Source organism: Trachurus trachurus, assembly GCF_905171665.1.
Source record: "Trachurus trachurus genome assembly, chromosome: 11".
Lineage (NCBI taxonomy): Eukaryota > Metazoa > Chordata > Actinopteri > Carangiformes > Carangidae > Trachurus > Trachurus trachurus.
Window position 1 is genome coordinate 20,441,056 of NC_139904.1, and position 60,948 is coordinate 20,502,003.

A 60,948-nucleotide genomic window follows, 5' to 3' on the forward strand; every position below is an offset into this window, starting at 1 on the left:
ATTAGGGTCTACTTTTGAAGACAGTTCCTGCGTTATTTGACAACCATGTGTGATGAACCTTGTTTTAAATATTATAAATACCCCCCCCCCCCCCGAAACAGAAAAAAAAAAACACTGAGCTTATCTATGTTTAGCCTACTATATTTTTTTGATTAATCAGATGAATTATCTGGTAATGCCATGTTATGGTTAACTCTAGTAGCTATCTAGTGTGTAATAACAGTTTTCACATTGCCCACTAGATGTCAGAGTACTGCTAACAACTACAGGTTAGGGGTAATGTGAAAACCAAAACCATGGTGCTCCTAAGATGCCGTCAGAATTTAATTAAACCTGAATATCTCCAGTTTAACATTTTCATATTCAATTAAACCACATTAATCACTGTGTAAACCAAGTAAACAGTAGACTATAGTTGTAATGTCTCTTCACAGCACCTATGGTCGTCTGTTTAATTTCTATTCTTTGTGTTATGAGTTTTTTTTGGTTTTTCCTTGACTCTAATGATTTTTACAGATGTCAGGTAGACATATAAGTATGTTGAGTCTGCATCCCCATGGATTATGTAATGCAGTGGATTGAGAGAGATTGGATGCACGAACGCAGGAATGTTCCCTCCCTGAATCTGACAAATATCCCCTCTCTGACCCAGACCAATCACATACCGAACATATCTGGCTCACTGTTGTACTTGCACAACGTGGACAGTGCTGAGGGAACATTTCTGGGGAACTGGCGTTGGCATGAGGCAGATTAAGTAATTATGACTTCATCTTAGTCGCATAATTGAGAAAAAGAGTGCAACAGAGAGAGAGAGACTGGGCTGACATTTGGGGGCACAATGACTTTTCCATGTATCTACTCACCACTACCAAGACTTGGAAAGTTTTGCTTTCGTAATGAGTTTTTCCATTACTCCTCTGTCTGTGGTAGGCCAATGTCTGCAATTAATTCAGAGATGAAACACAACACCATTGTGGAAAGAGCGGACACAAAGGGAATGTCATAAAAGTGCAACCTTGCATCAGACTTAAAACACACTCATGTCGGATAAACAATGCATTTTCAATATGATTTAAGAGCTTTACCTGTGGTTCTCTTCCAGAAATTTCAGACAGCAAACGATAGCTGCTATTAGGGCAACAAAAAATGCTTAAATTGCCTGAATCCATGCAGCAGGATTTGTCATAGACCTTAAATCTTATGCATATGCAGTAGGTCTCGTACATTAGCCTTACTGTCAGAAGATGCCAAGCTGTGAAAGCTCAGTAGTATGTTTGACAGCTTCTCAAATCCCATTGTTGCATCAGAGGGAAAATGACCTGCCGTGTTGACGAGCACATGGCTAATATGCAAGCAGCACATGTGTGTTTGTATGTGTTTATGAGTCTGTTCATAGCCTATATATATATCTGTCAGTCTGTGTACATTTTCAACCTTTTAACTACTGCATATTTTTGAAATGAAACACACTTCATCTCCCACTCAAGACTGAACTTTGAGGTTCACTAGCTGGCTGTCAGACAGGCATCTCGAGTGTCTCCAGCTGCACAGACGTCCGTATGTGTGTGTGTGTGTGTGTGTGTGTGTGTGTGCACGCGATACACACGTAATGTAGCTCCACGTCAGCTACTGCTACAGCAAGCACTATTCTTCTCTGGACTGTTGTTTGGCTGTTTAACTCCAGCAGTCTCTCCCTGCACATGGAAGATGTCCAGCTATCTGTAGATGGTCGTCTGTGCCAGAGGAGAGCCTCATAAGGGAAGACAGAAGTTCGGACCATGGGTGGAAAGATGCCTGAACAGCTTATAGAATACTTTTGCCTTTTTCTTATTCTTAGGACAGGATTCCCCCAAGTAAAGTTATCGGCAAGGATATTTAGGATTTCACTTATTTTAGGCGCACTTTTATCTGACTTTTTTCTAAGCATAAGAGACCGATAAGATATTTCAGCAGTATGATGCAGATGGAGAGAATTTGTTGCAAGAGAGGGGATTTCTACTCTTCTCCCTAAGTGGTTCATGCAGACAGGCTATCAGTAACACTTTCGAAGGGGAACTGCATGCAGTACAGACTTGCCTTCAGTATCACATAGTTAAATAAATGTCTAGGAAAGTAGAGAGTGGTATGCTGCACTTTAAAAAAAAAGCCTGACTTTTTCCTGGAAAGCAACAAGGCACACACCTGCATTTACCATTAAACAGATAGAGTTATATGCTGCCAAGATGCACATTGAGAACCTTGATTCATTGGGATATACACGTGTCAATAAAAGCACTGTGTTTCAGGGTAACGTCTGTATTATTTTAAGGGCTGTCAAATATGATTTGTGCCAGAGAATTTTAGTGAGAGCACATTTAATGCCCTGATGAAAGGACAAATCAGCAATGGATGTCACAACCACAGCCTCGTAATTGGTTAGTCCCTTGAAAAGTAGATGGAAAAACATGAAGCTGTCAGTGTCACTCTCCTGTCAGTGAAAATTTGCAACGGCACAGAAACCCAAGAGCTCCTCCTGACTGGTCTGATCTGGTCGTTGGAGGTCCAGTGAGCTATATAAATGTCATGTCTGCAGAGGAGTGATATCCCTCTGATAAGCTGGTCCCACGTCACGTTATTATTAGCCTTCTCTGTGGTAATCAACAATCAATCATGTCAGAGCTTTTCTGTTATTCCTGGCCTCTCTCCAAAGGGAGCAAAGGCCTCTCTGACAGAAAAAAATGTGCGTGTGTGTTTAACTCAATAGTCAGTCATTTTAGTGAGTACACTTTTCATCAGATAGTGAAGCTGCCTCCCTTCGCAACAATAACAATAAACTATAATAAAAATCAAATTCCAACTCGATTTATTGGCACCATATGGCAACAAAACTACTGTCATTAAGCTAAGTCCCATTATTTTTCCATGACCCTTTTGCTCCTTTGTTCCACTTTTGTGTTAATAAATTCACGACACGCATATGTGGAGACCAGTGGAGATGCAGATGTGTCTTAAAAGAATAATTTTTTTTTCTCTTCAAGAGATCAAGTTGTTTTGTAATCTTTGTTTTAAACTGAGCTACCAGGCTGATGGCTCTCAGTTTACTTTTAACATGATATCAACCTTGTCAATATGTCCTATATGGCCTATTCTTCTCCACACATAAAAATACTGATAAGTCATTAATATTTTAAGTAGTACTTTAAGTACATGTTTACTTCCACACTGAGAAATTCTGAATTGTGCCTTGTGCTCCATCTATGATCGCCAGGTGTAGCCTACATTGCAGGTTATTGAGATGGCTCATGGAGAAAACATCAGACAAAGTCACAGACTCATGATCGAGTTTGTTGTGCACCAAAGTTGGCAACTTGGAAAGGTTTAATAGCCTAGTTATCTGTTAATGTTGTTATAGCTTCTGAACCACCAGGAGCTAACAGTGCTAGTGGCTTTTGTTCTAAAGAAAGTGAGAGAGCTGTGAGCATCAAGATGGCTAGAGTTAGGACTTCCAGTGGCACAAGCTACGGGATGGCAGGACAATGCAGGCAAACTTGAGGTTAGGGTTAAGGAGGGACATGGAGGGGGATATCGAGAAAAAAAAAGTCGGCCATGGCGACTTGGTTGGAGGAACACGGCAATTCCGAGGACAATGTGGCACAGCGCTTCTCTTGGACCCTTTCGAAAGGTGAAAAGGTCACGAGAGAAGTTGTGTCCAAAGAAATAAGTGAACTAAAGAAGATGGTTAGAGTTAGAGGAAACAGCAAGACCCAGGTGCAATTTAAGAATCTGTATAGCAGATCAGAACAGTTAGCATAGCTAACATATTTTATTTGTTATAATGTTGTTAGCTTGCAACGGGATGTGTGGGTGTTGGTGGTGATGGTTAATGCCGATTCTGGGTCTCTATACTGACAAGCTTTTTAGTGTGTTCTACTGAGTCTACATCCCCCAAGTTGACAGGATTGGTTGTGTGAAGCCCTGGCTGTCAGAATCTGTTTTTATGAGCCTGTCAGTGGTTCACTGCAGTTACAAGGTGGAAATACAAAGCAGTGGTGTTGACTGCTTCACTCATGATATGTTTTGTATTATATTTAAAAACACCATATGGAAATGTTAACAAGGATAAAGAAAAAACCTCAGAGGACAGTGTCATAAAAATACAGTAGTTTGAGCAAGAGAATGATTGACAGAGTATGGTGAGATTCAGTAACTTAGACATCTGCTTCAGATAAAAGAACAAAAAAAAAAGAAATCAGTGTTTTAGATCAGATGTGAGTGTGTGTTTACAGTACATGTGTCAGAGAACGGGATCAAATGTCCCTGGCTGCAGTTGAGGTTGCAGCTACGTCTCTCCTCCCAGAGCCAAAATACGAAATTAACATTTTTGCACTTTCATGCAAAAATGAGCATGCTACTCTTGGTTCCTTTAAACCTCAGCGTTTGAGCGACACTACGTTTTCCCCCAGTGCAGACATCATTTCGCGTCGACCTCTGAGGTGTGAAAACTAAAGGAAGTGGTTAGAAGTGGTTTGTTTCAACTCTAGAGAGGCAGCGTAGGTCACCCTACTTTAATCTTCCTTGTGAACCGTTTGAATGTCCAGTGTGAGAGATCACAAACTGGTTGAAAAATGAGTAGTCTTGTAATTGAATCACATGTCAGACAGATCTGGTGCAATCAAAAACATATTAGTTTCTGTCTAAGTGACACATCCATCTTATTCTGACTCTTTGACCTGGAGCCCATCCATCTTTATTTACCTTCTTTCCTCTTTCATTTAGCTGACTGCAAAGTACCTCACACTCATTCCTGACGCTAACTTGTTCATGGCTGTCATCCTGCTTGTCGTTCTCCAGAGACAAATGAAGCAGCCAAGGGCAATGGAAAGAACATGCACACTGCCAGGTAAGACAAAAAAAAAAAAAACACACACAAAAAAAGCTCATGCACATATAAGGAATAATTTACAGGTATTAAGAGGCTTCAGACTCGGATCCTTACCACATGCTTTCTTTTGCCAAAGCAGTAAAACTTAACTAGACTTTTTTAATGAGACTGAGAAAGGGACATATGCATATATATTAAGACACCAACTGGGCTCATTTAGGTTACCAACAACTGAATTTCTAATTAGATACCACAGAGCTTGTGTTGATTATTTGCGCAGAGCCACGTGGCAAACAGCTGCTTGAAATTCTCCTCATGGAAAATAAATTTTTCTCCTAGAGGAACTCTCCACTTCATGTGTTCAGTTGTAGAGCAGCGGCAGACAGGATGCTCTGGGCTCGAACTCAGCTGGCGGTTGAATGGCAGCAGAGCCAGGTTGTTGCTTTTTATCCAAATCTCCATTATTCAACTGCTTCCAGTAAAACTCATTTATGCCTCTGCCTGCCTGACGCTTTCCAGTTCCAAATGTTGTTCCCTTTCTTCTTCTTTTTTTTTTGGTCTGAGTCTTTCAGGTTTTTCCCATATAGCTAAACGTTTCTGCATTTCATTAATGTGTGAAAAATGTGTTGTTATGGTGTTAATTATAAAATACCAAGCGCTCATAACTTTGCCTATTAACAGGATCACTCCAATCCAGCTAATAAAGCAGCTGTTACAAGCAAAGTAAAAGTTTCCTTATGCAAAAATTACTTAGGGCATTGCAGGAACTTGTCTCCTCCAAAGTAAGGTTTTGGTAAAATCACACAAAGTTTTACATTGTACTCATGCTACAGGTTTGTAGAGATTGTCACTGTCACAATGTATCTTTTCCCTTGCACTTTTATTTATCAGAAAACAAAACAAAAAAAGAACTTTATGTGCACAACGAACGTCACTTCCTCATTCAGTAGTATTTATGAGAAAAGGTTTAAGGAATGGGAGCAGTCCGTTCCCTGGTGAAGTTATGGACCTTTGGAGCCTTTTCTTTTTACTTTTTTCTTTTTTGCTGTGTTCGGTTTTTGTTTGTTTTCCCCTGGCTTTCTGGGCAGCCTTGGAGAAGGTTGTGTGTGTTGGCTGAGGCCCTTGGTTCAACATTAAAGGACATGTTCTCATGTGCTGTTTCTGAGGCGAACACTCGGTCTTGTTGACAGCATTCTTTTGGAGGAGGTTATTGCACTGTTTTCAGGTTTGGCGGAAATTGTCAACAGCCGCCTCAACTTTGCACATTTTGAGTGTTTTTCACTGGGTGATTTAACCATCGCTGTAATTCTGTCTCTGGTAATTATTATTTTTCTTCTTTTTTTCTGTTCTAATTATCTTTTCGGCTGCAGCTGTGAAATGTGTATCCATTATCAGACTAGTGAGACACAGAGAACTAGGTTTGTTTCTATTCTACGCATAGAGGAAGTGGTCAGAGTCAGAGTTAGACCTTATGTGCCAAATAAAGCTCAAAGCATCAACATCTCAGTTAGTGGGATTTCTTTAACAGGAAATGAAAAACAAAACTATATATAAGCTTTCTGAAAACAGAACAAGACATGAAAAACTCTTCTAAACTTCAGCTTTTAAATATTAGAGAAAAGAAAAACAAAGATTTTCAAAGAGATTTTCAAAGAGATTTTCTCTCTTAGATATTGGACTTCAAGAATTAACCCCTGCTCCCTGTGATGAAGCAAGTACCGTAGTGGGCAAGGCAGCAGTTTTAATTAAAGCACAGTGCGTTTTGGATGGAGTAAAGCAAACATTTATCTGGATTCTTCTTTTTTTTGCATGTAGTGCTGAAGTGATGAAGTCAGAGGTTTGGACAGCTGGGCCTCGGGGTAGAGGAAAGGATGTGGCAAGATTAGAAGAACCTGATTAACAGAAAACAGGCTGTAGGAAGAAGATTCTCCACCTCTCAATTTCCTTCATTTATTCCCCTGGTTCTCTCTGAGCCTCGATCCCCGTTTCTAGAAACAGAAACATGGTCGGGCCTGAACTGTTCTTCCTCTTTGTGTTTTTGTTCAGCGGAGATAAAAACATGAGTGTTTTCCTTGGTGCTTCCATCTATGATAACATCAACTACATTCAGTTGGAGAACAAGGGACTGATTCCCCTTTGCCTCATCATAAAGTCATCATGCATCAGGAGGTTTTCTTGAAAGACAACACACGCTGTGAGGGTGTTGGTTTAGTGAAGTTTGAGCTGAAACTCCTCCATTCTTTGCCCCACTGAGAGCCTTTGTTTCCACCATCAAAACACACACAGGGATATGTGATGATTGGCAAGGTGACGGGATATTGTCTTTCTTATCTGCATTGGTGTTACAGTAAATGCTCATGTGATATCGGGAAGAGTTGTCTCCTGTTGGATGTTCACCAGAGTGAATATGGATGAATAGATGGCCCAGAGGGAGAGCAAGGTTTATTTTGAATAAGTGGCCTTTGATGAATTTTTTTCCCCCTCAAACTTTGCCTTCATTCTGATTCAGACATTAACATCTTGAACGTCAACTGTTGCTTCATCTTCGCCGTAACGCACATCTGTCTGAAACTGTCAGTGAATCATGTCATCGCTGATAAACACAATTTCACCCAGAGCACGACCTTCCATTAGTTTCATCCGCACTCTTTTCCACACTGGCTCTACGTGGACAGGGGGAGTGCGTCTGATGTGAGGCGTGAGTAATGCTGACTGGACGGCAGTCTCTGCATGGTGCAGGGGGAGGCCACCAGATGTGTGTGTCTGTATCACTCATTGTTCCACCTCACCATACACACACACACACACACACACACACACACACACACACACACACACACACACACACACACACACACACACACGCACACACAAACACACCGCTTGACTTCCCAAAACTGTTACTTGCAGGTATTTTATGAGTCTGTAAAACCAGGCAACACAACCATTTGATCCCTCTTTGAAAGTGCTGAGCTCGTCTCCACTGGTCACACACAGTTAGCTCATAAATGTAATGAAAACTAATGAATGAGGCAGACTAGTTTGGGGATGTACACCTTATGAAATGCGCTATATAAATAAAGATGCCTTATTCATACTTCCTGAAACTGGTCTTAGACAGCATAAGGTTTCTGTAAATGTTCCGAGGGAAGTTATAACGATGAAGCAGCAATGAAGTTTCACATTACTGCCATGATGAAAACAGCGCAGAATCTTTAAACTAGCACCCCTAATAGAAAGCAGAGTATAAGTAGTTCCACTGGAGTAATTTTCTCAAACTGAATCATTTGAATATTTTAGAGGCCTGGGGCAGTAATATTGTGCAGTGTTTTGCCTGAAAAAGCAAAGACTAGACAAAGGTCTGAAAAAGAAGGGTCATTCTGAGAGGAAGATTTTTTACTTTTCTCATCTCCCATTCAATCAGTCAGTTATCTTGAAATCGTGTATGGCCTGAAACCTCTGCTTTAAACTTTCAAAAGACCTCTCACAGTAATGCATAACATAACAGTTCACTTTAATTTCTCCTCACTGACTGACTGTCCCTTTGCTCACATTCTTCGACATATTTATCACACTTTGTGACTCATGTGTGACAAGTGAGGAGCAGAAGGCTACAAAAAATGACACATACTGCTCTCTTTATTTAGACCAATGTTTGTGTTTTCACATACCATTCTTCTGTGTTTTTGGCAAAGTGGTTAAAATGTTTAGATCAAGTTTTTGAATATGACAAAGGAAGTGAATCGAGCACAAATATGAAAACACGCTAGGGCAGTTTTGTAAATATTTTGTGCTTGCAACTCTAAATGTTGCGCTGTTGTTTATCGTCATATAAGATAGCAACTTCCCAGTCGGGCTGTCATATGGTGACCACACTGAATTGGTGAGACCCTTGCACAGGCAGCAATAGCCGCAGCTGAAAAGAGGAAGTTTAACACAAATCAACAGTTTGACCGGATGTTTGTGAGGAAATTTGAATTTAGAAACTCTCAGAACTTCTGCCCACTGTTGTCACTGAAGCTTTTAACCCTGGATTATGTTCAAAAAACCATCAAAGGTCCCTAAATGCTTAAAATTTCTGACATGCTACAGTGCACAATGGCAAATCACGCAGACAGAGTGAACAAAACCAGATCATGAGAGACAGAGATAGCACTGTGCTCAAAGTAGCGACAGTGGCCTGTTTCCACAATCTTTTTGTTTTTATCTGGGTGAATCATGAATACATTTGTACAGTTTTTTTTTCCCCCAACATTGTTTTTCCTCTAAATACTCATTATTGATTGGTCATATCAAAAAACCAATAGAGGAGTCTGACCACATTCTGCAGTTCCTTTTACTGTATGAAGCCTTTTAAGGTGCTTTAAGTCACTGCCCCCCCCAGCCAGTGACTTTAATGGCAGGCAGCTGCTTTTTATAAAAACCCTCAGATAAACATTTCCTGCTCAGCACGAACAACAGACAAAGTTAGCCACCAGCTGGTAAACACAGTGGAGCGTATAGCATCTATTGAGCCAGATTTCCCCCAGTAGATGGTGGAGACCAAAAACGGAGCTAAAAGCAGAGTGAACATTGGACCATTATTAGGTGGACATAAAACTTTCTCTTAAAGGGGAACTATGCAAGTCGTTTTTTTTTCTCTACAGAGCTCCCCCTTCAGTTCAGGGTATATATTTATACTGTCATAAAAACTCACAGCCACACACCCCCACCCCACTCCCCGCAATGTGCTTTTGTTTTCAACAAAGCCGGCTAGAAGGCAATCTGTAGAGCGATATCTACCAGGGTGGGTAACGTTAAAAAGAGATTATAGATTGTGTTGTAGTGCCGTAAAGCACGCTATGTTTCTCGTGAGACAAGATCTGGGACACCAGGTCTGAGGCGCTGACCTTGCAAGGTTGGTTTTTAAGGCCAAGAGACATTGGAGGGCAGAGAGCCGCCATTCTCCACGTGACAAGTCATTTAGCCATCACAATTACTCAGAAGGTATTTAATTAAGCTAAAAATCTTGCATAGTTTTAGTGTTGCACCACTGTTTGCAAATGCTTTAACGTAATGTAAAAAGGTAAAAAAAAACTAAAAAAAACGAACATTCAGTTCAACCATTTAACCAAACAGTTATAGGTTAAACCACTTAACATTTATTAAAACAGTGTGAAAGCCACTAGCACTCATATAGATGCTATATTTCCAAACAGAAACCACAGCATTCAGGTCTTCTTCTGACCAGTATACGACGAGTATAACGAGTCTTGTGTTTTTCCGTCTCATGTTCAGAATACACGTCACAGTTCAGTTCCAGTTTTGCTCCATATGGTTCCTTCTGTGCGTGGCCTTGCAGTTTGTGTTACTGTTTAAGTACTTAAAAGTGCTCACATTAGAAACTGAAACGCACTTCGATACTGGGGACGTTCAGTGTAAATGTCAGACCAGCACAACCCTCTGCTGATGATAGAAACGTGGTGGATTTCAGAGAGGGGTGCACTGTATCCAAGGTATTCCAGTATTTTAAACTCCACAGCTGTTTCTAGAAGTCGTCCTCATAGTCAATGTTTGGCAGGCTGTCACTGGGGAGAGCATAAACAGATTTACTCTTCTTCTTCCTGTTCTTCGCTTTTATCTGTGCAGGGTCTTGGTTCCCAGAAAAGGACAGGTAGGCTGCGATGCTGTTTCTGACACCGTAGCTCACCATGTTGTCACCACAGCTTTCTGTGGTGACCAGCTGTCCCCTGCAATAATGGGAGATAAAGAAAGCAGAAACAAATGAGAAGAGCGTCTTAACATTACAGTTTTCTTTTTCACCTATAAAAAAAGGATGCAGTTGATGCCTTAAGACAATATAGGAAAGACAATATACATGGGCAACAGTGATGGCACATCTGGACAGATGTCATCCAATATAATAACAATTATTATTATTTAACCTTTATTATAGAAATATGACTTGTGATTGGTCTTGCCTTAGCTGTATATTATGTATTTCATGTTTTTTACTGTTGATATTTAATTATTTATTGACCTTCAACTTTATGTTTTAACGTTTTAATTGTTTTGCTGTTACAGGAGACTGTCAAACGAAATTTTGTTGTTTGTCGTTTTGGCTAATGCTGCCTTCCAGGCAGGCTTTTAAAACCGTAAATTATGCTTAGCTTCAAGTCACAACTTACAATTTTGTAGCGTTCCAGGCAACCCACTCGTGTTTTTCCGACCTGTTTTACCTGTGTAAGTGCACTATAACGGCCACTCGTAACTTCCGACCCGTGAACTCGTACCAGATCGAACTGGTATGACTTCACAGGTCGGAAAAACACGAGTTACGAGTTGCCTTGAACGCACCATAACAGTCCTCGTCCCTACGTCACCACATTCACGCGCATCCCTTGGCTGCACACACAGCCCTGCATGCCGTTCTCTCTCCTCATTGGATAAAAACTGTAGGATACGAGAAAAGTTTTCTCCTCGGCTCAGAGCAGAGCAGAGTGACTGACAGACCCGTGTTTCGATCCAAACACTCTATGTAAGTGATTGCTGTCGGAAGATATAACTATTTAAGACTTATATTAACACAAAAATATCACTATAAAATATAAACTCTAATTTACAGTGTTTAAACAGCCTTAAATAGCCAGGTGACTACAAGAATCTACCTCCCGCAGCCCCCCCTTTGACTACAAGAATCTGTTTGAATATCTACATTACATTATCTTGTCGTACCTCTCTACTTTCTTCCAGTCAAAGTTCCGTCGCATGACCACAGGTGGAGCTTCAGGACTGGTGTCTGGTTGTGGGGTCACGGCCGACAGACAGGGAGAAGTTAGCATACAACACAGGCCATCTGCAGAGTCTGCAAAGACAAATATGGGGAAGTTAAATACTGTTCTCATTATACATTCACCACTCACACACTCTACTGCTCAAGCGCACACACACAAACCAAACTTGTGAAGCAGACGAGCTGGCGTCCATATTCAGCCAGAGCTGCACATCACTGTTACAACAAGTGTTTCTTTTTTCTTTTTTTTTTCACTTCGAACGCACCAGTGGTCATTATCAAGCATGCATATTTTATCACATTTCCTGTTTTGTTCTAAAAATGATCTGTCACCATTACCTGATGAGAAACTGTTCTATATTAAGAACGTCATGTGTTATTTTCAGTGTTTCTGATGCGCATGAGCCAATTTGTGCACTCACATTTGACCTGTTGTTGGGTTTGTTCTCTTTAAGGCCAACAGCTTTCATTGCATCCACTCACCAGAGTAGTGGTTGATCATATCCTCAAGGCACTGGAAAGTGAGGCGGGGGGAGATGTAGTACCAGCTGTTGTCCAGTCTGAAGATACGATAGTGCTTTATGATCATGTGCTTCACTGAGAGCGAATACACACCTGAGGAAAACAAAAAACACATCCACTGAATGATTTAAGTCAGATTTCAGATCTGTCTGTCTCAAGCAAAAGACTCCACACAGCAATTAGCTAAGCTTAGCATTAACTGGAAATGGCAAAAAAAAAAAAAAAAACAATATCAGAATATTAACCAGCACATCTTATTTTTTTAATTAGCTAGTGTGATAATGCCTTCACTACGGAAGCGTATTGCATTCACTTGAAAAGAAAAAAATCTGGTTTTTCTGAGTAATTTATTTTTTGGTCTGTTTTTCAAGGTAATGTTTTATGTTTTTCTGAGTATTTTTCCCCCCTGCTTTTTTGAGTATTTTTTTTCTGTTTTTCTGAGTAAGTTTTTTTTTCTGTTTTTCTGACTAATCTTTTTTCCTGTTTTTCTGGCTATTCCCCCCCCTGTTTTTATATCCTCACTTTCCTTCATTGGTAGTCCTGATTTCTGTATTCCTGTGTTTAGATAAAAGCATCAACATTTTGCTTTTCATGAGCTCTGGCCTTGGCCTCCCGTTATTTGTCACTGTTGACTTAACACCCTCCAGATCGTATCTTGGCACATGCCGACTTGTCAAAAAGCATTTAATTTCCTCTCCACATTGTAATCATTCCTGTAAACCAAAGTCTATCCCAAATTGAAAGAGTTTATTGCTCACTGTGCTGAGTCAGTGTTCTCACCTCTCTCCCTGGTGCTCTCCCGTACCAGAAAGGAGCCCGCTCTGTTCCCAGGTAGACGCAGCAGCTCCTCGGCCTTCTGCCTCTCCACCCCCTCAAACAGCCAACTGATAGAACAAACACATGCTCCGAGTTATAGATCAGAAGCATTTTTAACCTGAACCATACATTTCCCCCATTCTTATGAAAGGCATACCCTTGAAAAAACAAAAAAACAAAAAACAAAACTCTGACTTCAACATCAACACTTAACTAACATCTTGTCTTACTAGTATCTCCCATTACATCCTTAGCACAGAGATCTTAGATGATGACAAAGATACGTTCTGTATTTTTTTTTCTGTTACTTTTTATTGTTATCAATTTAAAGCAAGTTTAAACAGACCAACCAGCCCAACACTACAGAATAGGGTCTATAAAATTGTACTTACCCATGGTACACTTTTGCAACATGACTGTTGGGTATGTAGTTCTCCTTCCCTGTTTGGACAGAGCGAACTCTCCACCAATAGGCCTCCCTGACCACCGTAAACAGACAAAGAGGAATCAACAACTGACCTTTTGTGACAACTTCTCTATACCGTAAACATGAGGAGGAATCAAATGGCTCTTTCTTTTAGTCAGGCTTTATTTCCTCATAAGTTAACTATTCATGATTTTCTGTCTATCAAATTTGTGTCTGGATCGTGAAACCGGACAGTTTTTAATCAAGAAAGCAAATCATGGTCGTACTCTGCGATGACTCTGAGCTTCTCCCCCATTTTGTAGATGGGCTCGCTGATTTCACGAGATGGGTAGTCCTGCAACACCACCACCATGTCCTCTTCTGCGCCTGCCAAAAACAATATTTAAGGCATTTACAAACAGCCAAATGCTGATGCACAGACATCATGATTAGGAAAGGCCCAAAAAATGCAGAGGAACAGACCTCTGCCAGAAACATCGTTGTTGATTCATTTTTTAGGTTACTGTAACATGACAGGTTTACACAGCTGTGTATATTGTGGTATGCAAATAAATAGTTACTGACAAACGAGAAATCTGTGAACCTCAGTGAAAAGTTCAGAATAGCATAAGTGGAAATATTAAACAATTTTATTGCACACAAAATGTATAAAAGCTGATACTGACGCCACTAGTGAAATATCTCACTTAAGTCTCTTGCAGTACTCTAATTACCATACAGCTTGTGTGATATAAAAATTGAATAGAGATCTTACTCTTTGGAGAGATGTCAGGGCTATCAGTCTTGTCCTTGCCCCTGACACTCACACCTCCCATCATATTCCCCATCCTCCAGGTGGACCAGACTCTGGCCTGAAGTCAGGGTAGACAGAGAAAGAGATGTGAATGCACTCCTCAAGTGTATTATTGTTAACTATACCACCAAACTTCTCTCTGCAGCTGCACCACAGTTCAACAGAGGCATTGCAAAATGGGAAGGCTGAGGCTAGATGCTATCAGACTCAATTTTCCATTGCAGCACTGGCTCTGTACTCTCTGATTAATGATATAGTAATTATATGTTGAATAATCCTGCTCCCAAAAAAAAACTAACAAATCAGCCAAATCATTATACATAATTAACACCGTGATCATTCGAAAATACGTAGATTGGTGAATGCATTTCGACAGATCCTGTCTATGTGACAGCGGACAGTTCACCAGAATGGTGAAATAACAGTTCCTCATGAGGAGAAGCTTCAAAGAGCGTCAAAGTACAAACGGTGGATGTAATAAAATGTGAGTGCCTACCTGTAGGATTAATAGTTTGCTTGCTGTGATGGCATCAAGAGTGGTGATGGCCCAAACAGGGCATGGTGGCAGCGTCAGAGTCTGGTACTAGTGAAGTACCATGTTCATAACAGTGTATAGGAATGACCCGTCACAGAGTGTGTCGACAGCTCTGCATCTGACTGCAAGCTCACTTCCTGTACTCAAATGAGGAAGCGGGCCAGCGTCGCTGAGAACGCGCACACATATCTGATTGTGGAAGAAGAGTCATACAGCCTGTGTAACTGAAAGCACAATGCACTATTATGGGCTAATGTTTTTGTAAAATTCCAATTACATTAACATTTCTGATGGCAGATTGAATACAGACATGGACAAAATTGTTGGTACCTTTCTGTTGAAGAAAGAAAAACCCCACAATTGTCACCGAAATAACTTGAAACTGGCCAAAGTAAAGGACCAGAGGACATTCCCCTAGAAGCTTTGTGGACAGATGAGACAAGACTGAAGCTTTTTCATACAAAGGTGAAGCTTTTTGGAAAGTCACATCAGCTCATTGTACACGGATGCAAAAATGAAGCATACAAAGAGAAGAATACTGTATCTACTCTGAAACATGGATCAGGCTCAGTTACGTTCTTGGGCTGCTCTGCTGCACCTGGCACAGGGTGTCTTGAATTTGTGTGGGACACAAAGAAATCTTAAGACTAAGGCATTCTGGTGTGAAATGTGCTGCCCAGTGCCAGAAAGATTGGTCTAAGTTGCAGGCCAGAGGTGCTCCGACAGGGCAATGACCCAAAGCACACAAATAAAAACACCCAAGAATGTCTAGGGACAAAACATTGGTGTATTCTGAAGTGGCCTCGTATTAACCCCTGATCTAAATCCTATTGAACATCTGTGGAAGGAGCTGAAACATGCAGCCTTCAAACCTGAGACAGCTGTGGAGCAGTCTGCTCATGAGGAGTCCACAGGCTCAGAAGTCTCATTGAGAGTTACGGAAATGGCCTGACTGCAGTGATTGCCTCAAAAGGTTGTGCAACAAAATATTATGTTAAGATTAAGTTATGGGTACCATCATTTGTATCTAGGCCAGTTTCATTGGTATGTTTAAAAAAAAAAAAATTCTGTTGACGGAAAATTCAAAAGCAGACATTGCTTTTGAATTTTGTTAGCTAATTTTCTCTACATTTTTCATTTATTTGTCATTAATTTAGTCAGTTTCAAGTTATGTCAGTGACTATTGTGGGTTTTTCTTTCTTCAATGGAAGGGTACCAACAATTTTGTCCACGTCTGTATTTCTGTTTGACAGACATGATAGCCGAAGACGTCACTTTGAGCTTTAGGAGCTTTTGACAGATTTCTTCACTATGACACTCTGACATTTTACGGCCTAGACTATAAAGGGAAAAGTTTGACTTCTCCATCAGGGCAGCAAGCGAAGACTCCAGGAAGTTCCTGGTTTCTGGAAGACTGTCTTACTAGAGAGAACCACTCTCCAATGTTTCCAGTGTTTGTACTAGGCTTAGCCAGCTAGCTCTCAGAGTAACTGTTAGGACATGAACGTAGCATCCATCTTTTCATTTTACTAATCTCAGTTGGGACTGCCTGATTAAATCATTAAATGAATCATCAATTGCAGCCCTACAATGCATGAAATAATACAAATGTTATCATATATTACCATATTGTCACTTATACTCAGTAGTAGTCAACATGAGAACAGGTACCAGTAGACTCACCAGCCAAATCAGAACTCTCCTTCACATTAAAGCAATTAAACATTTGTATTTGACAGTTAAAAAAACAGTATTTCATCGAAATCTAATCATTTAGCAAAGCTAGAACTGTCAGGAAGTGTTTTACATGGGCTAGTTATTTTTAGTCAGACAGCCTGTTTGACCCAACAAAAGTCAGTATTTACCAGCTGTCCCACCCAGAGGTTTTACTGTACGTGACAAGCTGGCGTTGTGGTTGTCTGCACTCATACATATATTGTGCCTTGAGACACTTGACTGCTTTTATGTCATTTGCTTATTTCCAGTGAACTGTACATTGAACGCTATTGATGAACTTAAGACTGGGTAGATCTATAATGTTTCATTCAGCAAAATAAAAAATAAAAAAACACAAGTGAGCAGATTTGGAAGACATGATTGAACATGAAAAAATATCACTTTGTTTGATGACTTATTTGTCGGTGGAAAGTGCAAGTGCATCTTTGTTATCTTTAGCTGATATGTTTATCTGGTATCTCCCAGAATGACACCAACACTCATGTCTCAAATTAGAACCTAAAACCATCCCGTTTCAGATCTCGAAACCTCAGCAGATAGTAAATCCTCATAGCAATGAAGTCTTTTTGTTTTTATATCTCTCTTGTCTGGCTCACAAATGAAAAATGATGGCATCCTCTGTGTTTCAGAACTAAATAAAATTCATGGGGCAGTCTCTCATGCAGAGAATCAGTGGAATTTTGATTCCATTTCCCGTGTACGCACAGATACACGTGGACCCTTTCACTTCCTGTTACACCTCTGCTTATCTCATTATTCATTGTTATTAACATATATGAATACACAATTCTTGTCTCAGCGGGGTATTTTGCATTGTTAGGCTATTACTGTATTTTTTTGTTTTAAACCTTTTTTCTTCTTCTGCTAAAATATTTTATTTTGAAAAAACAAACACTTTTTGAAAATCAGTGTTGGGGAGACTTAAACTACATGTAGTTGAACTACATAGCTTAACTACAATTTGCTGGTAGTTAAACTTTCATATTTTGGCCCTTTTTTGTAGTTTAACTACTCAATTTACAAACTACAATTTTGGCCAATAACATGAAATCTTTATTTTATTTTAAAAAAGACTGATATAATATACATTTTATTTTACCATTATTGTGTTCCAGAACTCTCTTTGAAAAAAGGCATGAATCATGTCATGACATGCCAAGTCAACGCTGCCTCTGATTGGTTGGCCATGGCGTTCCTGTTATGGTTTTAAACATTGTTGTTCAAGACACACCATGGAATATGTCTACCTCTTTGTGTTTTTTATTACATTTTTTGTTGACTGATTTACATTTCTGATTTACAAGTGAGTATATTGCCCAACATGTCTATAGATTACCCAACATGTCTATATAGATTACCCAACATGTCTATGGTAAACCTACAGTATGTTGACCAAAAATGACAGCTTCTTTTCTTAAAAAAAGAAAAAAAAGAAAACTGAGTTGAGAGGCGTATTTCTCCTGGCATGTGATTTTTTTTGTAGGCTATTATATTTTGTTTCATATACACCACATGTTGATTTATTTAACGCTGTTCAGTTAGTATAATGAGTATAAGTAGTTGCTAAGACTACTTTTTTTTTTAGCTGTAGTTTTACAGACTATTTCTCCAGGGGTAGAAATGTAGTTTGTTCAAACTACTACCAGGCTGAACTACATGTAGTTTTACAAGCTAAGTAGCTTCTACGACACTGTTGAAAACTTGGCTCTGTGACAGGTTAGTGAAGCATGCCTGCTGCTGCTGTCCTGATAGAGATATCAGAACCAAGATGCCAATGAAAACATCAGATCTAACAATCTGTTTACCATTCATCAGGTTCAAACTATACAAGGATTAAGTGAGTATACTGTATCTGAATCCTCAGATCCCTGGTTACATAACAATATTCCTCTGAGCCACTCTTTATTATTCTCAACTCAACTCATGTATTTTCCATATTAAAAGCAGAGTTATTCCACTGCAGGCCATTAGGCCTGTTTCCCCTACCATTCTTTCCTTCTCTGAATACAGAGCTGTGATGTAATAAAAACCAAAGTTGATAAAAAAAAAAAGAAAGAAATCAGCCTCATTGTTGAAGTAACGCCATCTTAAACTTCATTGTTATGTGGTGGTTAACAGCAGACGTGTAGGTGCGTCATGAAACAGTTTTAAGTTTATGTCACTGTCAAGTGTCTAAACTCTTGGCAGATCAGTTGTCGTTGAAAACATTGAACTGGCAGTTCCTTTTGTTAACTTCCTGGTGTGTGCGTGTGTGTGTGTGTGTGTGTGTGTGAGCGTGTGAGCGTGTGTGTGTGTGTGAGAGCGTGTGAGTGTGTGTGTCTGTGCGTGTGTGTCAAAGAGAGAGAGAGAAGGGGGAGTCATTTCAGAGAGATAAATATTCCTTAGAGGAAGTACACAGGAAAAAGTACACGTCACATTGTGTTTAAACTGAACTGCAGCTAAACTATATTTTATCCTGAACTGAGCAGCTTCTCCGCTGGGCAAAGAAAGAAAAGCACCGACTGTGGCTTAGTGGGTGGTGGGTGGTGGCTAGTGTCAGATGCCAGGGCTCGAACTGTTGTGGCTGCAAGAAAGGAAGGAAGTCTTCATCAGCCTTAGATGAAAATAAATACAAGGCCAAAGTGTAGTTTTTGTGGTGTAAAGACCTCACAGTTTCATTTTCAGAGTAGAATTTGCAGTATTTCCGCTGGCCAGTCTTGTGCACTTTCAAATTAACTTTTATTTTGGCCTGCAAAGCTTTTTATGTGATTGACTATTTCAAAACTGCTTTTTCAGCCCAAAAAATATCACCAACTTGAGTACTGTACTTGAGTACTGAACTCTTTAAATAAGTATCTGTATCACAAATGTACATGTATATCACAACAAAAAAACATTATTGCAGTGGGCAAATGTAAGTTCAAAATCAACATCTAAATAGTAAATCAAATATTCAAAAAGATAAAATGCACATACAAATATAGAGTAACATACTGACCTAACATAACAAGTAGTCACTTTTCAAACTCTTCAGTCTGGAACATTTTCTTCCTCGGATACACAGCGTCTTTATTTTCTGTTTTTCTATTCAGGTCCTGGCTCTTGTCACTGAACCTGGACCATGTGAGTCTTTGAGTGAGTCACTATAGCAGACATAACACAGGTGAAACTCAGCCAGTGGGGCAGTACACACTGACCTCCGACTCAAAGAACTCTTTGTTGGACGAAGATTAGAAACGTATTCCCCAATTGTCTGAAATTGGATTAGCTAGGTGTTTATTTGTAAAATGACATGAAAAACATGTACCAGGCTTGTGCAGTTAGGAAGAAGGAAGAAATTCAAGGGGTTTAAATATTATCCCTTTTTCGAGTCATGTTTCAGATCAGTGTAAACAGGAGACCTGGAACAAATATCTTTATTCACGAAATGCTCATAACACAGGTGTTTGCAGGTGTTGCACTACCTTTAAGGCTTATATTAGGCTGTCAGAGACTTTCCTCATGTGGATAATTGTTAAAGAGAGCTGCATGATTGATGTCCTAGTGCCTTTTTAATAATATAACATGGCGGGGAAGTTGTAAGCTCCAACTTTGAAGATGGCCCATGATTTGTAAGGACTCTGCTCGTGGCTGGAGTTGGCCACACTTGTCAGCGAGCGCCGCGTTGGAGTCAGCATGTGTGACTTCCACGCCCTCCGTCTACAATGACAAAATTACTGACTGTGAGGAATTTCCATCATAATTTATTTTTTCTTGAAGTCTAAATCAAGTCGCTGTGATATGGCTGGAGGCTCTCCGGTAGGGGAGTGGAAGCAAGAGGTGAGCTTTGCCATAATGAATCCTTCTACAGTTCCTCTTTTCCTAAAAACAATACACATTCCACATGCTTGGACTCCGGTAGTTAGTCCTTATGTGGTTGTTGTGTTCTCACTGTAATGAGCAGTATCTAAATACAGAAGCAAGGCTGACCCCACTGGACTGGAAGCCACAGGATTGACAGTAACGGGGCGTGTGTACGCTATATGTGCAAGTGAATCTGTATCTGCAGATTTTTCAGCCACAGTTTCATCCACAGGCTTTATAGGTTTGAAACACCAGTACTTATATAAAGAAACCCAAATCCTCGACCAGTTAGCCTGTAATCATTAATGTAACGTGGTTACTGTATGTGGGTCATTCAGGCATCTGGAGCATCTTATCCACCAAACCATCTGCACAAGCAATCAGTCCTCCCTGCCTCTCACATCCATTAATACATTCCTCCAAGCTTTCAAAAATATTCCTCCTGAATAATCCTCTGATGAAATTCGGCAGCAGTGTTATTTCTCTATGCTTATTTAGTAATTTGAAATAGCTCTAATAACATAGTATTTTGTCCCCGAGCACACCTCAGCAGAATCATTATGGTGTTTTTAATGGTAATATAATTGGATGAAATTGCATTAAGAAATCTGAGCGCGCATTTGCAAACCACTGCATCATTATCGCAGAGTTTGTGAGGAGACAGAGCACAGTGTTATCCCCTGTTTGGTCCTGTCTGGCAGCGAAACACAAGCAAACTTCCTCAGTGAATCAACAACAACAAGTTTTGGACCTGAAATCCTTCCCAGACCTGAAACACTCATTCCAGTCGGCTACTTTAAATGAGTCCTTACTTAATGGCTTCGGAAAGTTTTACTCATAAGAATTACATCACTGACATTACTGTGAACCGCGACCACCTTTAAAGATCCAGTGCTTGTGATGGCACTAAGTGAGGTGGAGGTTCTGAAGAGAAATGTGGCTGTACCCTTACACTAACCTGAAGGAAAGCTGCAGTAATCAATAACACACAAGTGGTGCCATGATGCTACTCTCCCATTTTCAATTATATACTGATCAGACCCTGTTTGATACTATCAATGGTCGGCCATTTTCTTCAGCAATAATTCAAGTCTTTATTCAATAGTTTTCATTGTTTGTGGTAAAGTTTGCCATTCCTCCACTGCAGTCTAAATTACCCCCACATACACGAGTCACTGACAGGAAATGATGCAACGTTGAACGTGTAACCCAACGTTACTGTTTCTAATTCCATCTTAGCCTCACTGTCCACTCCACCCACAGCTCTATCAGAACCGTGTTTAGTGCTGAAGCAAACCCACTTGCTGCTGCTGCTTCACATAAAAAAAAATTCAACTGCCAAAATTAAGTGTGACTTTTACAGTGAAGCAAGTCACAGTGTGGTTAGCGCTGAACCTGCTTTTCACGACTAATGTTAGCAATAGCAACTATTTAAACTGTAAAGTTTCTTCTGCTGCACTGTGAATGGATAGTTGTGAGGGTTTGCTTTGATATTAAACAGCAGACAAACACAATGGTGCAAAAAAGATGTTTAGCACTCTTCCATTAGTTTGGGGGCTCTAAAACTATCAAAATGATATAGTGGCAGAGATAGCCAAACTCTTAGCCTTGAATATGGCTGTCAGTGTGGTAGTGCATGTAAAGTCACTTCTGCCGTGGCTTCACTTTTCAGCCCCACAGCCTATGTCCAGTTTCAATACAGTTTATGAGGCCCCAGCTTGAAAAACACTACAGTTCTCACATTTCCCACAGTGCAACCCAAAAACATCTTTAGGTATGTCCTATTCACCTTACAAAGCCCGGCCCAGTTGATCCACTTTTGGCTCAAATTTGGCTGATTGTGTTACAATTGTGTTAGAATTATAACCGGCTAATCGCTAGTTTTAAGAAGGTCCACCCATGGATCTATGGGTCCGGTCACATCATATGCTACCAATAGGGGGTCAGGTGGAAGATGAAGCACATTTGTAAGTGATGGAACATGAGGTGAATATGAATGATGACTTCTCAGCTCAAAGCATGTGGGTTATTTTCTCACAGACTTTACAGAGCTCCCTCCAGAGCCACAGGAGACATTACAGCTGTTTCCACACTACGCCTCATGATGAGAAACCTGACTTTGATGTGTGAAATCTGCGGCCCGCCAATGTAAAAGTCACTTATGTTACCTGAGGTTATTCCAGGACAGATTTGACATCGTGCATCCATTAGCGGATGAGGTGCACTTTTGCACTAATTGTACCATTATACTAATAAGTGTTCTTGCTGTGCAATCCCCCAAAGGTGTGCTGTGCGTAGAGGGAAAGTGTTCCTAATGTCAGGGCGTCAGTCAAGCTCTGTAATCAGCGATTCTGTGAGGGCCACCTGTGTATTCTGGCAGCCCCGCCCTCCGCCTCCACCTCCACACGCACGCTAACACACGCACGCATCGGGGATAATGCCAGCCTTCACTTCCAGGGCAGGGTAACTATCGGTTACCTTGCCAGCCAGCCCTGCCAAGCCCATAATGAGAGTCTTCATCAGTGGACCCAGGCACTCCCCCCAACGATCCAGATGGGAGTTTACTGTTTATCGCTGCGTCATCATCTATTACCTAGTCATTACAGGCCAGTGAGCTATTTTCATGATGCATGTTTTCACTATGCACCTGTGAAAGTCCACGCACCCCCTCCCCCAACAAATATACAGGCACACTGCTGTTTTTAAGACATGCAAAGCTCAGAAAAGCCCCAGAGCCCCATCTGATAAAGACTTAAATGCTCTACTCAGCTGTGGTGTAAGCATGTGTTTGAACTGGAAACATGTAATGACTGATGTGTAACTGTGTGGAATGCATGGGTTGAGTAATTCACCGTCCTGAGCAGATAGTGTCATGCAGATTTTGACAGATTTTCTCTCGAGCTTTTTATAAAAATTGCCACCTCTTTATTTGGTTGAGTTAAATTGGGTAATCTTACTTCCAGTTATACGTTTCTATTTCAGTTCAGTTAAAAGTAAGACTACGCATGAACTCAAATGCACTGTGTCGGTGATGGTGGGCTCTGAAATGTACCTTTTCTGGAAAACTAAAGCCAAGCAGCTGTTACGTAACAAAGGACACTAAACACACTTTTCCACTGGCTGGATTTCAAAACCATTCAGCTTCATCATTCACTTTATTACTTTTCTGAGAAACAATCCACAACAGAACTGTGAAAATTAATCACCAGCCATTCTAAAATTTATGGTCCATTTACTCTTTAACTGTGGCAGTCTAAGCTTTTCAGCCTGCTAGAATACCGTAGCCTATACATCCTGTCATGAATTCACACCGTCTGTCTATCTGGCTGAGAAAGGCTCAAACAACGTCATGCATGCTATATTTGAAGTGGTGCAAATTGAAATACAGATGGTGATAATATATGTGCATTTATCCAGGTTGAAAGAGCCTGTTTATGTTAAATAAATGTCTTTTTTTAGTAGACCACTGAAGTGTTTGCAGGCGTGACTTAACACTTGTAGCACAGTTCCTTCTTTTAAAGTGAGACAGTGCAACAATGGAAAGAAGAAATAACACATTCCTCATGCACAAATGGAAACATAAATGTATAAGAAGTGAAATACATGCTTACTCAAGTTAACACACAGCATTTTGTTGCTACAGCCTCACTTGGTCTGGTACGACCACTAGTTTATGGCTAATATCGGGTAAAGTTGGTAAACTTAGTATGCTAATGTTAAATTTAAGTATTTTTGTAGAGGCCACTAATTAGCATAAGTCACATAGGAAACCTTTACCATACCATCTCCTGTGAATGTCTCGCAGCACCATTAATCTTTTCATCGAAAAAGCCAAGTTTTGTGTTTTTTAAATTTTTTTTTTACAATATTCTTATTCTCTGTTTCTGTAAGGGAGCAAGTGCCTGCTGATGTTTGCCCCCTGATATGACCATTGCTGAATACATGTAACGTGATTCCTGTCATTTCCCTTGTTCCTCACATTCCTGGCTGATGTTTTTAACTTTGGAATTCACCTTGTCATCTGTGTTCAAAGTATCGAGCCAGAGCTTGACCAGCACTCGCTCACTTTCCCTTATCGGGGTCCAGGAGACGTTTACGTAGCTATTTCTGCTCTTGAAAGGTTCTTGTATTTTTACTCTAGTTGTTAAACCCTTCAGCTTTGCCCTGGGCTTTTTCACTCAAGTGGTTTATTTATTCCCCATTATGAAATATTAACAGTGTTTTCTGTTCTATTTGATACAGCTGAAGTTTATAAGGTCACACTTATAGAAACTGTCCAGTAGCAAAGACTACGTCTACAACTGGAGCAGTTTCTTTTGATAAAAGTCAAAACACTTGAGGCTGTGCTTCACCTGTCAGCAGCCACAGGCATTGAGGAGAATCTGACCCCAGGGCAACTTTATACTGACTTAGTGTCTCAGTATAAACTGCTGTGTAGGAACATATTTCATGGTCGAGTGCAGACGCCACAGAAGAGACATTGACTGTGTGCAAGCTTTGTTTCATCCCACCGTGTAATTAGTCCTCAATAGCTCCCATTACCAACTTCAGAGCAGGAAAGGTCAAAGGGAAAAGATCGGACCTCTCTGCAATGATTGCTTACAGATTTCTTGTCTTCTTATGAAAATAAGTGCATAAAAGTGGAACAAAAAAGAAGAAGAAGTAAAAGGAAGCAAGGAAAGAAAGAAAGTAAAACCACATTCTACAGTCTCACCTTCAACTGGTCCCTGCAGGATTGAGGTTTTGATTACGTAAACCACAGAGAAATTTAAAGTGCGGTTTTAGCTGTGGCAGGTTCTTCAGGGATGTTTTCAGCTCTAAATCCCATTTACGACTTCAACTCAGTTTGAGGAAAACCATGCAGTCACGATGGCTCCTAATTCCCCCCAGGTTTCTGAATTTCGCAACAGATGCAGCAGATAAAGCTGGTTGGACCCTCACACTGATTGTAATCCTTTTTCCTCTTCCACTTTTCATTGTGCTACTGATGGTGCATCTGATTCTTTCAGTCCATTTGAAATTAGACATTTACCTCAGAAATCTACTGTGTGGATGGCCAGACTGACATCTGAATAATTTCCAACACCCAGAGGCGGTCCTGGCTAGTTTTACGCCCTGGGCGAAACCATCCCTTGGTGCCCCCCCCCCCCCAAAATGTATTCCCCTACAGATTACTGATTACATGTCCCAAAATCTGTAATCTGTAATGCATTTCGATTACTCAAGTAAAGTAATGTATTCTGAATACTTTCTGGATTACTTTTAGCATATTTCAAAATCACCTGCCTGAGCGCCTTTAACACTGAATTTGATCTTACACATGATCTTATAGGCTACCGTGGCTCCTTTAAATTAAATCATCAATAAATGTGTTTGAATTTGTCAAACCACAGTTTAATTTGTTATTGATCATCCAGCCACATTTAAATGATTTTTTAAAATAGCCAATCACATAAAAGTATAGGCTTAGGCTATATTAAAACTGAGCAGCTTGACTACAGCCTCTGAACCTAAAAAAATGCACAATTTAAAATAGTTTTTGTTTGTGAGTTTAGGGTCAGGAACTTTATATTTTGATATTATAAAGTAATGACAGGAGCCACTGTTCCATCTGTAGGCTAAACTAAAAATGTGCTTAAACTCACTTTTCTGCTGAAGTCGGTGTGGTTTTGGAAACAGCGTGACGTTGCTGTTAAACCGCTCATTAGAAACATATGACAGTCTAGGATCCTTTTAAAAACCTGATCCTGTCGCAGTTCATTCATGTTGTTTACCAGAGACCGGACATTGAAGAGGAAGAAGAGGAATATTGCTGGGCATCCCCATAGCAACATTACCAAAATGAAGCCAACTTCAGGGCGAGGAGTTTAGCGCTTAACCCTCCTTTCTTTCCCCGCATGAGAGCCCACTGGGCCGGCGGAGCATCCGACGTGAGACCTCAGCAGTCGCAAGTTGATCCCCCCCGCGCCCCTCCCCCTTGCCTTCTCTGACACACACACAACCTGTAGTAGACCCAGTATATGTAGTAGACCTATGACTCTCAGCAGCAAGTTGACGTGACATAGGGGCGCCCCAGCGACCACTCCACTAACTTGACGGCGAGTTTTTTTTTGTCTTTTTTTTTTTTTTTTTTTTTTTTGGAGAGCGCTCGTGCGCCCTCACAAAGATTGCGCCCTGGGCGGTCGCCCATATTGCCCATAGCTAAAACCGGCCCTGCCAACACCTGACTTGATAGTATCAGAATGAAGGTAAATACCTGCAAAAATGTCAATGGCTGATTCCACGAATGCTAAGGGGATTAGACACTGATGTAAGAGATCTGACATTAAAGCCTGGGAATGCCTCACAGTCATTTAACCTTGTCAGTCATTTGGATGCACACCGGATCCACGGGGATTGTGATAAACAGCTGCTGAAAAGCCTCTGGAGTGATCTCTCTCTGTGCCGTGTACCCAGCACCTTGTGCCCATTCTCGGCTGCAAGTTAGAAGCTCCTCAAAAACATATATCCCGAGGCCAGTCCTTTAGAGATAGCAGCTCAGCCAGGATACACACTCTTAAGACAAAGCATTCCTACTCTGGGCTGGGCTCATGCAGCCAAGAAAAACCAGGACCCCAACAGATCAACCATTCACTCACTAAGTCATATCCCAAAAGAAGTCATTTGTTTGCATTTTTGTAATGTACATTTCAGTGCCTACACAAAGCGAGAAGGAATTCGAGTCAGTGTTTAGTTTGAATCGAAGCCAAGACCATACTGAGCTGAAACATATACGCCTCACTGGGCTGCTTATTGTTGACCCACACACACAGATGCTCTAAAAGACAGCTTTTGTTTAAAGTCCTGATCTGGAGAGCAGTTGGGATCTTGAGGCATCCTAAATCCCCGGCTTTGTCCACATGTCAACTCTCGACTGCCAAAAGCCAAAGAAATGAACAAAGCAGCGTAAAAGCCCGATGATGCACACACAGAGGCTGATGAGAAGCTCCATCGCAGCTGCCCTTTAATTCACGCTTGAGATGTGAGCCCCCAGAAGTGCACGCTTGAGTTTTGTCACACAGACTCACACACACTGCAGTGCTGGAAGGCTGGCACTGTACCAGCGTGTGGAATACATTAACAGAAGACATGTCTGAGCTTGGACTTAAGTCACAGGACAAGGCTGATGTGAGGTGAGGAATTTCAGCTTAAGTTACCGTGGACACGACACTCCATCCACACAGATGCCGAACTGTTGATAACATATTGAAATTTCACTTCATGTTGCATCCTGTTGGTAAACCATTCATCAAACTTGTTTGAATCATTTGTCAGTTGGTGTTTTGCCACATTTTAAAAATAATAATAATAATTTAAAAAAAATTAACTTTTACTGCCATGAGAATGGAACGTGCCTTAAAATGTGATATAAGCCCAAAATAAAAGCCTACACAAACCAGAGACAAAAGTACACTAAAATAAGTTTTCAAATGCAACTTAGACTAAAGTTGGTTACCATGAACTTATTCTTTCAGTTTTTAATAGGACTAGTGTAATCCTGATTGATGTGTTATTGTCAAGTGGCTGCAGACAGTTAAAGGAGGAGGTAGCAAGTCTTTGATAGGAAAAGGAAATGTTTCTGCAATGATTGATTTATAATTCTGTTTCAGTAGAATTATAAATCTAGTTTTGGTGCGTCAGGCGGTGGAAATATGGCTCGAGGAGAGAAGAATGATAGGCGATAAAAGCCTTTCGTATAAATCATTCTAATCAAAAGCAAAATGGTATTTAACTTTTAGCTCCTTTTTGTGCAAAGAAATGTGTGCATGCATTTGCACAGACGGAGCAGTGAACCACTTGTCGTACGTAGCCTCCCTGAACAGAACTCACAGTACTGGACCAAAAGCTACAATAAAAGTTTCTGTTGGCAGGACAACAACTTACTAAATGTTTGCAAAGCCCGTCAGGATTTTCCATTTAACAACAAACAGAGGCAACTTGATTTTTGTATAAACAACTCAAAAACCCTGCAAATTACTAAAGGTGGGGCATCATTTACACAGAGTTGCACAATGACACAAAGAAGAACACATCAATTTTTAACATGTGTTTCCATCAGGTTTGTATTGTGTGCCCTTCTCATAAACTGAAAACTGTCATTGAGATTCATGTGAGCTGGAAAAAACACAATGATCAGATGTCTCAGGCTGAAGAATTTATTGTAAGCTTGGAGCCAAGAAAAAAATTGACACACAACATGCGAATCAGAGTAGCGCCACACTAACTTCTGAATAAAGAACCCAGGTTTGTTCACAACATTTTACCACAAGTTAAACTGTATCCTAAGGATCCGCACATGATGCTGTTTGTCACATCTGCACTGTCACATGTTCTGACCTTATTATAAAATGTGTCTTGTCCTTAGTTTGTTCTTGACAACAACTTAAATTTGCTTTCCTTGCACCCCCCTGATCTACAAGACCCATTGGGACCATACAGTAGCTATATAGATGACAACAGGGGCTTCCAATAGATATAAGCAGTCATAGAAGCTGAACAATGTCTGTAAATGGGAAGGTTTTTATGACCTGAACGCTTGGGAGTGTTAGTGAATTTTAGGAATAGAAGAGAAACACTGTAGGAGCTTTTTGTATTAAAAAAAACAAACAACAACAAAAAAAGTTTGAATAACTGAGAGGGTTTAGCTTTGCTTGAACTGTACCTGCATGCTGTTGACTTAACAACTTGACGAACTGTGTTGAGAAATTCCCACAACAGAGCAAACTACATGAGGAGATGCTCACTATTGCTGCTTTGAGTTCATGTAGGTTTGTATCTGTGGAGCTCAGCAGATGTTTTCCTCAGCCCATGAGTCTCAGACCACAGCTATATAAAGACAGTGTAATTACTGGACTGGTCTGAACCCAGCCTGCCATGCCTCGTCTCTGACACACACACACATGCACACAAACAAACAAGCCGCATATAGTCTTAGCATGACGGCCATATGGTTGACGGGGTCAGCTAAGTTTAAGGGAAGGGCCTGAGATGTGGGGAGATACGCAGGTACACTACACTCTGTTGCTGAGAGTGTGTGGCTTAATAGATGAAACAGGTGGAAACAGCTAACCATGGTCTGTTTGCCTTCCAGCATCTTTAAAACTCACTAATTAACATGCTTTCTTCTTGTTTAATCCATACAAAAGCCAAAATATTAAACCAGCACCTTGTGGTTTTACAGGGCCTATTTACGGCATGGTACAGAGTCAGACTACTCACGTCCTGGAAACTTGCGTTGATGCATTAATCACTGCACTTATATTAATTCTAAAACTTTGCCATAAAGTCAGAAAAGTTAATATGTGTTTTTAGATTGTTTTTTCTGATGTTATGCTATTTAAAGCAGCAGAGAAAACACTCTGCTTTTGAAAGCTGTGTGGAGACTACTAACCACATAGGAGTGATCTGATGTTCAGAAGATTTTCCCACACTGAGGGGTGTACTGGAAAGGGACTTAAAAAAGAAAAATCACCTCAGCACTTTCTGGTCGCCTCAAGGTGTTGTAAACTCATTCTCCCATTTTAAGGAGGATTACCGACTCCACTTGACTTTGAAGCTTGAAGATTTCCAAAACACGCTTTGACTTCAAGGCTTCTCTGTGAGTTGAGGGGATTTTAATGAGGGGATTTTCAGTTTGACCAGCTATGCAAGACTCCAGTCCTAGATGGTTGGTTCCCATAATCAGGCCATCTAACACACCTTTATACCCAGAGCACGACCTCACTCCCATGGGACAGACACTGTGTAATACTCAGGGGGTGACCGGTTTTCATTCTGTCTCACTTATCGTGACGTGATACAGTCAAAGGGGGCACCTCCTAATATATGGTGACACTGTGCATTGGTGATTAGCGATGTTGACCTCTGGGTTGATCTTATTGACTGGGTGACTTATAGCTCACCAATAACATGCATAAACTCTTTTAAGCTCTTTGCCAAATGCATGCTGGGATATTCTGGAGGCTTTAAGAAGATTAAATGAATAGTTCAACATTTCTTTTTTTTTTTCAAAAAGTTGATGCCACCTGGTAAATATAAAGCCACAGGCAGTTAGCTTAGCTCAGCATAGAGACTGTTGAAAACAGAGGAAAACAGCTAGCATGGCTGCATCCATGTAAGAAAATCCCCACCTGCCAGCACCTCTATGACTGTCTAACTTGTTACTGACTGTACCAACCTATGCCTCTTATCAAAAACCCTCACACTCTCTGTAAAGTCTTTCCTTTAAACAACCCTCAACCTCAAACTTGAGCTGAATCATTTAATAACACCCTAAATTCAAGTCAGCTGACAAACTGAGCCCTATGTCCACTTCATGTGGGAGCAAAGCAGTAGTCGCCTCAGCCCTGGCTTTCATTATGAATGCTTTTGCTAAATGCACCACCACAACAGACACGTGAAGAACACAGAGGAGCTGGCACGCAGCAGCGCTTTGATTGACGTCACCTAATGGCACATGCTGTATGTCCATGTAAAGCGCGGCCCTAACTACTGCTATCATATCTTAGAAGAAAATGGAGGACAGATGCAGACGTGAGCATGAATGATACCATCTGTGGTTTCAAACTCTTTTTAGTTCCTGTGTCTGACAGACAAATAGGAAAGGTTTAAAGGATTAGAGGAAAAGAGGCAGAGAGAGTGAAAGCACATAAAATCTTTCAGTGTGCAGCTTCTTTTCAAGTGTTTTTCACCCTAATACTGGTTGTTTTGATATGAGTGGACTGTCCTTTAAACTGATCTGTTATGAACATCTTATACTGATCTGTGCCTGAATTATCTTTGCCACTTATCATTTGACCAATTTAACTTGTTTTAACATATGCACCGTATTTTTGTTTTTATATTTATTGTCATTTCATTGTGCAATTGAAACATGGGTAGTTATATTAAATTCCACAAATATGTCCCACAGGAATCATAACAGCGCTCAATGTCTTATTTATTATATGAAATAAAATTACAATGTTTTTGCCCAATGTTTTTGTGTCTAGACGACCTAACCAAACTCAGATGTGCATCAATAAAGAAACAGACGTCTTACTGCACCTGGAGAACAACTGCGATAACCTATTAAAATATTAGTATGGACCATCAGCAATGAAAAAACAATCTACTTGAATCAAATCCATACTGACATCACAGAAAAGGGCACTGTTTGACAACTTTGGCTGTCTAAACATGACAATTCAGTATTTAATTGAACAGGCTGGTGTGCAGATGTGGGAAACCAATGGGCAGACTTACTGTATGGATTTAAAAAACGCTATCCCTAAAAAGAACCATAGAGAAAGTATAGAGAAGAGACACTGGTGTTAGTTGGCACAGAACAGGTGACATCAGATAAAAATCCCAAATCTATTCTAAAGTGTACCACTGAATGGAAATGACATGGGTGGAAAAGGTATGAGAAAGAGGAGCAGAGAGTGACAGAGATGGAAAAGTAAAGATGAAGAGAAGCTGAGCAGGACAGAAAAGAAGCACCAGAGAGAGAGAGATAGAGAGCATATTGTGTTGTGGAGGGGTCGGGTCGTCCCGGGCAGAGCAGACAGAAGAGCGCTGCTCAGATCAGCTCAGAGGCTGACAGCTCTCTGACAGGGATTAGAGGGCCGGCTGTAAATAATAGGGGTTCAGACCTGGGGCACCTTGGTCTTTCACAAAGTGCTCATTCCTCATCTATCACTCTTTTTCTCTGTGTGTTGTTGGCCATAGAGATATTTTCATCAGCAGACCTGAAATAAAAGCCATTTTCCATACGGTTGAAGAGCAGTGTAAAGTGGAATCTTCTGGTCCTCGTCCTGCGTCAACTCAAAGAGAAACATTCAAATTTCCAGGAAAATGAAAAGAAAGCAAAGTTGCAGACTTTGAGATAGATGACATCATTGATTTAAACTGAACATCTGTGGGCCAGACACTGTCCCAGCCTTAAAATAGCCCAGTAGGTAGGAGGTATATGCAACCTGTGCGGTGTGTTTATTCACTCCTGTTGAAACCAAAGAATTGTCTCAACACTTTTTTGCACAGGTCAGATTCAGTTTTCATCTTCTTTTTCTGGGGCATCTGAGGTGGAGGCATGAGGTCTTAAAATCTGCAATGAGCTGAGATCAGACGGGATGCTGTTAAATGAAACATTAGGGCATCATGACTGGAGATCATAATAATCCCATATCAACAAAACTCATAAATTCTGCACATGAGAGAAAAAATAATATACATATACATATATTACAGTGAAGAAACAGCATGTTTGATTCTGATACAAAACAACTTTTCAGATAGTGATGCTTGTAAATCTAATGCAGACTGTAAAAGTTAGAAGAGAATACGATTTCATTAATTTATGCATAAAATGTGCATGCAGTGCACACATTAATGGTAAACGTCCATTTTTTATATTTGACATTTAGACGACCATTAGCATGGGTTTATTTCTTGAATGTGGTTTTTCCTCCAGTTTAGCAACTTCTGGAAAAACAGCATAAAGATGAGCCATTAAAGTGTAGCCTACTTCAGTGCAACTTAATGATAACGATCAAAAATCTGACATGGAGCAACAGGGGTCAGAGCAGAGAGACCTCTGCTTGGCCATGAGTGTCTCTAGGTTTCCAGACACTCCCTAACCACCAGGCCTGCCAGCGCGAGGAGGAGGAGGAGGAGGAGGAGGAGGAGGAGGAGGAGGAGGAGGAGGATCGGGTGAAAGTGGAGCGGAGGGAGAGGAGAAACCGTCCCCTGTCGGAAGTATGCAGGGATCGTCCTTTCAGACCTTACGTCAGCCCGGACTCTTTAACAGGCTGTCAGCCCGGGACGCAGACAGAGGTGCGCGGAGATGACAGCGACAGGACGAGGATGTAGCTCACCTGCGGAGCGCGGCGCGTCGTGCGTTTAAAAAAAACAGAAAACAACCCCAACAGAAAACAAACACAACGCGGGACTAATTCTGGATTCAATGCATTTGCAGCTCTCCACCAGTGATGAGTTGGCTCTTGTTGTGGATTCTAGCAGCGGGCGGGATTCAACAGGTGGGATGGAGGAGAACTTCCCCAAATATTTTTGTTTTATGTGCAAACTGCGTATTTGGCACAGTTATACTGCAGGAGGTCAGGCTGTGTCTGAAAATACGTGTCTTCATTCACTTGTATCCATTGTAACTCCATGAAATGAATACAAAAGCCCCAATGGAAGCTTGCTGTGTGTGATTTAGTGACTATATTTATGGTCTTCATGTGTGTAACTGTAGTTCAAACAAATTAACGTAGGTTGGCAGCTTATAAAGCGACCTTATCATGACTTGCTGTGTTTTGCTTGTGCATCATCTTAGATATCACCTTATTAATTGAGCATCCCTCCTCGTACTGCAGAATTCCCACTGTTATTCATGAAGGCATCTACTGACAAGCCAGTGCTGACTGTGTCGGGCTTTTGTGACACATTAGGTTTGAATGAATAGACTCACTAAACGTATTGTTTTCCTCAACCATCCCAAGATTGAACTTGCAGTGTGAGATGGGAGCAGCTGCCTCCCTGCTGCTTCTCTGACTAACTTATATTTAAGCGCCACCTCGTGGTTATATAGGAAACTGCTTTTTTTTTAAAAAAGAAAGTTGATTCATGAATGTTTTCCAAAGACCTCCTTTATTTTGAACTAAATCAGCTGTTCACTGTGTAGAATTGGGTACTTCGATTTTTTTAATACAATGAAGTAATAATGATCAGATTGTATATTTTACACTTTAGTGAAATCATCTATACTCATTATTTCAATCCAAATTCTCACACTGTCAGACTCATAATCTCTTAGACTTTTATGTATTTCAAACACTTAGAGTTCACGTTGCCCTCAGTGTTGCAAACCTTTGGAGGGGAATTTAAAACAATGCCAGAGTGACAGTTTCAATCAACCCCCCATGGTGAATTCTTTTTCAAATGTTTTCCTCATCCCCTGAGGAAGGGTTTGTCCGTGCCTGCACTCGTGCTTCCAGAGGTCACCTGCAGTGACCAGGGCTGACGGGAAGAAAACATCAGGCAGGCAGGGGAAGAAAGGTCAACAGTCTGTGTCACCTCTCGCAACAGAGAAAACAAACACTTCTGATTAGCTGTCCGTCACCAAAACTTGGCCGCTATTTGAGGCCACAAAGGGAACGATAGGAAGAGATGAGGATTCTGACTGAACATATGAATATTTTTAGACCACTTTTATTTTTTAATCTTTCTCTGCCTGTCGTCTTGCTACTTACAAAGCTGTTTCTCAAATTAATTGATTGCATTGTGACACAGCCTTTGATTAACAGTGATTAGCTACATACTTTTTAAAATTCAAGCATGCTAAATTTAGTCAGCAAAGATGAATGATTATATTAAGTCAACCCCATGTTTTCATAATGAACTTATGAGACACCTACCTCCCAAATTTTATTTCCTGTCCTTGTAAGGGTAATAGACATGTTTTGGACTGTTTTTTTTTTCTTTTTTCCCTTTTTTGTGTGTCTATAGCTGCGGGTAGAAGTAGCATTTCTGAGGAATGGCTTAGTGGCACGACTCTGATTAAAACTCATTTATCTGAATTAGCTTTCGACACTGGAGCAGTTATTAATATGAACATAATTCCATTGAAGTGCAGGGAAATGACACAGAGTAGCCATGCATAAGATGATTAAGTATGTTTTCTCACAATTAATTACAGATTAAGTGTGCATGCACATGTGTTTGTGTGTGTGTGTCTTCCATGGATTAGAAGCTTACTAAAGTGCTCCTCTGAGCATATGGATCATGTTATAATTTACGAGCACACAGACAATATTGGACCTCCAGTCAAATGCTTCACTCCCTGTCTAGACCCCAGCACATTGTGGTAATTATGATGGACATTTTAGCTGCTGCTGCTTGAATTACCGCATCCGTGCAACATAGTTCATCAGTGTATTTGTAGCAAATGTAGCTTTTGTTTGTCTTAAAAGCAAATTTCATATTTCAGTCTCTCATTTACTGAACCACAACCTGCAGAGCAACCCTCTGGCATTTTCTCAAGCACAACATGTTCTCAAAACAAGATTTAATTCCAATTCCCCAAATTTGTCAAACAATAAACAATCTAAATAAAAAATGACAAGCTTTCTCTGCAGAGTCTCATGCACCGACTGTCCAAAACTAAGATCAGACTGCTGAGCTGTTAATGTGCCTCGAGTGGCCTGTATCAGTGAGAACATCTGCTTTTAAGAGCTGCGGAGCCCTTTACTGTGTGACCCTGGCTTCATAGAGCAGCTTGTAAGACTCAAAATGCACGGAGAGGGGGATCTTGATTACGTTTCTTTGGCTGGATCTGTAATTTTTCAAAACTGTTTAGCACAGTTACAGATATTGAATATGATGATGGAACACATGTAGACTTGGTCACGTAATAAGATTATCTCCACTAGATGTTGAATTCATTTTTATAGACTTTTTAAATTTGTTGCGCAGCATGACCACACATTAGCAGAATATCAGGTTGACAGTGAAGCAGAGGTGAACAAATAAGCAAGTCAAGGCCTTTGGGAACATTGACGCACTGAGACAGGATTACTAAAGAGGGCTGGATATGAAAGAATGATTAGAAGGATTAAGGAAATTAAAAATATTACCTCACCACAGGGAGTCAAATACCTTTCATGGGATAAAAGGATTTTGATTTTTCACAAACATAGAGAAACAACAGCTACTTAGGCTTAAGACTTAGTGTGACTTCTCTGGTATGTTAAGTTAATTTCATAACAGACTTTATTTGTCAACTTCTCTCCAGGCCTACTCCCAGAATTCCACTGCCATGCCACCTGCCGTCACCTCCCCGCTTGCGGACCAGTACAACCGGACACAGTACTGCAAGTGGCCGTGCGAGTGTCCCAAGGTCACCCCTACCTGTCCGCCAGGTGTGAGCCTCCTCATGGATGGCTGTGACTGCTGCAAGGCCTGTGCCCGGCAGGTGGGCGAGGTGTGCAACGAGGCCGACACCTGCGACTACCACAAGGGACTGTACTGTGACTACAGCTCGGACAAGCCTAGGTACGAAAAAGGAGTGTGTGCATGTAAGTGTCGCTCACCAGAACCAACAAAACAAACAAGTGTTCTTGCACAGTGGGAAATCTGTTCTAATGTGATGTTTCAGAGGTTTCACGGTCCGCAGAGCAGCACAGGCTGCAAGTGAGCAGGCTGGATTTGAAGAGAGTGGGCGTTTGCTACTGCAGCCACATTGGTTGATATAGTAACAACACAGGCAGAATATTAATGCATTTGAATGCATTGATGATGATGGTGGTTACATACATAAGAGACTTTTTCACCTTAGTTAGCTGCTGAGTCAAAATCACTCTGAAACACAGTAACAACAGTTGCATATCCACATGGAAGTGAGTTTTTCACATTAAAAGCCTGATTATGTGTAATGGGAATGTCTGCATAGTGCATACCATTGAGAATTTTGGGTTGAACTTTAAACTATAAGTAACCTGCACAGCTATGATATACATGATAATTGAATGCATATTTTGTAGCCTTTCATAGGCTTCTGTCTGTTACATCATAGTGAGGCTCATGTTTGCAGTTGTTTTGAATTACTGTTGTTTGATACCAGCCACCAACACAGCACAACAGCAGAAAACTAGATTGTTATTTACCATAAAATGTCACAGATTATTCCTTTGCTATATTCAAATCATCAAGGCCAATACATGAACACACATTGCTTGCAAGAGTTTGTACTTTGTCCTGCATGTCTCTAGAAATGCAGTATGTGATTGGCTGTCGTTCCTCTCCAGATATGGTGGGAACAGGCTGTGAGCATGATGGTGTGATCTACCGCAATGGGCAGAGCTTCAAGCCCAGCTGTAAATACCAGTGTGTGTGTGTGAACGGTGCCATCGGCTGTGTGGCTCTGTGTACAGAGTCCCAACCTCCCCGGGTGTGGTGCCAAACCCCACGCCGGGTCAAAGTCCGAGGACAGTGCTGTGAGCAGTGGATCTGCGATGAACCCAAGAGAGGGCGCAAGACGGCCCCGAGACACGCTGTGGAGGGTAGGACTCCTTGGATACGTGTGCTAGGAGGGAGGGTTGGAGGGTGGCAGTTGTTTTGGGTTACCTAAGGTCATCTTTTGTTTGGTTGTCAAGGCAATTCTTTGCAATAAACCAGGTAATTAATTCAGAAGATCATTGGGTTTATATGGACTCATTCATTACTCAGACGTATTGTAATTCCTTACAGTGGTTATAACTAATTATCATGAAGGGTCTAGTTCATTAAGGTTGAGGCCATGTGAATGTAGACGCAGAATGAGCTCATACAGTTTCAAATCTTTGGATATGTGTGGTAATAAATTGGTGCAAATTTGCAGCAATACCGTTAATAAAAAAACAAAAACAGTCAATAGTCAATATGATTTGACTGGAGAAGTAAAATAGCGGCAGCTGTGCTTGAAATTGGCAGCCAGAAGTGTGTAGCCGTGTGTAGTCCAGGAGGAGAGGATAATGAGGATTGGGTGTGTGCGTGTGTGTAAGAGTGTGAGTGTGTGAGTGTGTGCAGGGACAGGCCAAACCTTTCCTGTGGAAGCCCTCACACTGTTTTTGGGTATCATCCAGTTTCCAGTTGTTCAGTGCTGAGGTGCTGTGAGCCGTGGAGGGAGGAATGTGAACGGAGATCTCTTTGTGTTTCATAAGGAAATAAATCAGATCCAGGCCACTAGGAAAAACACAGTTAAACAATTTAGATTCAAAACAAATACAGTACCTGGCAATGTAGCCTACAGACTTAGGAACAAATAGGAGTGAGCCTGCAGAAAGTAAAGCTAAATCATAACAGCATCCATCAGTTTGCATGAAATATAACATACTATGATGTTTGCAGCCATGACATCGTCTGTTTTACCGCTCCTCTGATTCACATTCATTCAGCTTTCCCAGCTGAAACCAGGAGCTGGCACAAGAACTGCATTACCCAGACTACCTCATGGAGCCCCTGCTCAAGGACCTGTGGCCGCGGCCTGTCCATGAGGATCTCTAACGCCAACGACCAATGTGAGCTGGTCAAAGAGTCCCGCCTCTGCAACCTGCGGCCCTGTGAAGTGGACATCACCAAACACATCAAGGTAGTACTCCTGTTTCATACATTAAGCGATCACACATGGATTGAATAAGGACACAGGAAGTAACGTCTTCTCCTTTCTTTCCAACAGCCAGGAAAGAAATGTCTGAACATCTACCGGGAAGATCAGTCCTCTAACCTCACCATCTCTGGCTGCACCAGCAAGAAAGAGTACAGGCCCAAATACTGCGGCGTCTGCACGGACGAGCGCTGCTGCATCCCCTACAAGTCCAAGACCATTGACGTGGAGTTTGAGTGTCCGAACGGGACGGGATTCACCTGGAAGATGCTGTGGGTCCAGGCCTGTTTCTGCAACCTCAGCTGCAAGAACCCCAATGACATCTTCGCCGACCTGGAGAGTTACTATGGTTACTCAGAAGTCGTGAACTAAAGACACCACATGTCAGCCAAGCTCTCAGCCTGGAGGAGCATGTGACGTCTCTCTTTTTGATGCAATGTTTTATATCTGTAATATGTATGTTTATGTACAAGGGATTTTCTTATGGTCTTTTTTTCCTATTGGAAAAATCTGTAAATATGAATTCTACATGTGTCTCCAGAATGGATTCATAAAGCATGATGTGCTTTTGAAGAATATTTGAAGAAGTACTTTGCAAATGAAAATATTCAGCCAGTGAGTGTGTGAAATATTTGAAGGCTTAATTTATTTATACAGCTTTTGACATATGTTAGAACATATGTGATGTTCTTGAGCTGCTTCCAAGAACAATCAAACATTGTCTCTAAACTCACGAGCCAACTTAGGTAATAAGGCTTCACTGTAGATATTTTCCTTTTATTATTTTTCATGGAGGTTTCTCCATAATAAATAAAAAAAATAAAAAAGGCAGAGATGAGCTAATGTGCCAAAGACAAAGCCTTACTTTTAATACTGTCTTATAAATGTCCACAACTTTTTATTAATAATAATAATAAAAAAACACAATCAGGGAAGATCTGTTACAGGGTTTTTATTGTCATTTTTTTAATAAATACAAACTGTTATGTCATTTTAATGCTTTTCTACAGCATTAGACGGTTGTGCAACGCATCTTTACAAAGCTGTGTATGTGTTCTACAAAGCAAAATTGCTGCTGTAGTGCAAGTAAAATACAGGAGTAGAAGGTGTCAGGTAAGTTCTATGGCTATCCTCATGTTAACATGTGGACCTATCACATCACTCACCCAAAAAAATCCACAACCACATAGGAGCATCACGTCTAAAAAGTGAACAATTCCATGGCACATCTTTGTTCCATTGTGCTTGATTGCATAGAAATCATCATTTAAAAAAAAAGAAGACTGAAAACACAACTTTTTGTCTGAGGCCGTGATCCATTAATAAAGCATAAGACATGAAAGCTTTTGAATTTGTATTTCAGGGTGTGTTTTGATTAATGGAAAAGCTTTTAATGATCATGTCATTCCTGATAAGATTCATGACAATACAGAAGATGTTAAAAAAAAAAAAAAAAAAAAAAAAAACCTCAAGGATATACGGACATTGGCAAGATGAAACAATATTTGATGTATGTACATGATATATTTTAAGTATGTCCCTTAATTTTCAAAGTTGTGTTTGCAATTTGAGAAGCAAACTGCCATGTGTTTTGTTTACCCAAGTGCCCTCCCCACCCCACCCCTTTTTTTTCCTCCACATCTACAAATCTGCTCCTACGTACAAACAACAACACTTCAGACATAGAAAGTAAAAGAATAAATGATCAAACAATTATGATGTGAAAACAGAAAACATTTACAGTCAGGTATATTTGAGAAAGCTGTGTCAGTACGGTAAAAATGGATAAAAACAGGATGAAGGGAATGCAGAAATGGAAATTAAAATGTTTTTTTTTTGTTTTTTTTTAATATATGAGAGATTATGAGTGATACTTGTACAAGCTGGTTTACTCGAAGCCACAGCTTTCTCTGACATTCTCTGCTTCGGCGTTCCCAGATGCTGCGCTGCCCCTAACCACGCACTCGCCCAACTAAGGAGCTCAGGAGCATTTGCCACTCACATATGTTTGAGCTCCTCAGAATGACAAGACAGTCGCCCCTTGACATCCTGCTCATAAGACATCCTATTTTGAAATTGGGACATCTCAGCTGCACTGAATACTCTGCAGGTGAGAGTCCATTGTGCGTTTTTGCAAACCCAGGCGTGCTATACTGTAGTGTCCCTGTCCGCCATCAGTGTTGTGTGAGCGTAGGAATGTGTGTGTGCGTGTGTGTGTGTCAGTTGGAGGCAGCGCAGCACAAACCGAAGAGACCTTCTCAAGAGGTTCAGGTGTCCAGAGAGTGAAGGGGGAGGGGGGTTGTAGGGAGGGGGTGTGGGAGTTGGGGGTCACTTAACAGGACACTTCCGTGGACTTGGGAACAGCCTGGTCAACGTTGCTGTTGGCTGTGCCGTCCATCGTGTCCGTGTGGGAGCGTCCGCGCTGGTTCTCCACCGTGTGGCTGCGGCTGCGGCTGCCCTCGTTGGTGTGAGAGCGGGAGCGGTTTCCCTCGCTGGTGTGGGAGCGGGAGCGGTTGCCCTCGAAGGAGGTGACGCTGGAGCCGGAGGCGGTGCGGGAGCGGACCAGGCGGGTCATGCTGGCAGATGGCACTGAGGAGGAGAGGAGGAGGATTTAGTAAATGCACTGACTGAACCTTATTCTGGTGCAGTAATGAAGCTGCACTAATTTACTCAAGTTCATGTAAACTGTTAGGTAATTACACTATTAGGTCTAATTGAATATATAGTCGTTTTTATGTCACCACTTTGTGACAACTATAGTTGCTATTTGTAGGTAAACATCTCCACCGTCCACAGTGATACAATACAATACAATTGGTTGTATACAGTTAATCACAACACTTAACAGAATAGAAAATAGCTACACATTAAACATCTATTTGCACATTAATGCATCAATAATAATTATCAAAAGGTATGTTAAATACCTTTGACAAAGCCAGTATTTTACAGTTAAAGTACATTTTACAGATAGAAATTACTGATAATTTTACTGAATAATATTGTTACTGTATGTAAATACTGTTCCAAGTTAACGTTGAGCATCTGCAGCTGACCTGCAGTTGAGTTCAAGTTACACCACAGTGAGAGCATGAGTCATGTATTAGCCCACACCAAGGAGTGAAGAGGAGGATGCAGACCTCCTCTCACCACAAGGTGGCAGAAAACTCCGCTTTAGCATCATGAACTCAGCAAGTACAAGTTTTTGGGGTTTCTTTTACAATGTTGTGCAATCTTAGCCTCAACATAGATTCTGCATGTATCCAATACTTACTGTATCCCATCCCCTGAATGAAGTACTTGAAAGCCTCTGTCAGTTTTGCAGGCTGCATATGAAGAAAACACAAAGGGGGGAGATAATCAGTCCACATGTCATTAATAACAACTCTTGTTTACATAACATAACAGACTCAATTTCTCATCCAATAGCTCACTGTTCAGGCTCTGAGATATGACAGCTGCTATGAGCAGGTGCTGCGTAGGGTGGCGGATTACAACTTGACAAATGCGGTTCATGTCTGCTACTTGCTAATGCTCTTAGGTGCAACCTTCTTATGCCATCCAGCCTTCCACCTGACCCTATGCACTGATTATCCAGCCTGTTCTACGGCAGCTACGGTCTCTTGCAGAGCTGTTTGCTGTCACACAACAACACAGACGTACACACCTGGTCAACCTGGGGCATGCCACCGCAGTCAGCCATCTGGAGAGAAAAGGGAGAGCACAAAGGGGGCCATTAGCATTTAGCACATCGGCGCTTGTACATTCACGCAGCATCGGATACACCCCATTACCCTCCATTATACTCTGCGTGTCCCATTTAAACACGCTGAACACCTCGCCCCTGCAACCTCTAGACCCTCGAACAGTTAACCTCGGGAAATGGCGCCTGTTTTAGCTCCAACAGCCATTTGGTTTCAGTTGCGGATCATAAAAGGCCAACACAAGTAGGTCAGTTGAAGCAGATTGCGTTCAGCTGTTCTACTTCTGGTTAATATGTCACCAGGTAAATGCTGAGCCACTGGAATCTTATCAGGCGATGCGTTTCCATCAAGGCTATTATAATCTGAGGAGGATATGGGACAGAAGGTGGAGGGGGAGGGGGACGCAGCAGAAACAGGCTCCTTTACCTTGAGCAGGGTAGTCTTTGTTGGGTCCAGCTTGGTGTTGCACTCAACCTGTGGGTGCACAAAAAATAAACATATTAAGTTGTGTCTTTCACATAATAGTATTTTTATTTGAATTTATTTGATGTCTATGCACCGTCAAGGGATAGTAAAAGATTTGTTGCACCTCTCACAGTTAAAAAAAATACTAAATCTATTAACTTTTATAGATTAAAACTACTCTGTCACTTGACTTTTGTTGCTACACAAGGCTTTCTCGTCTAAGTCGTGTAAAACTGCTGTCTTCCAGCATTAAATCTCGCATATCTCTAGGGCTTAAAGAGGTGACTGAAGTGAACGGAAAACACGTCCAGCACAAGTTAGCTGGGTAATACGTGGTGGGAAGTAAGATCATTAGCATCAGAGCCTCGTTTGTTATGGCTGTGTGAACGTCAGCGTTCGCGCTTCAACTCACCACAGCCTCCACGGCAGGAGAGCTGTCGCCGACCACCAGCAGAGAAGGACACCTGAATGAGGGGAACACACACATTCGCACATTAGTAGATTTTCAATTTGTGATCATTGAAATAAAAAATGTTTTCTTGTTGCTTGATATCAACTTACTTGAGGGTTCTGACATTGCTTCCTGGGATCGGCCTCTCAACCTCAAGATCCCTCCGACTGTATAAAAAAAAAAAAAAAAAGACAAAAACAAACACAAAGGATATTATAGACAAATCTATTTTTTTATCTTAATTTTTAGTTATTGAAGATAAGGCTCCACCACCTATTGCAGCTAAGGGTTGAGCTTTATTTTGTGTATTTCTTGCACTGAATTCCTCCTCCTCCTCCTCCTCCTCCTCCTCCTAAATTTCACTCCATCACTGCAACATGTAGATCAACGCTGATGTGTTTACCTTTCGTAGGCCTTGATAAAGAGATGCAGGTTGAACTGGTTCATGTCGTTGATGATGTGGTGGCGGTATGTTGCAATCATGTCTTGGTTGTGGTGGATCTCCTCCTGTGGTCACCAAACACAAAATCAGTTCAGCTCACTGAGACATAAAGACCTAGTAAAGCTAGTTGATAGCACACTGACCTAGTGTACTGGTGTGGTGGGATTAAGACTAAAATTGCGAAAAGGAAAAAAACAACAACAAAAAAGGAAGGTGTACCTTTCCAAAGAGGTGGGAGATGATCATGTCAGGCATGGCGTGAGTCCAGCCGCTGATCTGAAATTAGACATAAATGTCACGGTTAGTTTTAATGCAGCATTTATCTTATTGTCAGATCTGCAAGTCCACAATATTCACAGATGAGTCTATGGTGTGTCACATAATTAGAATTGTGTAGCCTATGTATGAGCTATTATGATGGGTTTGTGTGTGTTACCTTGTGGGCAGCCCAGTCCATCCATCCCTCAGCACATGGGTTGATGTTGATGAGCAGCAAGCCTTCCATCATGTTGGGGTAGTCCAGCTAAAACACACACACAAACAGACATAATATTGATGTATTCAGCCTGGTGTAAACACAGAATTGCACTTTTACAATCCGAATGTCTTCGCATTATGGTGTTGTTTTACTGGTCGAGTGTAATTTTGGTGTTTTAAGGTGCCATATTCTAGGTTGTTTTTATGATTTTATTATGATTGCATTTCTGTTTGATTCTGATTTTGTGACATCTTTTTTATGTCTGAAGCTCACAATTATTGCCAGGCTAGATCTTAATCTCAATGAGGTTTCCCTTTGTTGAATAAATGTTCAATAAAAAATATATTTCCTGCAATATTTCACACTTATTTTAGTAAAAGAGAAGGCTGCTGTGGGGAGTTTCACGTTGCATCTCTGTCAGCCTTGTGTCAACAGGGTGAGACTTCCCATTGAGCAAAGTGTTAGTGTTGAGCTGATCTGGAACATTCCTGAGGCTTTTATGGCTCAGCAGGCTCAAGCAATAAGCTGTGTTATATTGCCAAAATCAGCAAAAAGGAGAAACACATTAGCTGGCTCTGCTAATCCCAGATTGATTAAAACTCATAATTATTAAGCCTGACTGAGATGCTCGCGAGGGGGCGGGGGGTACTTACAGCGAATCTGGTCAGAATGTAGGCCCCGGCTCCAATGCCCATGCCGATAACACTCTTCAGCCTGTGTTGGTACACAAAGATACGTGGATACTGTTAGAACAACAGGTTAGAAAACATCTTGAATATATGAGTGAGGGGTCAGTGTGAAAACTGAAGCTCAACTTACCCAAAGTGCTTCAGCACCAGAGGGAGTGTCTCAGAGAGTTGGTCCATGGAGGGGTACTCATATCTGGAAACACAGAAAAACAACCGTCACTACTATCTTATCACTGCATTATATTGCTCCTTATTATTTATAACAGCCCTCTGTGTTTGATCGGATCTGTTCAGTATCAGATCATGTTCAGGTAGCATTAACAAGTCAAAGTCCCACCATCAAAGCAGAGATTAGGCTCAACCAGATAAGCACCTGTCCCTACATCCCACTTGTCAAATTAAGTCGTCTCGACTACATCCACAGTGATCTACCTGTGGAGTCAAAGGTCACAGACTGCTTGACATACATGAGATCCGTGTTTGTGTGTCTGGCTCACCCAGTGGAAAATGTATTGGCTCCCTCGTGCTGCCCTGGGGCGTCGACATGAACCACGGCAAAGTGCTGCATGATCTCTGACATGTCCTCGTGGTTGAAGAGCGAGTCCCAGCAGGTTTTGTCTGGGGAGAAAACGCGACACTTAACTGAGGCTTGCATAATTTGTTTTTAACATGCAGTTGTTACACATCGTCTTGCAAAATTTGACACTGTCGCATAACTCTGTTGATCAAACTAGAGCAGTTCAGATACTGTAATGAAGTAGACTTAATCACATAAAGTTATCTTGGTGGACCTAATCTTGTCCCACGTGGTGCAGTAATTCAAAACACTCCGGGCTTCAGGCACAACAACAGATGTTTCACCTAGATAGAGCTGAATGAGGAGCCAAGCTTACGGTTCAGTCCGATGTCATGGAAGGTGAGGATGACGGGTCTGTCCCCCTTGGGAACTCCCTTCATTGTACAGTGGATTCTTCCATGAGGAGTCTCCACATCATGCTCCTATAGGTGCAAGAAACAATGACCCAACTTAGCATAAAAAATAAAATGTTAAATCTGAATAAATGTACCAGCACTTTCATTTCAATTAAAAAGCATCTGATGGAAAAAAATTGCACAAAATGAGCAAATTGCATGACCTTCGTTCATGCATTCTGCAATAAGTCATCCACATAGTCCCTCGTTACTGCCTCGTCTAATGATGTTTTTTTCCCATGCCACTTTGCAGCCAAGCTAGAAAACTCATTAACCACTGATGAAACTCTGATCCATTTTATGTGATGAACCACAAAAGCTACTTCCAACAAAATCCAAAGTTATTGTCCAGTCAGCACTGACACCTATGCAACAACTCCGACATCAGAAGCTGCTGTCCAGCAGGCAGCGTAATCCAACATATCCACAGGAAACTGTTCAGTGCAAACATTTGAATGCAGGCTTTTAGTGTACTCACGCTGACTTCAATCTCAGCGACTATCATTTCCACATCAGAATCCTCCAGAACCATGTTTGCAGGAGAGGAATCCAACACTGCTCGCTACTGGAAAAAAGTGCAGTCGCAGCGGCTTTCTGAGCTATAGATCCAACTGTTGGTGAGCACTGGAGTTGTTTAGCCCTGCACTGAGAGCTGTGTTTTATACCCCTGCTGCTTACCAGTTGGCCTAAGCTCTTGGCCTCCCATGGTGCCTTGCAGGCTGGTCAAAACAAGCTAATTCTAGATGAAGAGATCCCTAAATTGGATCAGCCAATGTCAGACAGAGGGCCATCGGCGAGTGCGTTGGCATGATGAGTAAGTAAGGGTGTGTGACCAGTTGGGGAACAAGCTGAATGAATGAGCGCTGAGAAGCTGGCAGCCATTATTCAGCAATATTCAGAGCAAGCAATTTCAAAATAATGGTTGAGCTGAGTAACACCCAACTTAAAGAATACACATTTCAGTAGCACTCAGCATGAGTGTGAACTGTCTTATGTGGCTTCAGATGACAGTCCTAAACATTTCCTACAAACACCCCATAAACAGTCAATGACTGATTGTATATGCAGTATGACTTGGTAGGTCTATAAAACCTGAGGCAATAAATGAAATAAAATGTGTTTCAATAAAAGCTGAAATTATCAACATTAATTGTCAAGGATGTTCACAAATTCTTTCAAATGAAGATGTTCTTAGTTGTAAATGTTGCCCAAAATCACATGAATTTTATTTTAAGGTTGAAGCAGTTTAACCATCACAATAAGTGTGTATGGTATATATTCTATATGTTCTCCTGGAGGAGTGTTATGTCTCATCTAAAAGAGATGGAAAAACACACTGCAGACAAAAAAATCTATATTTTTATCTAAATATTATTTTAAAATTAAGTTTCCTAGAGAGTTTCCAGTGGTAACCTGACCTGTTCAGCAGGTCATCTCGATTGTACAGAATGACCTGTTGTGGTTTTCAAACCAGTTTAGGCTGCGTAGGATCTGCTCTAGAGGAACATCCAGGGAGGTGTAATAACCTATTTACTGGACGCAACGAACATGTAAACATCAAAGGATTCACTACCCCACGCCCCGCCCACTTAACACACTCGAGCACGTAGGCTACACAGATGAGATAATCCTGCACTGCAATATGCATGTGTCTGTGTGCATGCATGTATGTGCACCTCTGAGAGCCACATTGAGAAAAGCAGTGGCTTTCTGTGCCTGTGTTTGTGCATATATGCATTTCCAATCAATCTAAGGAAGTAAATCCCCAATATCACCACCCTCCTCTAATCCAAAGTGAGTGATTGTTAGAAGCTCAGCTGCAGCAAAGATATCAAAGACTTGCCCTGGATACTACCCTGGTAAACTCTGACACCAAGAGCTTTAAAAGCAAATTAACTCTGAGTTTGGACTGATGAAGCTTGACCAGGAGACCCATTACCTGGTGTAAAGTGAAATCATAGACCGCAGCAATTATGTCTGAGGTGTTGGTCAATGCATTATAAAAGAAAGGAGAGTAATATACTGAGCCAGAGCGCTGCCCAAGGTGCTGAGAGGCCTCTGGACTCAGCAACACACCCACACCCTAACCAAAAGTGTGTGAGTGTGTGTGCACTGGAGAGGAAAGTGATAGGGTTGATGCACTGTAGCTGTGTTATATTACAAATCCAGTCCAAAGTGTGTTTCATCACTTTCAGTAGCTGACTGAATTAGCAGAACCCAGATTAGATTTTAGTCCTAATAAAATCACAGCGGATGAAAGGTCATCACCGAGACAGATGAGCCACTCCGACCGGTATTTCTTTTTATCAGCCACTAGGTGGTACTAGACAAGTCAAAATATCAAAAATGTGTTCATAAAATCCATCTGGTTATGACACTGATCATTTGGATCATCTGTAAACTCAAGCATCAAATAATATATCTAGGATGTGTGTGCAAACATACCTTGATAACAAGCTGCTGTACAGCCTCTCTCAGGCCCTGAAAGGAAAGATCAGAGTCATGAAAATATAGAACTAATGCAATTACAGTCTAAAATGCTATTATCTAATATCGAGAGGGCGTCACCCTGTCATTGCATGCATTTTCATGTCCGTATAAGCACTAAGCATCATTTGAACTGCACTACTCTCTGCAGCAGTGGTGGTGGTGGACAATTCATCAATGATTGAACGGTATTCTTTGTAGAGCCAGATTTAGGACAGAGCTGTGACAAAGGTCAGCAGACCTTATTGACAAACTTGGGGTGAAAAGTAAAGTCCGTTCATGAGGCTCTGTTTCTGGACATGCTTGAACAACTCATTCCTTGCCATCTCTTCTTATATTGTGTTTTTAATCCTATTTCTTTATCAGTGTCATATCTATTATCACAGGTGCAGATCTATTTAGTTGCTATTCGAGATATGTTATACTTCATAAACATATAGAAGATAATTGAAGAAGAAAAACATTTTATGTTTATCATCAAACATCTATGTATATTTATGTAGCTGAAATAAAACTATGGTATCAATCGTGTATGTGATCTCTGAATCCTTTCATAGCTGATCCAAAAAAGTCACTTTTCTGCTATAACAACAATTGATTGTATATCTGTTATCTTGTTTTTTTGACCGAGCAGTGTCATGAAATCTATCCTGGGATAAACATTAATATTTCATTGAATAATTACAGTATATTCTTTGGTTAACTGTGTCTGTCTTTATTGAAAATATGAAGTAATTCTGAATAAAGCACACACGCTACTTGACCATGCTAAGACACATTTCTGTGGGAACTATTTATAACTTGATTTAATTTGGCTCTGTTCAGAATACATACCGGCAGTTCCCTGTCAACCAGCAGGGGCTTGGACTCAACAGTCTGGATGTCATCCATTTCAAAGAGCTGGAGAGCCTGGGGGTCAGAGGAGATAGTTTTGCCAGTGAGCGACTGATTCAATTGAGTAGATGAAAAATGAAACGTTATAAAATAGGTGTGTGGCTTTTCAAAAGGGCGCTGAAAAGATGGGAGGGTTATAAGTGGCTGACCTGATGATAAAATGACAGATTACCAGGGGTGGGTGTGACTGTTAGTTTTGTGTTTCTTTACAAAGCCAATAAAAGAGACAACTCTGACTCAACCTGAATAGACTCACGCACACACAGGTGCACACACAGGTACAGGCAGAGACTCGCACTGCGGTATGCACAAGAACATGGCAACCACACAACAGCCAGGCCCAAAAACCACACTTACAAGTCGCTTTGCACACACCTAACTCCTGTTCTGCCACTTGCACAAACAGGTGACAGATAAGAGGGTGGTCTCGTGGCGTGGAAAAAGATAGAAATATGATGTTTCTCTCTCACACGCCTCACTGAACCATGTTGAAAAACTCAACGCTGCGGCCACATTGTGCTGAAAGCTGAAGCAGCAGCAGCACCACCCCACCCCACCCCACCCCATCCCATCCCAGATAATAGATTCAAAATTGGGAACATATTTCAAAAATGAACACAACAAGGCCCTGTTCAATGAGAGAGATTCTGGGAATTGAATGAAGAGATAGAGAGAAAGAGAGCGAGAAAAGAAAGAGAGAAGCGAAAGAGAAGAAGGGGAGGGGAGGAAAAGGGAGGGGAGGGGAGGGGATGCATGTACAGAGAATCCAGGCTGTGTGGACCATGAAGCTGTGTTGGAGAAGAGCAGGCAGTTTGCAGCTCTGCATGCAAATCAAATTAGCCAGTTAAGAGAGCTCTTTGTCCACTGGCCCTGGTGGCTCCTGAGAGCCAGGGGTCTGCCCTCCTCCCCCTCCTCCTGCTGCTAAAGGGGGCCATCACTGACCCACACATAGGAAGGAGCTCAGGAAGCAGCGGACACCCCCGGTTCCCATCAACACATCCCAGCCTCTATTCAGCCTTGGGCTTGGCTTTCTAGCTCTTTGCCTTCTGCCACTTTTTCTGTGTTTGTCTTGGTTTCTGCTCGGTTTCAGTCGCTGTGTTTGCTCTTTTCCAGGCTCCTTCCATCTGTTATGCGCTCTCTGTCTCTGTTGTTTGTCTTTGTATACAGCCGAGGCAGAAAATTCATCAACATCAACCAACAACCAACGGGGGCCACACTGAGGCCGCAAGAGCAAGACGCTCTTTGAGAGGAAGTGAGTCACTATATTTCAAATGTGGAGATGACGGTTGTCCGGCAGAATGCGCCCTACACACACACAGACATACATACACACACACACATGCTCCTCTGACTTGGACAACAGAGACCGGAGTCAGCCAGATCTCACAATACCAGAGAGAGGAAGAGGAGTATCAAACAACAGGTTCATTTTTCTGCTGGGGCCTTCCAAAACATGGCCGCCATCACACTGCAGGAGCTTTGTTGGAGAGGACAAGAGTTCAGCCCCCGTCGAGATTCCATAACCATGTGTGAGAAGGCATGTTTGTGATCATCGGGGATGAAAAATGAAACGACTCAAGCTGTTTCAGTGTCTAACATGTGAAAAATGATTTCGAGTGCACACGAGGGAGGGGAGAATCCTCTCTAAGCCTATTTTGCGAGCTCATTTGTAAACACAGCTACATGAAACCAGCGCAGGGACATCAGTGAGAAAAAAAACACACACAAAAAAAAACGGGAGTGAAGACTTCCTCTGTACTTGGCCATCATCAGCACCTGTTGGCAGGTTGGCAGCGGGCAGAGGGAGCTTGGCTGGACAGCCGACGGACACAAGTAGGTCACCTGCTGTTTACACCAACCGTGCACTGCTGACTGCTCGCTGAGCTGAGCTAATGTTTCACCTGGCCAAGGAGCAGTTTTAGTTTAACTCCACTGCATCCTGATGCCAAGCAGCAAGACACACAAGCCTCTGCCTTAACTCTTACTCTCTTATGCAACGATTTGTCAAGTTAATTCGGATGAATCTCATGGAAAAACAAGAATATCCCTCAAAGCATGAAAAAAGTTTTTTGCAGATCTGTGTTGCTTTTTCTGGTTAATGGTGAATCAGTGAATTGGAAGTGTTATTTAGTAATAAAGTGGAAGTAAATGGTTCTGAAGTGTATCTTTTTTTTCTCACAGGGGTTTTTTGTTGCTGCTGCAGCAAGGGGGGTTTCTTTAAACTGGCTTCCCCCCCAATTGGCAACAGTCACACATTGTCTCTAACCAAGTCAAACCAGTTCCTATAGTATTTCCCCGTTTCAACTTGTTTTGTTGTTCGGTCTTTTTAAATGTCAGGCGGCTTTAGGGAAAAAAAAAAAAAACAGACACACACACTATTCTCTGACACAGACTCGGTCTGGCAGAAGTGAGACTGTGTTATGCAATCATGAACAGGAAACAGTGGGAGGATATAGGCACGGGATGATCCAAAATGTGTAGCCCAGAATCAGCTGCAGAGAACAGCACACAAATGCCGAGGCATCTGGTGAGAAGTTGGCTGGTGCGCTTTCACTAGTTCTGAAACAAGATTTTGAAATTGATCAGAAACCAACACAGAAACCAACATATTGATTATGTTCAGTGTAAAGCCTTGTACATAATGTACTTCTCATTTAAACTTATTTACATAACAGGACAGCAGATGTGCAAGTTGTAGAGTATGTAGGTGGATTATAAGGAGGTTTTGTGTATTTCTGTTGGCGTTAAATTATAGGACAATGCCAATATTCTTTTGAAAATGAGTAATTAGCTTTTTTAACTCACAGAAGAATGGTTTACAAAGATATATTTGTGGGTACTGTTGTTTATATCTCATCTATACTGTTGATGTAAAAGAAAAAAAACCCATAGGCTACATTTACCAACTAAATAGTCCATGACATTCACTGTAATACAGCAGGACTACATTACTCTGCTTATCATCCAATTGCTAATCCACTACTTTTTTTTTAGGTTTTGACTGTAATCATAATTTTCATGATTAGGTTTTATGTGTTTATTCCTGAAAAGCAGATTTTGTTGAAAATCCCGTGTTTTCACTCAACAGTGAGATAATGTGGTTTGAGCTTCAGAGGAAAACAACAGCAACAACAACAACAACAACAACACTGCTGTGTGCCTACATAACACATTAGTGCTTGTTCTCCATGGTAAATCCACAGATGCGACACACTACTTTAAGCCAGAACATCCAAGTTACAAAACAGCATGAGCTCAAAGTCTCTCTCTGTTCGCTGAGGGACAAAGAAACATATGTGCTGATTAGATTTGGTCAGCGAGTCTCAATTTTCGGGAGGCCGGAATCAAGGCCAGGCCATCCTCCCTCTATTGCCTCCATATCCACGAGCCGACCAGCATCTCTCTGCAGAGACAATGATTGCTTCCCTAATCTTTGGGAACTCGCTTAATCTGTCAAATCCCTGGTTTTGAAATATCAGCGTATGCAGCAGCAGGCCTTCTGGACTAAGCTGTCACAGACCTACATTTTCAGATTGTAAAAGACATCAAAACGTGGGTGCCTCCCTGTCACTGTGATAAGTTGGTGAGCGCGGGGTGGGGGGTGGTTCAGGGGATCACCAGGAGGTTTCCGTGGGGCAGCAAAAACACTTTTAGTGATTCATGTAGCAGCTGTTGCTGTTTACTGCGAGACGTGTCCTCCTCCTGTATCACCACCACACCTCCTTGTGCACCTCGGAGATCAGGGGCATAATCTGAAGACTGAAACTAAACACAGCCTACAGGACAAGTCTGGACACAGTCTTACTTCGATAGAAGGATATGTTTAATGTTGTGATCAAACCAGTTGCCCCCCCCCCCCCCCTCCATCTCTCTGCCTCTACCTCCTCCTCCCCCTCCCCTAGGGCACCACCCATCTGCATGTTTTTTGTTTGTTTTCCTTATATTAAATCCAGAAATCAGAGAGGATCTGTTATACAACAATTGTTACCAGAGTACTTGCAACATGTGAGATAGAGGCTTCCTGCTCCTGTGCTGCTGGGAAAAAATCGTCCAGAGTCACGTGTGAAACACATGTTGATCTCTGATCATGTTGCTCTACCTGCTGCACATACTGTAGTACAGTGGGAGTGTCTCCCTTAGGCCTATTAGAAATACTGAGACATGTTGAAAAAATGTTTAAAAGCACACAAACAACCTTCCCATGATACATATCCAAATGTATAAACAGATTCAATGTGTTCAATAGCCTATGCAACCTAAACCTATACATCTAAAAACATTTAGGACATGTGCGTGAAATCAGTGCGTCAGCCTGCGCTAATTAGTGGTCGAATAAAACACACACGTACACTTTGTTTACTTGTAAAATAGACTCTTTCGGTCTTGTACTGACTGTATCTCAGCGGAGTTAGACTGTATCAAACAACGTGCTCAGACACGCTGCGGAGGTTAGCGCCCATTTCCTTATATAAAAAAAGTAAAAGTAAAAAAAAAAAAACACTGAGACAAGAAATGACTGGATGATTTGGAGCAGAAACCTACCTGTGGATTTCACTTGTGATTGTCCTGAGATGAACACTCCTCCTCCCAAAAATGTCCACAAATACTTTTTCTCTCTCTCTCTTCAAACAGTTGCAGCAAGTTGCAGCAGTGACAGAAACGTCGCTTTGTTTATAACGTGAAGCACAAGGCGGATGTATGAGGGAATTTTATAAAGCCTTGGGGGTGTGCAGCCCGGCCCACTTTCCACGCTGCTCTCTCCATTGGGCAGCGGCAGCTGTGGGATTGATAAGGCAGTCTGACTCTTTCCAGCGGTTGCATGATGGGGAAGCTGGTGACACTGACTCATGAGATAACTCCCTTCTCCTGCTTTACCTCCCCTTCCTGATCTATCACCACTTTCATGGGATTACCAGTCTGACAGAGGAGATTTACATTTATCCTCAATGTTTTGTTTTGTTTTTTTGTCTGTTTTGTTTTTAAATCTCATGTACAATTCTTTTCCCTCTAAATATATAATTCCTCATATTTTCTCTGGGTTGTTGCTGTTTCATAATATGCTGACAAACCACAAAAAAGTTTAGCCAAATGTGAGACAGATCTAATTTCTTTTTGTACCACTGAGCCTATATGGTGCCTTCTCATATAGTTTACTGTGATGGGTAATTACTTTGAAATGAATAGGGCGTGGACAGGAATCTTGGCAAGACCACCATTTTTCTCTTCTGCAAAACCATAGCTCATCTCCCTCTAACAGAGGAGTAGTGTTAATGTTGGTATTTTTACACACATGCAATCCCAGCTGCTGACGTTTTTTCGAAGATGTGATTGAGCCATTGTCTGCTGTGGCTGTGTGAGGCTGAGGGGCTAGGAATGCAGCCAGCCAGGCCTGCAACCTTGATATGCGGCCAAGAGGAGATCAGTCTGTACAAAGGGTAGCCCATCCCTTCATCTTGGATCACACCTCCTTTCCTTGATAGCACGCTGCAATTGTCTAATCAAAGTTAGCATGTTCAACAGGGGCAGTAATCAATACCAGACACAAGAGAAACTGCTGCACAGGCTTCAAGGGAAGACAAGAAAGACATGTTATCTGAATACAATCCCCTCCACAAGTGGCTTCAAACACATGATATAATGCCCGTGTTGATTGTCCACTTTGTGTTTCGACGTTTTACATGTAATCTGAGTGCAGAGGGTTTGAATGTGCATGCCTCAGCATTTTATAAGCATGTTGTTTGTGACTCCCGATCCATTCGTTTCACTTACTGAAGCATAAACTGCAGTGCAGGGATCTTCATGGAAATTTCCACACCTGCAAAGGGTCTGACTGTTACACTGTGGATCTGCCAATAAGTGCTAGTATTGGCAATGAGTGTGTGAAAGGTCCTTGTCAAGATACAATAGCTGCACTGTGGGCTTGTAATGTGAGGCCCTCAATAGGAACACATTGAACAATAGCCGCATTGGAGGGGAAAAATATAACCACTATGCTAATTTCAGGTCATTCCCTTAGTATACTGCAAACTGAACACAGGGATGGCGGGGTGGGGGGTGGAGTTACATGGATGGACATCACTGAACAACAAGTATCCTTACGTATCTGGCCTTTAATAATATAAAAAAAACCCTATAGTGAGCACCCCGTGCGTGTGATTTCACGCCTCTGTCTGTCCCCCACAGCTCCCGTCCAACTATCCTATGTACCGACGGCAGAGACACAGATAGTGTTCACGAGCCTGGTAACTGTGAGAGATGGTGGTGCTGGACATGTGGGTCGCAGAGTGTCTCAATACTTGATAAAACCACTGGACTTTCACCCTGACTGATTACAGTGTTTGTGGGAGCAGGTAGCTGGCAAGAGGAGCTCTTCAGGTGTGGGCTGCACCCCACAACACATCTCAAGACTTTGGACTTTTAACTTTCTATTTTTGATTATTTTATTATAGGCTATATCATTTTATTATTATAACATTGAATCTTCCTTCCTTTTGCCATTTCAATAATTTATTTCTAATATCAGTAATCAGTCCTGTTAATGATTACCTTGATTTTGTGAAGTTCTTTTCTGACTTTTTTTTACTTTTTAAATGAATGATAGATATATGAATGACGGTACTATACTTGGCAATATTGCGCAGGTATCTTTCAAATATTGACTTCTTCAAGCAACATAGGAGAAAATTAGGTCCAGATTTTTTATTATTTTTTTATTTTATTTTATTGTTTTTGCTCCACTTTCTTTTCCCATTCCTGGTTCTCCTGCTTAAACAGTAGTCCCTGTACTGTACATCCAGTAACAGTGTCTTGCTCTCTGTATCCTCTGTTTACCTTCTGCCAGTCAATGGTCTCTCAGTTTAATGATGTTTGATCTTTGAGTTCATGACCACACTGCACTGCTGTTCACTGCAAACAGAGCAGATAATAATAGGAGACAGTTTGCAGCGCTGAAGGTCAAAGCTTCACTCAGTGCTGCTAAATCCTGCACCTGAATCTTCATTAAACATAGTCTGATTATGGGTCGTGTCCTCCCATGTGGTTGGTTCCTCATGTCAACTCTTACTCACCACACACACCCATGCCATTAGTCTTTGTGTGGCCCTCCTGGAAACTCGACTCAACCAGTCATGACAACCAAAGTGATGCAACCGGCTCCAAAGAAGGAGTGATTCAGACACATGTGACATGAACTGTGTCTGTAGGTCACGTAGTAACAGCTTTGTAAAGTGATGTAAATTTGTCACCACTAGAGAGGCGTGTCTGCTTTGTAATTTTAGTGAAAAGCAAGTTTCGACAACGGATTGTGTCTGTCAAAAAACCTCAATGGTAAATCATCACATGTTTTTTTTGTTTTTCTTGTTTTGTTTTCGTTGTTATAGAATTAACAGAGAAGTTAAAAAGTTACTTACAGTGTCCAGGTGAATCATTACACGCAGCTTTTGGCTCAGTTTGACTTTATGAAAAAACATTAAAGGAATAGGTTAACATTGTGGGAAATACACTGTTGAAATAATTTTGTATTCAGACGCATTCCTCTTTTTATTCCTATTTATATCAGTAATCACAGTTTTGAGAAGATATACACTTTATCTTTTTAAGAATAACTACACAAATTATTCTAATTAAATAAAGAATATCTGTCAAAGTTTATTTTTTTTATTGTTTGCAAAGCTTAACAGAATTTCTTGTTTCTTTTTTATCCCCACTCTCTGAAATTAATTGTGTTATAGACTATTTTGTCATTTTCTGTCCTATGAAGAGTTTCCTTATGAGCAGCAGGCACCCTTTTATGAATGTATTTTAGTATGTTATTATTGCAGCTTGTTGTAGGTCAACATACAAACAAACTTTGTGAACTTTTATTTGGCTGTAAAGTACGTTTATGACCGTTGTACTGACGTGAGGTTTTTCTTAGCCTGACCTGTATTCAATATTGATTATCTCAATAAGGTGCAGTTACTGCTATGATAAGGCTGTCCTCTTTTCTCTTGATGTTGATAAGGCTGTTACTGATTAACTAACCAACCTGGGTAAATGTTACCTGTGTGTATCAGTTGTCATTAAACAGCCTTAACAACATTGTTTGTTTGATCTATGAACTCCTGAGGACAAAGGTTAAAATCACTTATCATATACACTGCTGAGGTATTTGCTGTCTGATTAATTAAATTGCAGAAAAATGCCTGAATTATGATGAAAAAAAATCTATCTTGCAGTTTTGAGCCACATCCATTTCAGCCACAGCCACACTGACGGTCATCTGACTTATTCCCAAAGGAGTGAAACAAACAAGTCTGTGTAATTATTTAAGACCATATCTTAAAAATCAACAACCTCTTGCCTTTTCTAAGAAAAGCAAAGGCACAAGACCAGTCACAAATTGTTGAATGAATGTTCATGCATGTATTCACACTCTCTAACTGATTTACCGCAAACTGCACGTACATTGCAGTCAAGTGACAATTGTATAACCAGTGTTTTCCTTTAAAGTTTCCATATTTTACACATTTTGGTGTGTTATTTGAAGTTTTTAATTTCCAAAACACATCTCAGTCGTCGTTTGTGTTGGTCTCAGTACAACCACAACAAATAACCAAAAACAATTGGTTGCAGTTGGGTTGTGTTTGGGGCAAGGCTGAGGGTAGTTGTGACATCACAAAATAACAGAAATCCTGACAGTTTGTGAGTATGATCTGTATGCATTTCTGTTTGGATTGATGCTTAAATGCTTAAATGTCCACAAAGACCCCTGACATACTTGGAAATACATTAAGATTTTGCAGTTTTACAACAATACCTAATTTCGGCAATTAGTACTGGAAGAAAATGAAATAGCGACCATCTGAAAACAACGGCGGCGGTGGTTGTGTGAATGACTAGCATGTATGTGATGGAGCATTCTCTGTGTTGCATACGAAAACAAGATAAACAGTGAGAGGACTTGAGCTCTGCTAATCCTCTCAGAGTCACAGTCACTGTTCAGCTTTCAATCATAGCGCTAATATCTTTACCACCAGCACCAAGTTACATGCCATGGCACATTGAGGATGACACAGCCAAACAAAGCTGTGACAGCACTCACACCTTGTTTTTACACTGCGCCACGTGTGAATCAATGATAGTACACAAAGTCTGAGGATAATTAGAAACCATTTGGAAACACAGAAGCAGAAAACAAGAGTTTGATATGCAGAGCTACAGTGGCATCAGACTGACATTCTGTTTCTTTGAGCTTGCTACATCTTTTCCCCTCTATAATTGTTACTGTTTCATGCATGTGGAAATTCCACACCAAAAGTTTCTCTCTCTCTCTCTCTCTCTTTTTTTTTTTTTTAAGAGTTAAGGCCTGGCAGGAGCAACGCATTCCAGCAGCAGCAGGCCATCCTCTGCAGATAAAGTTGGACGAGTAACCAAAGTGGAAACTGCACCTAACCGGCCTCTGTTTTGATTCCTGAGGAAAATATGTGAGGTCATACTGACAGGACGCCGGCTTTGTGGTTGAGTCTGCATTCTGTTTGATTGAAACTTATATACAGTGGTGTGATCTCAGTGAAAGACGGAGCAGACGTTCATTCTGCAGCTTGATTCAGGTCGTATCCACATGACTAGAATTTAACGGAAGATGGCAGCAAAATTAAACATTGAATCATATGTCCTGTGACATACAGGGGTTATTTATATAGGCTACAGTGATAACAGCCCCCTGTTGTGTTGCAGGTGGGACTACAGGAAAATGGCTTGTTTACTGAAACAGATACAAAGGATGGGTGTATGGTGGATGAGAGGGGGCATTAGTGAAAAAAAAAATAACGATGGCTACAAAGAGTGGGCAAGGGGGGATGAATATGTATAACAGGCGGTGAGAAGAGCTTGTCACTGCCTCTGAAAAACACTGGATTGTTTCAACTCTTGTGGCGACCATGTCTGCACCATGTAATGTACAAATAAGAGAGTGTTCTTGATGTTCTCATGTATCTTCACATTGGTCTGCACTGAAGCAAACTTTATTGTTCCCCAAAACATTAAAGTGAGCAGCAGTGATAGAGGACAGGGAAAAGGTTGAATTATGTTTTGATTGGCCTCATGTCCTCAAAGTTAAAGATTCATTTATAACCAAGGAAAGTTCATGGCTGACTGGCTGTCTGCACAGCTTCTTATTTTCAATTACTTTCATCAATGATTGACAGTTTGTTTTTGGAAATGTTGGATACAAAACTGGAGCAGTGTGATGTTGTGTTGCACATTTGGTTATCTGTGTTGTTGTTAATAGTTGGTGAATAATTAGTAGGTGACCTAGATAGGTCAGCTATTAATGATTTTTTATTAACCTTATAGTGAGGATTACAAAAAAACATCACACTTTTCAGAATCAGATAATAAAATATCAGTGTCAGCGTTGTAAATTGTGACCAATAAGGTCATTCCCGCACTGTACCACGCACTACTGTCATCCTACTAAAAGTTATGTAGGCCTATATATTTTTAAAGTATGTTAAAGTTAAGGAGTCTGGAAAAAATGTATCATAAGGGCCATCAAAAACTTTCTAATGACATCAGTATTACATAGGATAAAAGGTAGATATCATATAGTCCTATAGTATGATAATATAAATAACTATGTGGAACTCATTACATAATTGCACAAACACAATGCATAGAACATGACTGCAAGTGAACTCAAAACACTTCTGGGTCCATTCAGGTGCACTTTCCAAGTCTCAAATTTCAAAGTATAATGGTGCCTTCAGGGACTGTTGTAAATATTGCCTCTGTGGTTAGATATTGAATTTCAATTTAGCCTACTATTCACTCACTTTCAAACATTCACACACATATACACACACACACAGTTAGCAATTGCTGGCTCATTTGTTTCTGTGTTTATTTAGCCTACCTTTGTCCCTCCCCTTTGTAGCCTATCATTATAAAAAATAAATAGCCTATAGGCTTATAGACTGAAAAATTGATAGACAGCACAGTGGTACAGAGCAATTGAGGAATTCTTGTACAACTGCATCATATTGTTAAAATACACCAGGTCTTGTAAAAGCCCTGCATTCAAAAGGTCATAATGAAGGTAAATTATTACTGCTATGTGTCAATTTAACTCATTGTCTAAAAATGGACACAGTAGCCTAATATTAAACCTATTAGCCTACCTTAGCTGTTGCATTTTTCTGTTGTTGTTTGTTGAGGTGAAACTAATGTTGGCTACATCTTGACTCCTACTAGCCTAGGCTACATGCTTTGGCATCATGTTTGGTAAACACATCATGTGGCCATCTCTAGTAGCTATATGTCACTTTGTTTAACTTCTTGGTAGCCTACATTGTAGCCTACAACATTTTACATAAGGCTATTGAAGTTTTTTCCCAGAAAACACATGGTAAAACAGGGTCGTCGCCATTAAGGGAATACACGACTGTGTCATGTTTTTCTGAGGAGCGCCTGAAGGCAGCACAGCTCCTTGGGCTGGATGAACAGGCAGTAATGATGATACAGTGGTTTCAGGATGACAGCAGCTGCTGTGGGAGGGCCGGGGCGGGACCGGGGACGAGGAAGACGAGCGCGACGTGACTGCCCCGATTGTTATTTGTTGTGAACTTGTGAACGGAAGTCGCCTGTTTATCCTCTTACGTCCGAGAGCCACGCCTTCAGGACAGCTCTACTTACTCAGGGAATTACAGGGGAGTTTCAAATCCGACACACCTGTAGATTACTCCACTACGCTACTGTGTAATAGGGATTCCTGTGTGACAGTAAACATACCATTAGCCTACTATCTGCACTTTTCATGGTGTTAGCAGTCGGTAGGCTAGTCTTTTTACACCATTATTCCGCCATTTTTACACATGTTTATTAATGTAAACTTAATATCCTGGTTCATTGTGTTTTTTCTAGTTAGCCTACTGGTAAAA

General features: G+C 41.1%; 3 protein-coding genes across 3 annotated transcripts; 1 reads left to right on the top strand and 2 right to left on the bottom strand.

Moving 5' to 3' along the window:
• Window positions 1-10,081: 10,081 nt before the first annotated feature.
• Window positions 10,082-14,801, bottom strand: sla1a (Src like adaptor 1a). Its single transcript, XM_083981929.1, has 8 exons — window positions 14,691-14,801; window positions 14,156-14,252; window positions 13,668-13,767; window positions 13,367-13,453; window positions 12,939-13,042; window positions 12,120-12,251; window positions 11,579-11,708; window positions 10,082-10,593 (listed from the first exon to the last, which is right to left on the bottom strand). The coding sequence occupies exons 2-8, from the start codon at window positions 14,226-14,228 to the stop codon at window positions 10,392-10,394; spliced, it is 828 nt and encodes a 275-aa protein (XP_083838055.1). The 5' UTR covers window positions 14,229-14,252; window positions 14,691-14,801; the 3' UTR covers window positions 10,082-10,391.
• An 18,252-nt stretch (window positions 14,802-33,053) lies between these two features.
• On the top strand, window positions 33,054-40,150 carry ccn4a (cellular communication network factor 4a). Its single transcript, XM_083982794.1, has 5 exons — window positions 33,054-33,343; window positions 36,100-36,382; window positions 37,112-37,366; window positions 38,240-38,433; window positions 38,521-40,150. The coding sequence occupies exons 1-5, from the start codon at window positions 33,296-33,298 to the stop codon at window positions 38,818-38,820; spliced, it is 1,080 nt and encodes a 359-aa protein (XP_083838920.1). The 5' UTR covers window positions 33,054-33,295; the 3' UTR covers window positions 38,821-40,150.
• On the bottom strand, window positions 39,386-53,737 carry ndrg1a (N-myc downstream regulated 1a). The gene is made up of 16 exons (XM_083982793.1): window positions 53,573-53,737; window positions 48,971-49,045; window positions 48,095-48,130; window positions 45,571-45,676; window positions 45,175-45,295; window positions 44,808-44,870; window positions 44,642-44,702; window positions 43,947-44,033; window positions 43,730-43,786; window positions 43,472-43,575; window positions 43,179-43,235; window positions 43,030-43,081; window positions 42,579-42,626; window positions 42,116-42,151; window positions 41,723-41,774; window positions 39,386-41,037 (listed from the first exon to the last, which is right to left on the bottom strand). The coding sequence occupies exons 2-16, from the start codon at window positions 49,025-49,027 to the stop codon at window positions 40,781-40,783; spliced, it is 1,194 nt and encodes a 397-aa protein (XP_083838919.1). The 5' UTR covers window positions 49,028-49,045; window positions 53,573-53,737; the 3' UTR covers window positions 39,386-40,780.
• Between the last annotated feature and the right edge of the window lie 7,211 nt (window positions 53,738-60,948).

Bases quoted from the DNA above. Each gene is read 5' to 3' on its own strand.
- ccn4a (XM_083982794.1), top strand. From the start codon at position 33,296: ATGAGTTGGCTCTTGTTGTGGATTCTAGCAGCGGGCGGGATTCAACAG. The intron at 36,383-37,111 runs GTAAGTGTCGCT...GTTCCTCTCCAG, and splicing joins CGAAAAAGGAGTGTGTGCAT to ATATGGTGGGAACAGGCTGT. The intron at 38,434-38,520 runs GTAGTACTCCTG...TCTTTCCAACAG, and splicing joins ACATCACCAAACACATCAAG to CCAGGAAAGAAATGTCTGAA.
- ndrg1a (XM_083982793.1), bottom strand. From the start codon at position 49,027: ATGGATGACATCCAGACTGTTGAGTCCAAGCCCCTGCTGGTTGACAGG. The intron at 43,787-43,946 runs GTAACACACACA...GTCTAATTTCAG, and splicing joins TGGACTGGGCTGCCCACAAG to ATCAGCGGCTGGACTCACGC. The intron at 42,627-43,029 runs GTGAGTTGAAGC...GTGCACCCACAG, and splicing joins CTCCTGCCGTGGAGGCTGTG to GTTGAGTGCAACACCAAGCT.
- sla1a (XM_083981929.1), bottom strand. From the start codon at position 14,228: ATGGGGAATATGATGGGAGGTGTGAGTGTCAGGGGCAAGGACAAGACT. The intron at 13,043-13,366 runs GTAAGTACAATT...TTGTTCTATCAG, and splicing joins GTTGCAAAAGTGTACCATGG to TTGGCTGTTTGAGGGGGTGG. The intron at 10,594-11,578 runs GTACGACAAGAT...CCATTATTGCAG, and splicing joins GACTGGAAGAAAGTAGAGAG to GGGACAGCTGGTCACCACAG.